This window comes from Chanodichthys erythropterus, chromosome 12 (assembly GCF_024489055.1).
Source record: "Chanodichthys erythropterus isolate Z2021 chromosome 12, ASM2448905v1, whole genome shotgun sequence".
Lineage (NCBI taxonomy): Eukaryota > Metazoa > Chordata > Actinopteri > Cypriniformes > Xenocyprididae > Chanodichthys > Chanodichthys erythropterus.
The window spans coordinates 29285291-29357379 of record NC_090232.1 but is presented as its reverse complement, the minus strand read 5'-3'; the positions used below and the strand labels follow the sequence as shown (position 1 = coordinate 29357379).

Genomic DNA, 72089 nt, shown 5'->3' with positions numbered 1-72089 from the left:
GATTCCGTTGTGTTGTGGCTTGATTTCGTTGTGTTGTGGCTTGATTTCATTGTGTTGTGGCTTTATTCCGTTGTGTTGTGGCTTTATTTCGCTGTGTTGTGGCTTTATTTCATTGTGTTGTGGCTTTATTTCGTTGTGTTGTGGCTCGATTTCGCTGTGTTGTGGCTTGATTCCGTTGTGTTGTGGCTCGATTTCGTTGTGTTGTGGCTTTATTCCGTTGTGTTGTGAACTTATGTTTGCTTTTTTTTAATTTCGTTGTGTTGTGCACTACTGGGCCACCGTAACTAGCAGTCATTATAGTATTAGCAGACTGTCTGCATAATATCTGCTAACACTTTATTTTTATGGTCTCCCAAAAGACATTCTACTGACTTTAAATTTTCAAGTGCATGTCAACTTATTCTACTTTCCCTAACAGTCTACTAATACTATAATGAGTGGTTGCTAAGTTAGTTACTTAGGTGTTTTCAGATGTAGTTTATTTACTTTCTCCCCTTAGTTCATTTTAAGGAAATATTTCGAAATTTCACAAATTCAATAATAAAACGTCACCATTCATATGAAAGTGAGACCAATTTGGTTGAATCTGATCTCTCATGCATTTAGTTTCCTCCATAAAAATCCTAATGAACAGTGGAGAATTTTTCAGTTCATCACAGGTGTGCAAGTTTTTCTGTCCTTCTCACAGTGGCATTATTAAAACAGCAGACATGTGGAGCTAGTGTAAATGTCAGTGGCTATTTTAAAGTCTTTTCCACCAGCCAGGGCCCATTTCTCAGACCGGCAATGGACTCTGCTCGATCTTTACTGAGTACGCTTTAACGTTGCCAGTCTCTCGCCCTTCACTTTCTCTTCTTTTCCTCTCTCCCTCTGAGAGGTAATAATTCATTTCCTGCGCGAGTGAGCCGCTCACTGATTTGAAAGGGCAAGCGGAGCCCAATGAAGAAAATGGAAGGGCGAAGACACCCGCCGTCCCGGCACAAACTCACACTGTGATATTTTTTTCTCCTCCTTGTGCTCCTTCCATATGCAAGCAGAGCTGCTCTAAAGTACATTCCAGTTTGTTTTATTGTAAATAAAATAGCAACAATGTTACATAAATCTACAATTCAGTTGTAGATTTATGTAATTTCTCTAGAGGCTAATGGATAATTTGAGTGTAACTGAAAGTAGCAGTTTCTACAGTGTAAAGATACTGTATTTCAGACACACTTTTAATGGTTCCACAGGTTATATATGGGAAATATTCTGTCTGCTAGAAGTGTTAATAATTTATATGATACAACACAAAACTGAAATGTATTTGACTAAAAGATGCTAGTCAATTAACACAATTCAATGATGTCAATAAAGTCAAAGATCCAAGCATTTCACTAAATAGAAACTCTTGTGAATGTGCAGATAACCAATAACAAGTAACTGAACTATATCTAGTCTTATATTCATCTAAATTATCTTAAAATGCAGACCTAGACTTGTGCATAGCAAATGCAAACCTAGATTTCTAGGGTTAAAAATAATTAGTTGGTATGTCTCAGTATTTTAAGCAAAACATTGGAGGGGAATATCAAACATCTGGGTATTGCCAAGCTAAGGCTTCTTAGTTAATATTGCTTAGAATTCCATGTGAAAAATGTATAGCGCATAAGTTTTCCAAGCCACTTATTAAGCAATTTCAGTGAATATTTGTGGGTGTTTCTTCAACTATGGGTACTTTTTAAAATTAAGCCTGGTTATCACACCTTCAAGTCTGAAAACTAATAACGTCCAACACTGAACAAAAATATATGAATACCAGAGTAGTCATGGAAAGTCATGAAAATTCCCACCACAGTGTAATTTCCACCACATCTCAAATTATATATCATGATTACCCTTAAACGCATACCTCGGGTATTCACTACATTCATTTTTTAAAGTTAGACATCAACCTTCTAGGTATTCCTCCATCAATTAATTATAAACAATGGCATTTAACAAGAAAAAAGTTATAAAATTACAAAAGAATGCCTGTTTTCCCATTATTTTATTTATTTATTTATTTTTGTAAAAAATTGTATAGGGTCGCTAACAATTCGAGATGTGTAACAGTGTAAGTATATTTTTTTCTGCACAACAATAATTGAATCTTTGATAGCTAAATAAGCGCAATTCACCTTTATTCCACAAAGTGGCAATGTCAGATACACAATAATGAAGTGACGTTTCTACCGCAGGCAGAAAACAAAAGAATAGTAAGTATCATCAGATGAAGATGTTTGAAAATGTTGAAAATGCTAAGTTTTGAGAATATGTTTGAGACAGCGAATATGAGTTAGATGCTGAATGTACTGGGAAATGAGCTCTGAAGAGGACAGTGATGATGGTATTAAACATCTGCTCAAACTGAACCCTTCCAAGCTCCAAAAAGTAACAAAATATGCTTTATTTTATTCTTCTGTAATCGTTACTCTAACATCAGGAGAGTTTTATATTATCATGACAGGTAGCAAGAGATCCATCCGTGTTAGATCTGTAATGTTATAATGATTGGCAAAGCATTCATGCATTTAACGGTTAATATCATTCTGTGATGGAAATTACATTTTTATGGGACATTTTTAATATTTTTTGGGGAAAAAAATGACAAATTACTATAAGGCACAATATATATATATATATATATATATATATATATATATATATATATATATAAACATACATATATATACATATATATACATACATATACACATACACACACACATATTCACATACACACACACATATTCACATACACACACACATATTCTGTTCAATTCTTTGATTTCTCTATTTTCTTTACATGTTTTATGAATATTATATTTTACTTTTTGAAAAAAAAAAAAAAAAAAAAAAAACTCTATTAAAGGGACATTGGTGTTGTGGAAACGATGCCATAATTGTTAATATTATAATGGTTATAACTCTTTGTTTAGAACATAGTTTTATTCATTTTATGATATATTTTTTCACATTTAAGAAATGTCTGGGACAATAAATAATAATAAAAAAAAATCTATAAATAAAGGCATTTGAAAAGTGACAAATATAAATGAAGGTAGAGAAACATTTTAAAGACAGCTTTAATGTGATCGTTAGATAACAAAAAGAAAAAAGCTGAAATCTTCATCAGAAGCTATGTGCAAAAGCGATGTCTCGCATGACATATAAGGAATATCTAAAACAATTGTGAATTCACCCAGAAATGATCATTCTTAAAAATGCCAGCAAAGAAAGAAAGAGGCCTTTCATTACTAAATGCCAAAGTTAGTCCTCCATGGCAAAGATACGGTATCAAATGATACAAAAACAGCACAATTCATATCTAACAAGTGAGCGTGGCAAGAAAAATATGATAGGCTCAACATATGATAGCATGTGATGGGCTCAACAGTATGGAGGAACAGGAAACATTCAGATGAACTGAACTTTTGGACCTCCATGCTGTTAGGCAAATCCCTAGTAAGTACATCACATGAAGAACACAATCCTTAGAGTGAATCACGGTGGTTGCAGCATCAAGTTTTGGATAGGCTTCTCTGCGGCAAGGATTAGAAAACTCATAAAGTTAGAAGTAAAAATGGATGGAGCCCCGTACAGTAGAATCCCCGAGGACAATCCACAGAAGCACTGAAATTTGGAAGACGATTCATCTTCCAACAGGGCAATGACCTAAAACATACCGCAACAGAGCTTGAGCAATATTGCTTCGAAAGAATGAGCAAAAATTCCATTATCAAGATGTGCAATACTGACTTGAAGGCTACAGAGGATGACAACTGTAATCCTGCCAGAGGTGATCCAACCAGGTTCAATCTTTGGGAAAGGGAATACTTGTATATTCAAATGCAGTTATAGTTAAATAAACCATCTAAGATGCAGTTTATTTATAGTTGTAATAACAGCAGCAAGCACTGATGACCTCTTAAGACAATGCTGTTAATGCATAACCCTGTGTACTCTGCTGACGTTTTTTAATATAAAAAATATAGCTACGATACTGCTGTTACAGCACTTACAGACTGTTCCTTAAACGTATACACCTTGTCTAAGTGCGCGAGTGCAATCTTATTTTCATATATCATATTAATGGTAAACATTCAAGGTGTGCTCTTCCATGATTCAGGAAAACTCTTAAGTTTCATTAGAAGCAATTTGTCATTGAGCTCAAAGGCTGACAACAGCAAAACCTCCTCAAGCAGTTCAGCTGAGACGTTTAAAAACACTTATGCAAAAGAGAAGAGACCTGAGCCCACATTCATTACTCAAAACCTTGTTCAAGTGTTGCGTTCTGAGATTTCAAAACAGCCTTCACTTGCGAGAGATTATTTTAAGTGGTGCTTCAGCTGGAGGGTCGCCAGCGATTAACAGTCTTGCCTAACCTGTGCTGTTTTTTGCCTTTGTCGTGGCATGAAAAAAAAGAAAAAAAAGAATCAAAGTTCAGATGCAAGTTCCATCAGATATACACAACCTTGCAAAAATACTTTACTCACGCTCAAGTTATCCTGCTCTGTATATGACTTTCTTCTTTCTGATGAACACAATCTGAGAAATATTAATGAATATCCTGATGCATTATAATGTCAGTGAGTGGGATCAATGAGTATGAGCTGAAGAAAGTGCATCCATCCACATCCATCCATCATATTCCACGTGGATCTGAAGCGAAGTGATGTGCTTGTGTAAAAAAAAAAAAAAAAAAAAATCCATATTTAACAAATTATGAAGTAAAATATCTAGCTTCCGCCAGACCGCCTTCTGTATTCAACTTACGAAGAAAGTGTAAAACTCTCGCAGTTCAAAACGCTTATGCTACGTCCTACGCCTTCCGTATTCAACTTACGGAAAAAGCTTAACTGACTTGACGCCGGTTCATTAATTTGAATACAGAAGGCGATCTGGTGGAAGCTACTTCATAACTTATGGATTTTTTTTTTTTTTTTTTTTTTTTTACACAAATGCATCACTTTGCTTCAGAAAGCCTTTATTAACCCCCCAGAGCCGTGTTTGTTATGGATGGATGTGGATGGAGACACTTTCTTCAGCTCATACTCGTTGATCCTCGCTCACTGACATTATAAAGCTCGGATGCGTCAGGTTATTTATTAATATTTCTCTGATTGTGTTCATCAGAAAGAAGAAAGTCATATACACCTAGGATGGCTTGAGGGTGAGTAAAGCTTGGGGTAATTTTCATTTGAAAGTCAACAAATCCTTTAAGGAATCCTGAAAGGAAATGTATCATGGCTTCCATATCAAGCAGCACAACTGTTTCCAACATTGTTAGGAAATCAGAATGGTTTCTGAAGGATCACGTGACACTGAAGACTGTAGAAAATTCAGCTTCCATCACAGAAATAAATCAATTTAAAATATAATAAAATAGAAAAGTTACTTGAAATCGTAATAATATTTCACATTATTACTGTTTTTAATGTGTTTTGAAATGTGGAAAATATTAAATAAATAATAATACAAATAAAATTAAACTATTCTCCAACAGTATTATTTATTTATTTATTGCTTCTTTATCAGATAGTTTAGTGAAGAAGGTTAGGATAGACAGTCATGATTCAAACCTGTGAGCTCTGATGTGTTAAAAGTACTACCGCTGTGCCATGGCATGATGGTACGTTTTTAATATATTCTTCGCAATTGAGAAACATACATAGGTCCCCAAGTTTTACCCTTCTGAGGGATCACTAACTGTCCCACTGAAGGACGGAGGTGGGCAAAGTAGAAATGATCAGACAGAGAGTCAATTAACTGTTGATCCAGGTCCAGAAGCTCCACTCCTTGATAAGACGCAAGGACTGCCTCCACAACTGATTGGTTCTCGGCTCGTGACATGGTGCAAGTGGAGTAGACAACCACTCCTCCAGGACGCACTGCTGCTAGTGCCGAACTGACAAAACAATAACAAGCACAACCAAACATTATTAACATTAAATAGATTAAAGAGATCATAAAGTACGGCACTTTCTAAAACTATGTTAGAAAAAGCAGTGGTGGTATTTGTTAATTACAACTAAATCTATTAAAAACATTTTCATTAATAGAAATAAATCTGAGATAAAACATAATATAACTACTAAATGAAAAATTTAAGCTGAACTAAAAATGTTTTAAGTCCCCCTATTATGCTTTTTCAGATATGTGACCTTGGACCAAAAAAGCAATCATAAGTCGCACAGATATATTTGTAGCAATAGCCAATAATACACTGTATGGATCAAAATGATTTATTTTTCTTTTATGCCAAGAATCATTACGATATTACGTAAAGATCATGTTCTATGAAGATATTTTGCAAATTTCCTACCATAAATATATCAAAAATGTATTTTTGTGAGTGGTTATGCATTGCTAAGGACTTCATTTGGACAAATTTAAAGGCGATATTCTCAATATTTTGATTTTTATGCACCCTCAGATTCCAGATTTTCAAATAGTTGTATCTATTTACCAAATATTACCCTATCCTAACAAACCATACATCAACTGAAAGCTTATTTATTCAGCTTTCAGATGATGAATAAATCTCAATTTCCAAATTTGTAATGACTGGTTTGGTGGTCCAGGTCCATATTACCATTCACGTAGTGAGTAATATAGCTGTTTGTTTCAAAGATCATCTCGAATTGATTCAGTAAATCCAACACCATTGTTTCTGTTTTAGTCACTGTGTATCAAGTGCTGAGGAAGCCTCAAGAGCTGAAATTCAAATATGGCGGTTTCATTTCCGACACACATTGCTAGTGGTAGACCAATCACAACAGACATTGGATGCTTGTAAACCTGTTGTAGATCTTCAAAACAAAATTACTAACCTTTAAAACAGCATAATAGGGACACTTTAGTTAAAGGGTTAGTTCACCCAAAAATGAAAATTATGTCATTAATTACCCTCATGTCGTTCCAAACCCGTAAGACCTCCGTTCATCTTCGGAACACAGTTTAAGATATTTTAGATTTAGTCCGAGAGCTTTCTGTCCCTCCATTGAAAATGTACGGTAGACTGTCCATTTCCAGAAAGGTAATAATAACATCATCAAAGTAGTCCATGTGACATCAGTGGGTTAGTTAGAAGTTTTTGAAGCATCGAAAATACATTTTGGTCCAAAAATAACAAAAACTACGACTTTATTCAGCATTGTCTTCTCTTCCGGGTCTGTTGTCAATCTGGGTTCACGACTCCGCAGTGATGCTGCTGATGTAAGACGCTGCTGACATGTTATCCGGTGCACCCAAGCTCCGTTTACAGTCTGAGGGAGACGCACGCTGTATTCAAGCTATTCTACATTGTTTGTATTTTGGTATTGCTATATTTTTTAAAATGGTGCATAGGTGTGCATCTCGCGGATGTCCTAATCGCAAAAAACAACCACGTAAAAGTGCATTACCAACGCCGACAGATGAAAGGATTTAATGGAATCAATTCAATGGAATCAATTCAATGGAAAGGATTCCGGAAGAGAAGACAATGCTGAATAAAGTCATAGTTTTTGTTATTTTTGGACCAAAATGTATTTTCGATGCTTCAAAAACTTCTAACTAACCCACTGATGTCACATGGACTACTTTGATGATGTTATTATTACCTTTCTGGAAATTGACAGTCTACCGTACATACATTTTCAATGGAGGGACAGAAAGCTCTCGGACTAAATCTAAAATATCTTAAACTGTGTTCTGAAGATGAACGGAGGTCTTATGGGTGTAGAACGACATGAGGGTGAGTCATTAATGACGTAATTTTCATTTTTGGGTGAACTAACCCTTTAAATACTAAAACAAAAAATGACAAAAGCACATAAAAAAATTAAAATGTACAAATAAACAAAATTGAAAATTAATAAATACCAAAATAACACTTGGAAAAAAAAAAAAAAAAAAAAAACTCACAACAAATTTACAACAAATAGACTATAGTGCTTAACCTTCAGTGTCAATGTCAATTAATAGTGGAATTATAATAGTATTAGTGGGTGGAATTATTATTTAAGCGGTTTTATTTTAGTCTGCAATATTTGAAATGCTGTTACGATTTTGTCATTTTCTAGTAATAAACATTAAATAAACATCAAATCTAAATATAAAAAATATAAAATTGTATTTATTATTTCTCATATTGATATTAACAATATTAATATCAAATAATTTATTATTTGCAAAAAATTGTGAAAATGCAATGATTCTATAACAATTTCTTCCTGCCATACTGTGGGAAGGTAGCAGATGTTAACACTTCTTTAATGTCACACTAAAAGCAGGAAACCATGCAACAACACTGTTGTGCATTCAATTTCGTACATATCTAAATATTGTTTTTGGTCATTAAATTTAGCTTACAATAATAAAAAAAACTGTTCATGTCAAAATTATGCCTTCATTGTTGTACAATTTCAATTTTTTCATAATATCGAGAAAGTCAAGATCGTAGAACTTTGCTCAAATGAAATAGAGAGACATATAATGAAGCAGCTTTGTTTAGAATTGTCTACTTGCCCACACGAGTGTGTGTGTGTGTGTGTGTGTGTGTGTGTGTGTGTGTGTGTGTGTGTGTGTGTGTGTGTGTGTGTGTGTGTGTGTGTGTGTGTGTGTGTGTGTGTGTGTGTGTGTGTGTGTGTGTGTGTGGGAGTTCCAGTCATAGATATTTACCAGAGCAGCTCCTTCTGTAAGAGTGGTAGTTGAGTTCTCTCCTTCAGCCACATTTCCCCATGGTGGGTATCAGGGGTATAAAGCCAACTCCGGTCATTAGAACACGGGGCATCTACAAGCACCTGACACACAGGGACAGAGCAACGCACACAGACAAACACACATCAGAGAACAGGTTTTAACTCTGCAGGGAGGAAAAAAACAGTGTACGAGACTGAAGGGGAATATTTCATGTTCACCTGGGGGATGGTGAACATAACACAAAGAGGAAAGCAGAAGGACAGCAGGGACCTGCCGGTACCGGCCTCATTAGCTCTTTAAAAGAACCAACACACTCACACCATCCTCTGTGAGACCGGCTGAGCAAATGAGAGAGTGGCTGAAGTAGAGAGAGAGAGACAGAGAGAGAGGTATAGTGGAAACACCTCACACACCTGGGGCTAATAATCTCAAAACACACCTGAGCTAGAATCATCTACAGTGGTTAAACAAACAACCAATGCAAGCAGCAAGAATCTCCCTGAAAGATTCAGATGAGCAGTAGACACAACTGAATGAAAAATCCCAGCCATCCTTTCTCTAAACCTCTCTCTGTCTCTCTCTCTCTCTCTGTCTCTCTCAGGAAATCCAGCGGCCCCATACCCACCAAACCCCTCGTTCCTTGCTCTAGCTAAGCTCATCTTTCTCTGTTTCCTCTGAGACTACTCTCTCCTCATTAGAACTGGCTGAAACTGCCTTGTCAAGCTGACAATTGAGCCCCACTGTTTTTCTCCCTGCCAGCTTTGTATTAGAGCCTCTTAATTCCCTCTCTTAGCTCTGCTGCCTGTCTGGCTAAAAGAATGCCGGGGGGCACTCTGGAGACCGACGTCACTAAAGGACATGATGGTGTAGAAAGACCCCCGTGGGCCTGACAATGTTATCTAGGAACGGCGGCATGTTCGAGAGGAAGAGCTGAACCTGTTACCCTCATCTAAGAGCCAGCACTGATGAAGTGATTCGATTACGGGCGTCAGAGACATATTCATTTGACATTTCGGGACAGGAGGGTTCATCATCACAGCTTGAATGCGTACCTGTGTCCCCTCCATAGAGGGTCCCGGGGACCTTAAGCATCTGTCCAATGTGAATGGAGGTCAATGAGAGTAAAACAACAACACTGCCACCTTCTGGTAAAATCGGTGCATCACAGTCATGTACTTACACATGCAGTTCACTGCAGTTTTCCAGTGGAAATGAAAACTAGTGGCAGTAAAACACCAACAACTTTTATTCCTTTTCACACAAATTATGATTACAGCAGCAGATTGTTAATTATTAAAGACTTCCTTGCGGTTCCTTGCACAATACAATAGAACGTTATGAGTCATGACCTCAAAACAATATGTTGCATGATTCATACACTAATCCATTTTGAAGTTTACATAACTTAAACAGCTCTACATGTATAGCTTTTCTAACAAGGTTAACTTGGTCGGTAGCTCACCTGATACAACACTGCACATGAGATGCGGAGCACTCTGGTAAGAGTCGAGAGTCATAATACAGTTTTTTTTTTTTTTTTTTTTTTTTCAACTGCTTTCACACATTTTCAAAACTTTTCCTCTTTTTTCAAAACTTTACATACAATTCCAAGAATTGCACATACAAAATGCAAAATGCCTCCCATCATCTTGCAAAATGAAGCGCTGCATTCAAAATATCACAAACACATCTCAATAGTAAACACCTTTGCCATAATATTCTGTTTTTGGATATATCATATACACACAGTTATTCAAAACCTAAAGCTCTTCTTTCATGAGCTCCTGTACATTTCTGTACAAGATTAAAAGTAACTGGCAGAGAGATGTTGAAAAATTCACTGTAAACTTGAAAGCGAGTTTGAAACCAAACTTTTTTTTTTTTTTTACTATAAGCATTTGTGGTTGTGAATACAGCATTACACAGTACGAAATAAAAGAAATTCCAGTAAATTTCCGGAAACTTTTCAAAAACTTCCAATGGGAAATTAAGATGGGTAATTTTGGGAATATTCCAAGTTAGACAATTAAAGAATTAGTTCACCCAAAAAATGAAAACTCTGTCATCATTTACTCCTCCTCAAGTTGTTCCAAACCAGTATAAATGTCTTTGTTCTGCTGTACACAAAGGAATATATTTTGAAGAATGTTTGTAACCAAGCAGATCTCACCCCCCATTGACAACCATTGTAGGAAAAAAAAAAAAAAATATGGCAGTCAATGGGGGGCAAGATCTGCTTGGTTACAAACATTCTTCAAAATATATTCCTTTGTGTACAGCAGAACAAAGAAATTTATACTGGTTTGAAACAATTTGAGGGGGAGTAAATGATGACAGTTTTCATTTTTGGGTGAACAATCACTTTAACGAGAATTTACAGTAATTAGAGGGGATTAATTGATAATTTGGGGTAATTTATACAAATGTTATCATATACAAACATAAACATTTTGTTTGGTCATAAGCAGACATGCATGAAATAAAAAAAAAAAAAAAAAAAATTTAACTGTACCCATTAAAATCATGTAGTAAATGCTGAAACTGAGGTCAATAGACTTCATACACTTTATGACCTTGGGACCAGTTGGCTAAATGACTAAAGAAGTGAAATTAGTTCTGAGATAAAGGCTAGCAGCAAGTTAGCAACAATCTCTGGCTTTTTTTTTTTTTTTTTTTTTTGGTCACAGAATAGTTATACAGTTAAAGTGAGGTTCAATCTTGTACTGTAGTGTGCAATTGGCTTATTCAAGTTTTTGAGCATAGCACAGTTCTCGAGGATGTCTATTTTTTGTAAGCCATTATACTTGTGAAGACCACAACGTACACTGAATTATTAGTGAAAATTTTCCAGGATTTTTTCTTTCAAACCAAGATTATGCTACAATATTTCAATTACATTCCCTGTTATAGGCTAACCTGCAATTTTGCAAATTTCCAGTTTGTTTCCTTTAATTCTTATTAATTCCCATAAATGCCCACGTATACCCATGGAAGGTTTCCATCTTTGAAAATCTGCAACCCTACGTACAACATCCAACATAATAAAACAATGCCAGGTTCATGTTTCGGATAAAGTTGAACATGCTTTCAGCGCTAGCCACTGGACATTTCACATTAAAAGTGACGTGAAACGTGCAAGAAACAACATAATACCATTTTGCAGAAATGTCGCCACAGGGATGTTTTTTCAGTGAGCCTCTGTTGAAAAAAATTAACTTCTCCAAGCATCGCACCCACCCTGAGACATTTTCATTTAAATCCATCACGACACCTCCTGTCGCATTGTGTATTCGTTTACCTTTCTGCTCAGTGGCCCGACTCTTCTCTCACCGCCAGAAGAGGATAATACTCAGTCAGCAGTATCTGGGAACCTTAAAAGTGCTATATTCACTGCTTGATTGGCATGTTTGGCCTGGAGGGCTGCTAGTGACCTGCCTAGTGTCTCGTCACCCCATGATGAGTGGGAAAAAAATGCGTACATATGCAGCTTTGCCTTCAAATGACTGAGTGTGCAGAAAACCTCTATTCCACCTTGCAGCTTTTTCGTTGCTTTGAGATGGAAAGTAAGGGCTTGCACTAAGTGTTACGCCAACTGTGATAAATGAGAGAGTTTGGAGCCAGCATCACTCTCATGTGAGTGTCACTCTGACATTCACAAACAAGCAGGTTTTTTTTTTTTTTTTTCGCCCAAACGTTTGGATGGATGACATTCAGGGGAGGTTAATTCAGTGCATTTGGCTTCTGCTGTTAACAGAATCTAACAAATGTTAGGTAATGTTCTCTCCTATGAAGAAGTCATTTGATGATTCATTCTGGGTAAATATCAGGGCTTAAAATAGCAAAATGATAGCTTAAAGGTTGTTGTTTTAATGGCTGTGGCAGACGAGCAGAGGTGAGTGTGGTACCTTGTCATAAGCCCCTGGCCTCATGCTGCCAATGCTCCGGCCGTCCAGGTGAGTCACTGAAAGTAGATGTCGTAATGTAGGAGGAACATATGATTCAAGAGTCTTCAGTAGCCAATCATATCTGTGCTTATCCAGCTCATTACTGTGCAAGAGACCTGAAAGTTAACAAAAAAAATAAAAATAAAAAAAATAAAAAAATCACAAAAATCTAATTGTAGGGTACAACAAACAATTACATTTAAAAGGGTCATTTCATTAAAATGGATTTTTCTTTGATATTTTAAATTAAATGTTCAATTTACTTCATACATGTACTACATATTACACGTACTTAAACAACCAAGTCAAAGAAATGGAAATGCTGCCTTTGTTTGATCATATGTGACCCTGGACCACAAAATAAGTCGCCTGGGTATATTTGTAGCAATAGCTTACAATACATTGTATGGGTCAAAATTGTCAATTTTTCTTTTATGTCAAAAATCATTAGAATATTAAGTAAAGATCATGTTCCATGAAGATGTTTTGTAAATTTATTACCGTAAATATATATAAAAAAAATATTTTTGTGAGTGGATATGCATTGCTAAGGACTTCATTTGGACAACTTTAGAGGCGATTTTTTTTTTTGCACCCTCAGATTCCAGATTTTCTAAATAGTTGTATCTCGGCCAAGTATTGGCCTATCCTAAGAATACATAAATGGAAAGCTACCATACATAATACCACACATAAATGGAAAGCTTATTTATTCAGCTTTCAGATGATGTATAAATCTCAATTTCAAATTTTTTTATGACTGGTTTTGTGATCCAGGGTCACATATATTTCAATAAACTTCAATTTAACATAACCTTTTCTAGTTTAAAGGTGCCCAAGAATGCTTTTTCACAAGATGTAATATAAGTCTAAGGTGTCCCCTGAATGTGTCTGTGAAGTTTCAGCTCAAAATACCCCATGGATTTTTTTTTTATTAATTTTTTTAATTGCCTATTTTGGGGCATCATTAACTATACACTGATTTTGGCAGTGCGCCACCCCTTTAATTCGCCTGCTCCCTGAGCTCTCGACTATATTACAGTGCATTTACAAAGTTCACACAGCTCATATAACCCTCAAAATGGATCTTTACAAGATGTTCATCATGCATGCTGTATGCATGCTTCGAATTATGTGAGTAAAGTATTTATTTTGATGTTTACAACTGATTCTAAATGAGTTTGATAGTGCTCTGTGGCTAACGGCTAATGCTACACTGTTGGAGAGATTTATAAAGAATGAAGTTGTGTTTATGCATTATACAGACTGCACATGTTTAAAAATGAAAATAGCGACGGCTCTTGTCTCCGTGAATACAGTAAGAAACGATGGTAACTTTAACCACATTTAACAGTACATTAGCAACATGCTAAAAAAACATTTAGAAAGACAATTTACAAATATCAGTAAAAATATCATGCTATCATGGATCATGTCAGTTATTATTGCTCCATCTGCCATTTTTCGCTATTGTTCTTGCTGGCTTACCTTGTCTGTGCACAGATCCAGACGTTAATACTGCCTTTCCTTGTCTAATGCCTTGAACATGGGCTGGCATATATGCAAATATTGGGGTCATACATATTAATGATCCCGACTGTTACGTAACAGTCGGTGTTATGTTGAGATCTGCGTGTTTTCCGGAAGTCTTTTTATCAGATTTACATATGAAGGAGGAAGCAATGGGGTTTGAAACTCAATGTATGTCTTTTCCATGTACTGAACTCTTGTTATTTAACTATGCCAAGGTAAATTCAAATTTTGATTCTAGGGTACCTTTAATATTTAATTTTTTTAAATTATTTTAAATTAATAATTTCAAAAATGTAATTTTATTCCTCTGATGGCAGTGTCAGTGTCAAATAATCCTTCAGAAACAGTTGTACTTTTTAATATGTGTAAACCAGGATTATTATTTATTTATTTTTTAATATATAAAAAGAGTATTTATTTGAAATTTAATTTTTGTGACAATGTAAAAGTCTTTACTGTCTTTTTTCCCCATAAATTTAATTTATCCATGTGAATAACAGCATTAATTTCTTTAAAATAATAATAATACTTTTAAATTACATCAACATCTTGGCCTGCTGTTATAAAAATGGCAGTACAAACCATGCTAGACTTGATAATAAACCTGAAACCCATAAGTAAGCATTGTTTTTATTTATTTATTTTTTTTTTCATTTTACAAGACCTTTGATAATCATAGTGCAATAAATTATTAGTGCTGAAGTTGCATTATCTTTCACTTTGACAGACTAGGTTGTAGTTATCCCATCATGCTCAATTTTTATGCATCAGTAAAAATGCATTTTTTAAAATGTCTTTGATATCACATAAAAAAGAATCATGTAGCGCCAAATGTGAGTCCAAAATCCCATGTTAAAAAAAGCTTTCTATATGCGTAAACCCAACTTGAAATCAAGTAGGAAAAAAAAAAAAGGAATCTGCACATGACGAATTGGGGCAAAAGCTCACCACAAATATTTTATTATAATTTCACAAAGGCCAAAGAAAAATAAAGTGCAGTAAAGGGTGCAAGGTGCAAAACATTTTTAACCCAAACCAACATTTTGCACTTTAGGTTTTATAATGGCATTTTTGTTGTTGGTTTTGGTTTTATAATGTCAAAAAAGTTTTGGTTTATAATGACATTTTTTGGTGAGCTTTTGCCCCAATTCTTCATGTGCGATCCATTTTTTTCTACTTTGATATTATAAGAATGTATGTGGAAATAACATTTTTTAATCTTATCAAGCAATGTGTTGTGGGCTCTTGGTCTTTTCATGCCCTCACAACACAAATAAAGATTAACAGACATTCTACAGACTATATGTAACTTTGCAACATGTCAACTTATTCTACTAACCCTAACCTCAACCTAACCATCTACTAATACTCTAATGACAGTTAGTTGTCTTGTTGTTCCAAATTAATTAGAGTTAGTTGACATGTAGTTGCAAAGTTAGCTTTTAGAATGTCTAAAGTGGACTATCGAAATAAAGTGTAAGCTAAATTTTTATAAATTATTCCACTGGACTACACTTGGAATCTCACGTTTCTCTGCTCAAATCCTCACTTATGTTTCTCTCGTCACCTTGGAATTATAAAGTTCTTATTTACAACTTATTTACATTATGTGATTTTTTTGTACATTTTGGGACTTTTTATTTAGAAAACAAAAAGCTTCTGTCTACAAAGTCAAATGGAATGCAAAAAAAGCGCAATATCTCAAAAACGTTCAGAATGCAGATAAAACCTTATAATTCCAGGGTGGTGCTCTCTATTTTCACAGAAGTGCTTTAAAAATTCACAATTATCTGTCATTGCTTTTAAAATTTCAAGAACATAATGATAATAATAATAATAATAATAATGCAATATAATTATGTATAATACGTGATCAACAGTTTAGGTTTAGGGTTTAATTTTTTTAAAAAGAAATGAATATACTTATTCAGCAAAGATGAATTAAATTATAATTATTAATTATTATTAATAAATTGATCAAACTGACAAAGACATATACAAATAAAGCTGTTCTTTTCATTTTTTTTTTTTTTTTTAAGTATCAATTTCAGCAAAAATATTAAGCAGCACAACTATTTTCAACAAAAAAGACACTGAAGACTGGAGTAATGATGCTGAAAACTCAGCTTTGCCATGACAGGAATAAATTGCATTTTAATATTTTAAAAAAATAGAAAACAGTTACTTTAAATTGTAATAATAATTAACATTATTACTGCTTTTTACTGTATTTTTGATAAACAAAATGCAGCATTGGTGAGCATAATATATGATGATATTACATAGTGTATCACTAGGTATGTTCCAGTCACAGATCATTTCAGATGAATTAGTCATGGCCCTGACTCTAGACTAGGTTTGTAACTTACCAGGAGTAGCTGCCTGTAATATGGCCAGACTTTTCCCCCCAGGAGCAGCACAGAGATCAAGCACATTTTCTCCTTCCTTCACATTCAAAGTCAGTACTGGGAGAAGAGAGGCTGCATTCAGGAGGTAATACTGTTTTAACCAGCCTGAGTGGTGGCCTTGGGTGGGAATACGCACTGGATCCCGATGAATAAAACACTGCAGGGGCATGTGTGTCGTATGGGACTGGGATTCAGGACATGCCTGTGGAAGGAGGTTTGTGTATCCAAGCGCTGTGAGACACTGCCTGAGGTTTGCAAGGTCACTGAAGCGATTAAGCAGGACACCATATTGCCATGAGAGTGGATTCAGTAGCACATCCCTGAAGACATCAAACATTTATGTGGGCTTAGTTCAGAGATTGTTTAATATAATTCACTTCTGTAAATCAGGTAAACTCTTACATTTACAGAAAGCTAATATTTACACTGTGGAAGTATCATGGTTTGGTACCACTACAGTAAGGTCTCATTTGTTAATATTAGGTGCCTATATATATATATATATATATATATATATATATATATATATATATTATACATATATTATATATATATATATATATATATATATATATATATATATATATATATATATATATATATATATATTAAAAATGTATTTATTACAGCATATATTAATCTTCACATTGCATTAACTAATGTTAACAAATACAACTTTTGATTTTAATAATGTATTAGTAAATGCTGGGATTAACATTAACTAATAAATATTTTAGAGATTTTTTTGGTAATTGTTAGTTCATGTTGTATGTTAATAAATGAAACCTTATTGTATTGTTTTAAATGTAAAACTATAATACCCTTTAGTTAGTGAAAGCATGCTAAAATGAAGAATTTTTAAAAATTAAAACATTTTTACAGTATTTTACAGAAAGATTATTTTGAAAAATCATATTGCCCACCTTGCACTCCACCACTGCTCTCCAAGCTCTTCACTGTACTGTACATCAAAATGCTTCAGTACAGTCTTACAAACTTGCCTCTGAGGTTTAGATTTACACTGTGCTGCAAGCTGATGAAGTGAAAAACAATTTAAACAATTAGAAATATTTGTAAAAATGTTAAAATAATAAAAAATAAGAATGATGATTATAACTAGATACTTGCTAATACATATACAATATATTTGTATTGTATATTTTGGGGCAGTGACATTCAGACATGTTCTACACACCCTCGTTTTTGGTCCGCTCACCGTGTTAGTGACTGTGCATTGACCTTGAGACGAGTCGATCAAAACACACATAAAAGACTTCAGAGCGAGAAGAGGACTGTTTGAAAATCCCTTAATACAGCATAATTTTGAAGAAAACATGGATATTGGTATACCGATATGTATTTATCGTCCGTCTTCTTAATATGTTCCCCCAGAAACGTGGATTATGATATTAGTTCCTTGTTTCTGTGTTTACTTACAGGTCGGCTTAATTCTGCATTGCAATGTTTTTTTGTTTTATTTATTTATTTATTTATTTATTTATTTATGTATTTTTTGCATTGAATCAAAACAATCTGAGGCTGTGTGTTGAGAAGTTTGATGAAGGGCTGTAGAATACCCAAACAGGCATGAAGCTTCTGCAATGGCCATCCCAGTCCCCTGACCTGAACCCTATAGAAAAAGAGTGGGGTGAACTGAAGAGAAGCAGCACCAAAATGGATCTGAGAATTTGAAGGATCTGGAGAGATTCTGTACGGAGGAATGTCTCATTATAGCAGAAGTTATCTTGCTGTTATCATGGCAAAAGGAGGTTGCAAAAAGTATTTAATAAAAGGGGGCAAATAGTTGATAATTATGCCCAATGTGTTTTGGAGAAAAACATTTATTTCTTAATGTGATTATATTATATATATATATATATATATATATATATATATATATATATATATATATATATATACTATATTGACAAAAGTATTGGGACACCCCTTCAAATCACTGAATTCAGGTGTTCCAATCACTTCCACAGGTGTATAAAATCAAGTACCTAGGCATGCAGACTGCTTCTACAAACATTTGTGAAAGAATGGGTCACTCTCAGGAGCTCAGTGAATTCAAGCGTGGTACTGTGATAGACTGCCAACTGTGCATTAAGTCCATTCATGAAATTTCCTTACTAAATATTCCATGGTCAACTGTTAGTGGTATCATAACAAAGTGGAAGCAATTGGGAACAACAGCAACTCAGCCACGAAGTGGTAGGCCACGTAAAATCACAGATCTCGGTCAGTGCATGAAGGTTCTGTTACAAGGTTGTATCGCAGAAGTCGCCAACTTTCTGCAGAGTCAATAGACCTCCAAACTTTGTCTGGCCTTCAGATTAGCTCAAGAACCGTGTGTAGAGAGCTGTCTGGCAATCCAATGGACAAGTCTGGGTTTGGCGGTTGCCAGGAGAACAGTACTTGCCTGACTGCATTGTGCCAAGTGTAAAGTTTGGTGGAGGGGGATTATGGTGTGGGTTTGTTTTTCAGGGGTTGGGCTTGGCCCCTTAGTTCCAGTGAAAGGAACTCTTAAATCTTCAGCATACCAAGACATTTTGGACAATTTCATGCTCCCAACTTTGTGGGAACAGTTTGGTGATGGCCCCTTCCTGTTCCAACATGACTGCACACCAGTGCACAAAGCAATGTCCATAAAAACATGGATGAGCGAGTTTGGTGTGGAGGAACTTTACTGGCCCGCAAAAGAATGAGTCCTGACCTCAACCTGATAGAACACCTTTGGGATGAATTAGAGCGGAGACTGGGAGCCAGGCCTTCTCGACCAACTTCACTGCCTGACCTCACAAATGCGCTTCTAGAAGAATGGTCAAAAATTCCCATAAAAAGACTCCTAAACCTTGTGGAAAGCCTTCCCAGAAGAGTTGAAGCTGTTATAGCTGCAAAGGGTGGGCCAACTCCATATTAAACCCAACGGATTAAGAATTGGATGTCATTAAAGTTCATGTGCATATATATATGAAAAAAGTACCGTTTATATATAAAAACATAAACGGTACTTTTCCAAAACCCTGTTTTAAAGGAAACTCAGCCAAGAGAATGGCTGCTTTATTCCCCCTCAAAAGGCACTGTGTTTTGTTTCTCATGTAAATTATTTTGGGGCAGTGACATTCAGTCTGCTCTGACAGCTGGCTAGAGTGATTGGAAAAATGCAGCTGTGCACCAAGCTGAACGTGAAGGATTAGAAAGCCACAGAAAGGCAATGCTCGCGTATGTTACACGCTGTGCTGATGATTGGGGGCGGATAGATTCAGAACTGAAAAAACACTTTGACAATGAATGTGAATATTGGGCCGAGGTTTTAAAGAGGGTGGTTGCGGTGGTGAAGTTTTTAGCAGAGCGGGGACTACCGCTTAGGGGACACAGTGAAGTTTTTGGCCAACTGGATAATGGAAACTTTATGGGTGTGCTGGAAGTTATCAACGAGTTTGATCCCTTTTTGAAATCGCATATAGAAAAATATGGCAATGCTGGAAAGGGAACGCCATCATACCTCTCATCAACAACATGCCTAGATTTGATTTAACTGCTGGGAGAACAGGTCCTCGCAGAGATAATCAGTCAAATTAAAGTGGCAAAGTACTTTTTGATTAGTGTTGATTCCACTCCTGACATTACACACACCGACCAGCTCACATTCATCATGCGATATGTGGCACCCGATGGCTGCATCACAGAGCGTTTTATCAAGTTTCTGCCAGTCTGTCCTTGGTGTTTTACAAGACATGGGTACTGATATCAGTAACTGCAGAGGCCAATGTTACAACAACGCAGCCAACATGTCTGGTGTTTACAGTGGCCTACAAACACTCATTAAACAGGGAAACCCATCAATTGAGTGGGTACCGTGAGCTGCACACACTCAATTTAGTGGGGGTTAATTGTGTTAACTGCTGCCTTAATTTAGTGCAGACAATTTTAAATTTTTCCTCCAAATCCACATCCCGTTGGCAGACAATTACAGCAGGTTTACAGCCAAATGACAACCAGAGGATTGAGACTTTGAAATGTCTTTCAGACACTAGATGGTCAGCTCATGCGCAAGAAACAAAAGTTTCATGCGCAAGAAACAAAAGGAGTTGTTGCAAAAGATCAGTAATGACACAAACCAATGTCTTACTGCACGGGATGAAGCCAGGACACTGTATGTGAAGATGGACAAGCTAGAGAATGCCATTCTTTGTATGTGTAATATGTGGAATAACTGCAGCGTTTCCACAAGACTAGTACTGCGATACAGGCGGCTGACCTAGATTTATGTACTGCTGGTAATTTGGTCAGCTCGTTGAGGGATTATGTAGACAGTCTATGAAAAGATTTTGACAAGTTTGAGATTGATGCAAAAAACATGTCTCCAACTTTGTCCCAACAAGTCTACAAAGTGGACATGCATATATATATATATATAGATATATATATATATATATATATATATATATCTATATATATATATACAGCTATGGAAAAAATTAAGAGACCACTTAACATTGATTTCTGAACTTGGAGTGGTCTCTTAATTTTTTCCATAGCTGTATATATATATATATATGTGTGTGTGTGTGTGTGTGTGTGTGTGTGTGTGTGTGTGTGTGTGTGTGTGTGTGTGTGTGTGTGTGTGTGTGTGTGTGTCACTTCTGCAGGCTGCATATTAGTCACTCTTTTCAAAGCTTTTGCTGGCTCTAAGACACTTGCTTAATATTTCTCCTGCTCTTTGTCTAGCAAAAAAATCCCTCATCACTAAATGAAAGCTTTAAATGAAGGCCTGATTGTTTCATGGGCCTTGTCACAGGTCCATTGATTCATTAATCAAACATTGCCTTGCGTTTTTCGCGTGCATATGATATGCACTTTATGGCGTATTATACGTACGAAACCCCCACTCCTCCCCACCCCCATCCTACCCAAGAGCGTATCATATACACGCTATGAAGTGCGCATCACATGCACGTGAAAAAACTGCGTACCATAAGCACGCCAAAATTCATTTTGGCGTATATATTATACGAGATTACAAACTCGTACTATTGATACACATTCTCATGTGATCGTGTTAGCCTGGGGCCAGTTGCATAAACTGTTAAGACTAGTCTTAAAAAAAAAAAATGTAAGACTGTTCATAACTTTTTTAAGTCAGTTACATAAAAAAATGTGGACTGGTCTAATTTGACACCGAACAGTAAGAATGATTACCCCTAACTAACTTCTAGTTGGTCATACTAGTTCTTAAGTTGTCAGAGTAACTGAGTTTGAACTAATTTAAGTTTGCTTTATGAATTCACTGACAATAAGTCTGACTAACTAAAATAAGCCTGGCTTGTATTCTAATCTTGTTTTATGAAACAGCCCTCCGGACTAAAATGCATGTTTGAGTTGTTTTAACTGAAAGCAACTTGAACTGAAATATCTTAACCTGTTAACTGTCACCCCCACTTTTTGTTTTAGACAAGAAAATGCACTATCCAAACTTAAATGGTTGTAATTCAAGAATTCTTTGGAGTATAGACATAAGGCTGATCTTGTTTTAAAGATGAAATTTGGCAGATTATTGTAAAAGTGAAATAACTTATGTAAGTGCAACAGAAAAAAAGTTATAGAAGTTTATGTTTATGAAAATATAAAATGTTAAAATATATTTTATATAAAATATATATTTTACAAAACAAGTTTTACTCTAAATCTGCAAGGAAATCAAAGCCAAAAATCTGAACAAGTTGTGTTCCAAATTTCAGGTTGATATCTCAAAAAATGAGCTTTCAGTAAGATTTTGTTTGGGCGCAGTACCACACTTTTTCACTAGATGACAACCAAGCTCCATTACTGACCATATAAAGGCGCCTCCATTTCCATATATGGTTTGAGTGATCTGAACCATATATTTACATTATTTTCATACAATTTATGAAGTAGACATCTTATATAGAAGTAGTATGGGAAGTTTGGCAGAATTTGATATGAATTTAGCCTCTAATAAACATAAAAATAACATGCATGTGGGTTATAGATCGCCACCACAATCATACATTTTTTTTCTATTAAAAACATTTTTAAACCTTTTTTTTTCTCAAAAAATTGAATGGATGTTATCTTTTGGCATGAAAACAAACATGTTTCAACCAATCTTTAACGATTTTTCATGTTCATTGCTATTTCAAAATAAAGGTCTGAACATGCCTTATGAGTATGAAAATATGCTTGTTGCAAATTGATAAATTACTGCTCCTCTGTAATTTATTTTGAAAATCAGTCACCAAATATGTAAACTAGAGATTCTAAGCTTTCAAATGATATATAGTTTGTCAAGATTAGTTTAGGTTTAGTATAGAATATTACTGTTTTAAATATGTAATGGCTGTGGGCCCACCAGTGGGCCAATGACAGGTTAAACAATTAAGTGCCATTGTTTTGTCTCAAGATGTAAACCAGTAATGTTTTTTTTTTTTTTTTCCTCTCTAAGGCACGTTTATAAAAGCTATTTAAATGTCCTAATTGAACTAAGGCCTAATCCTGGCTTAGTCTAAGCCCTGTCTGTGAAACTGCCCCTACATGTAAGATTTGTAATGGACACTGTAAAATAAACTACAATTTATTACAATAAATGTTAATACTTTATTACATTGTAGTTACTTGTTAAAGTTTACTGAGTCATGTAGGCTACTTACTTTTGGTGTAGGGTTAGTCGCTTGTAATTAAGCGTAACTGTATGTAATTATGCTTAAGTCTCTTTGGGCAAAAGTAGGCCTAGTTAAAGAAATAATAGTTTAAAGAAGCTCTGCAGGACTTGCTGGCCTAATTGGAAGACCAAATAATGGAAGACCTATGGAGGCAATAAATGTTAATATTTTAAAACCTAGTTAAAAATAAATAAATAAATAAGTATAAAACATGAACTAAAACAAGTTATTTCAAACCTTTTACATTTTGTTTAACTTTCTGATTGCACTGCCTTGTAAACTAATCTCAGATGCCAAAAGTTTCTCCAAATTGTAGACTTTCCCTTTGAATTTTAATATCATCCATGCAAATATTAAAAAACTGACACTACAAGTGTAGGCATCTTTCTTTCTTTCTTGCCATGAATCATACAGTAAAAGTAAACATCTCCACAGTTCAGTTCTCTTTAATAGTTTTAATGAACAAAACCATGATGATGTAGTTACGGCACATACCAGCAGAGGGCGCCGCTAACAGTTGTGCAAATGTTTGTGCATTGTCAAACAGTTGTGATGACACGGATATGTGTTGAATGAGAGTGAACATTAACGGAATAAAATTACTCTCTTTTTTAATTTGACATTCATATTAAATGTAAACTGGTTACAAAAGGCTTAGGTACTGAAAGCAGAGCAAACTGGATGATGGACACAACTTCTCATCAACTAAATATTAGTGTGTGGGGTAAAATACAAAACAAAACATCCAACAAAAACATCCAACAACAATGTAAATTATAAAAATCGCAATAGCATAAAATAATAAATATGAAAGCAGCGTTTACAGTATATGACATGGTACATTAACATATATATTTATATGGAGGCTGAGCATTGTTACACTAGAAGTGTAAAACTTCATCTTTCAGAAGATGACAAATGTGTTTTCCTCCCTGATAAAGTATGATGTACCATATGTAAGAAAAAAAAGCTTTTTCAAACTCAATAACGAGCTTGTACAAACAAAATGTTTCAAATCATGTAAAAGTTAACTTTCTCAAGATATCTTTATCTGTTGCTGGTGCTATTTGAGAGTTTGAATGTCGTTCTCAAAATTAAGACAGCGTAGTGTATAAACCTATAGATGCTGCTGAAAAAAAAAAGATATTTTCTAATATTTTAAAGGCAAACTGTGTCACAATTAACTGCACATTTTATATGCACATGAACCATAAGAACATGTTTGTACAATTTCAAGTACACAAATTTAAACTCTTTTATGTATTTACATATTTTTCAATTCTCTTAAAAAATAGGTCTGAAATGTATTTTCCACAAAAAAGATCTCAATTAAGTTGCAAATGTTAATACTGATTTTAAGTATTTTGATAAAGCTAAACAAACGCCTCTACATAAATCAAAATATTCAACCGTTCTAATGTAAGAACATTATAAGATAAGAATATGTCATACATTGAATGTCCATGTCCTTTCATCTCATTCAAACACTGGCCAAGGAAACAGCTTCTGATGACCATCAGTCATTGGTTGCACGAGTTCATGTGATCCATCTGGGTGTGCCGATTGGGTATCAGTTCCTCGCTTATGGGCAATTACATCTTCGTAGATTGCTACACTGCCCGTGCTTGAAGATAAGAACAAAACAATACTTTGATTGGTTGGGGCCCTTAAGAATTGTGAACCAGCGAGGGGGGGGAAGCAAAGGTAGTGTTAGGAAATTACATCATGAGTATCGCTGTTCGGCCTCTGCCTAATTGCTACAGGAGGGAGAGGTTTGCCATAGAAATCTGCCAATAAAAGAGAGTCATGGAAAAGAAAAAAAATTAGATCAGCAATATCCTTTTTTAAATCAAGGATCAACTCATTTCTACTGACTACAAGGTTAAAACTACAGAAATAAATTCCTAGATCAAAATGTCACAGCCTGCGTTAACATGACACAGAACATTATATGCTGCATTCAAAATGTTTCCTGCAAGCATCAGGAAAATAAATAACACATATTAGTCACAGCGCAGGAAGCAAGATGTTAAGGAGATTTTGCTATAGCATTTATTAGGTACAATATCAAGGTGGATGGCTGTGGTATTTCTGTTGGCTGATGATAGATGACTGTACAGGAAGGATGTGGCTGAGGCTTGCTGTGTGGATGGAGAGAAAACAGCTTTAAAGACAGAAATATGGGAGATGCTTACATGGTTAGGAAACAGAATGAATTAAAAAAAAAAAAAAGAATGTTAGTGATGCGCATGCTGGTCGACATGCTGGACATGGAAGAGATGCTATGAACCGACAATTACCAGAATGCCTTGTATCTCCAAGAGGCTCAAGTTTGGGGAGCCTAGAAACTTTGGGAGTAGCCCATCCAACTAAAACAAAGAAAAATGTCAAATGATTACCTGTTAGGGTCATTAATATGAAGCAACAAAAGAGAAAACTAGGACAAATTAGTGGTTATGTTGCACGTGGCATTTGACTATGAAAATTAATGTTTAGCAAATGATAGAAGAGAGTTGTTCTTCTGACTTTCCAGAAGTCTGTTGTAATGAAAACAGATTCACCACTGCGTTTGTTTGTTTTTAACTCACTTTTTAATCAAAATGTCATAACTCAATCTTCCAGTGACATGACAGACTTCTCTCTGACTTCTTACAATCAACTGCAAATTGGCATTCAGAACTGCTTCCATCCAATCCCAAACTGATGACTAGAACCCCACTCTACATTTTACCATTTTCAGTAATCCATTTCACCAATTCCATATGCCACAATACAGAAAAAGCTATGTTGTTACTTCTGTTAAAATGGCAACTTTAATGTTAATGAACAAGTAAAGGGACTGCTCTTCATTTTCTAGTATGCCATTAAATATGCTATTATATAAAATATGCTTAAATAAAAATATTAATTGTGGTATGTATTGGAGTTTGGATTTCAAGTAATTATGGGTAATATAAATGAAATAAATTACCTAAACCTAAATTTGACATTCTGTATTTTCCAGAACACAAGTCGCATTTTCTTCTTAAATAATGCAATTAACGTCAAGTTCACAAAACATGGATTTGTGCCAAATGAGATTGAGTTTATTTGTATAGTGCATTTCCCACACGCCGGTAGTTTCAGTTTAGCTTTAAATGGATGTGTTTAGGCTTGGCATTTATAATAAATGTTGTTTATAATGAATGCCACTATAAATTTATATAAAAGTGCTGCTACTACTACTTATATTAAAGGTGCCATTGAACCTTTTTTTAAAGATGTAATATAAGTCTAAGGTGTCCCCTGAATGTGTCTGTGAAGTTTCAGCTCAAAATACCCCATAGATTTTTTTTAATAAATTTTTTTAACTGCCTATTTTGGGGCATAATTAGAAATGCGCTGATTAAGGGTTGCGGCCCCTTTAAATCTCGTGCTCTCCGCCCACGGAACTCGCGCCTGCCTTGAACAGTGCATAAACAAAGTTCACACAGTTAATATAACCCTCAAATGGATCTTTACAAGATGTTCGCCATGCATACTGCATGTATGCGTCGGATTATGTGAGTATAGTATTTATTTGGATGTTTACGTTTGAGGCTGTGCTCCGTGACTAACGGCTAATGCTACACTACTGGAGAGATTTATAAAGAATGAAGTTGTGTTTATGAATTATACAGACTGCAAGTGTTTAATAATGAAAATAGCGTCGGCTCTTGTCTCCGTGAATACAGTAAGAAACGATGGTAACTTTAACCACATTTAACAGTACATTAGCAACATGCTAACTAAACATTTAGAAAGACAGTTTACAAATATCACAAAAAATATCATGATATCATGGATCATGTCAGTTATTATTGCTCCATCTGCCATTTTTCGCTATTGTTCTTGCTTGCTTACCTAGTCTGATGATTCAGCTGTGCACATCCAGACTTTAATACTGGCTGCCCTTGTCTAATGCCTTTAATAATGGTGGGAACATGGGCTGGCATATGCAAATATTGGGGGCGCACATATTAATGATCCCGACTGTTACGTAACAGATTCGCCTGTTCTTCAGAAGTCTTTTAAACAAATGAGATTTATATAAGAAGGAGGAAACAATTGAGTTTGAGACTCACTGTATGTCATTTCCATGTACTGAACTCTTGTTATTCAACTATGCCGAGGTAAATTAAATTTTTAATTCTAGGGCACCTAAAATAAAATAATTTGTTTTATCCTTATATTTTTCATATATGTTCTGTACTAAATACTTAACTTTAAAAGATTTGTTGTGGAGAGAACGTAACTAAATACATGATTATTACAATTACAATGTTTGTAAACATTTGGTTTTATTTATCAGTGTTTTGCATTATTTCTGAATGTAATAAAAAAAACCAATGCAAAGTCAACTTTGTTTAGTTTAATTTTCATGAACTGTTCGTTTGTTTCTCTTCAGTTACTTGTTGCTTTGTTCTAGTTTCCCAACACCCATTAGTTACAATAGACAATCAACACATTAACACACTTGTTCATCATTTAGTTAATTATCATTGTATTTAGTTGATTGTCAGGTATTGTTGTGTCTGTTTCGTTGCCTTCCTGCCAGTTGATTACCTAAGTTTTTTATTTTTATTTTTGTTATTTAATAAATCTTTTGTTTATTTGAACCATTTTGGGACTTTGTCTCATCAACATTTGGACAAAAATTAACAACTTCTCTGTGTTTTTTTTTTCTCAACAATGCAATTTTGACTTGGTACAACTTATAGCCAGAAGAGGTCCTTCCTCTGTTGCTTGCTTTCTGACATGTATGTGCACTGTCAAGTATTTTAAGTATTTTTTTTTTTAAGTTCAATAAACAGATACAAGTATTTAAAGACGTTTTACTGTGGCATGCTTGCTGCAAGGACGAGTTGTTTTGCAAATAGAAATACTTGCATTAAAAGAATATAATAGCAATATGTAAGGAATGTCTTGCTGAAAACCTCTCAACAGCATTGCACAGAACAAGCACTTTGTCAAAGCACTTGGTATGGCAAAATGGCCACATGAAACTATTTCCCACTGTACCATTGTAAACTGATTTTTTTTAATCGATTTTACCAATTACTTGTTCATTGTTCAAAATTGAGGAACTAGTTGTAAAAGAAGCATTTTTACCTGGTAGGGGAGGAGGGGTAGGGCTTTTGGCTGCTGCTTCTTCCACTCTAAGAGGGTCAACTCTATGCTTGCGTTTCAATCGTAATTTCCTAGTTTTCTTTTTGGTCTGGTCCACTGCTCCTGATTAAAGGTGACAGAGACATTACAATCACTTCATCCACTCCAAGAAACTGCAGAGGCAAACAGGTTCTTCATGTGTCCTAATAGCAAAAGCTTGTATTTGAAATGAACTGACAATACAAAAATAAACCTTTATTATTTTACTCTCAGTAAAATACTCTCAGCCCTTTTGAGGAATTAGAGGTCCTACCTGATTCTGTACTCTCCGGGGTCTGTCTCTCGCTCTCTTCATCCTCCTCTTCTTCCTCCTCCTCCTCATCTTGAAGGGCTGACTGTTCTTGCACACTGCTCTGTCTTTGCATCTCTTTCTCTTTGTTTAGTTTGTCTTCAAACTGGGATTTTTATACAAAGTAAGTATTTTTGCATCTAAACGATTTCATCCAACTTGTGCATTAAAATAAGCAATGTGACAACTAACCTCAGTAACAACACTGTTTATTGGCTGGAATGGGTTGGGCATGTTGACATCGTCTAGCTCATCCTCTTTCAGTGTCCTTCCTTCTCGCTCTGCCTCCTCTCGCTCCTGCTTGTCTCTGTCAGTGCAAAACATCTTCATCAAACTGTTGTTTGCAATTTAAAGTTAGATTACACTTTAAAGTCATGATAAAACACAAGCAGAGACAAAAATATTTTCTTCGGTATTATGACGTACATCTGAGTGTATCAGATAAAAAAAGGCCATTTAAAGGGTTAGTTCACCCAAAAATGAAAATAATGTAATAATGTAAGACCTTCGTTAATCTTCAGAACACAAATTAAGATATTTTTGTTGAAATCCGATGGCTCAGTGAGGTCTTCATAGCCAGCAATGACATTTCCTCTCTCAAGATCCATGAATGTACTAAAAACATATTTAAATCAGTTCATGTGAGTACAGTGGTTCAATATTAATGTTATAAAGTGACAAGGATATTTTTGGTGCGCCAAAAAAACAAAATAACGACTTATTTAGTGATGGCCGATTTCAAAACAATGCTTCAGGAAGCTTCGGAGCGTTATGAATCAGCGTGTCGAATCATGATTCGGATCGCGTGTCAAACTGCCAAACTGCTGAAATCAGGTGACTCTGGCGCTCCGAACCTCTGATTCAACACACTGATTCATAACGCTCCGCGGCTTCCTGAAGCATTGTTTTGAAATCAGCTATCACTATCTAAGTCATTATTTAGTATTTTTTGTCACACCAAAAATATCCTTGTCACTTTATAATATTAGTATTGAACCACTGTACTCACATGAACCGATTTAAATATGTTTTTAGTACATTCATGGATCTTGAGAGAGGAAATGTCATTGTTGGCTATGAAGGCCTCACTGAGCCATCGGATTTCAACAAAAATATCTGCGTTCTGAAGATTAATGAAGGTCTTACGAGTGTGGAACGGCATGAGGGTGAGTAATAAATGACAGAATTTTTATTTTTGGGTGAACTAACCCTTTAAAAATGGGGGTTCCCCAGGGTTCTGTCCTGAGCACTCTTCTATTCTCCCTTTTACACACACAGCTCTGTGGCCTTACGCAGTTTGAACTCAATTGTGATTTCTGCTGTAGACACAGTTCTGATGGACCTGACCAGGATCAATTTTGACTGACTTTAAAGTAGTTACTCTGCAGTAAAACAAAGAAAAATACAGTAGCTACGAATACATGTTGATTATAAAAGCAAATAAAACCAGCTTAGTTGATATTAACTCATTTCAGAACTAAACTACATAATTTCAAACTATTCTTAATGACTATGTCGCGCCTGACATATCTGGAAAAGAGGGGGATCAGCACGGCAATCCATGTAAAAAGTCTTGTTAGCTCACTGACCTCTCCTCTCTGATCCGCCGAACTCTCTCTGCTCTTTCCTTCTTGTCTTGTTCTTCCTGAGCCTTCTGCTCTGCTGTATCTCTTTGCACACGCTCTGAAATTGCTTCGTAGTCCTTGGCAATGTTATTCAGGAGCCAGTTAAGGCCATTCTTGATGGATTTGTCAACCTTCTTACCATAACCCAACACAGCAGAACAGGGCTCCTGAGATTAAAGGGAACAACATTTAGCTCACTTTCATATGATTGTTTTGCAACATTTCTGTCATGTATTTAGATGAATTAAAATTATAAATATATAAATAAAACAAATTTCACCACTCATTATTTCCACATTAATTACAAACTCAAACTGGTGTCTGATTAATATAAACTGTTTAAATATTAACTCACAATCTGACAGAGGCATTTATTCTCGTTGACAAGCTTCTCTAATGACAAGGTCTCGATGATATCTGCTTCAGCCAATGCCCCATCTTGGTCCTGTTTATTAGCCAGTCTGAAAGCCAACAAAAGAATATAAGCTGGTCACTAGGTGTCCAGGTTACTAGGTAAGCTGTCAAAAACAAATGTCCTGAGGTCTGCACTTGAGGTGGACTGAATGATTAGCCTTGTATTATAGGAGACTCTTGACTTATTAGCACACTTAACAAGCTATATTTAGTAAAAAACTTCATCTGCTGTTCACTCCCTCAGTTAATTGGACCCACTGCAGCTTGTCCAATGCTCCAACAGATATACAGATGATGCATTGCACATTTACTGCACACTGCCCTGTTCTACTTGGACTAGAGGCAGGAATTATGTGAGTGTGCTCTTCACTGATTACAGCTCGACATTCATCAAACCCTCCAAGCCCATCAGCAAACTCAAGGTCTTGGCTCTAAACACCTTCCTCTTTTCTGTCAGGCAGGCATGGTTGGTGAGGGAAGGCTGCTAACATTTAAAAATGGGTGTTCACCAGAAGCAAATCAAAGGATTCACATGAACCACACATGCCGACAGCTTGTTTAGGATCACAGTGTAAATGAGTACACCCCCTTTGAAAAGTAACATTTTAAATAATATCTCAATGAACACAAAAACAATTTCCAAAACAAGACTAAGTTATATATATCAACTTATAATATGAAAGTAAGGTTAATAATATAACTTAGATTACACCTTTTTCAATTTTACCCAAATTAGGGTGATGCAAAAATGAGTACACCCCACAACAAAAACTACTACATCTAGTACTTTGTCTGGCCTCCATGATTTTTAATGACAGCATCAAGTCTTCTAGGTTTGGAATGAACAAGTTGGCGACATTTTGCAACATCTATCTTTTCCATTCTTCAAGAATGACCTCTTTTAGAGACTGGATGCTGGATGGAGAGTGATGCTCAACTTGTCTCTTCATAATTCCTCATAGGTGTTTGATTGGGTTCAGTGCCCGGTTGCATAAAGCACCTTAAGTGTAATTTTCCCTTAAGATCGCCCTTATGTTTCCCTTAAACTTAAGGGTGTTGCAGAAAATAACCGTTAAGTGTTACTTAAGGGTTTCTTTAGGCGAAACGTCATAAACCCTTAAGAATTTCCCTTAAGTATATATTTTTCACTTAAGTAATGCGTAAGTGTTGCATAAAGCCCCTTAACCTTCATTTCCCTAAGTATATCGTAAGGTTCGTAAAACTTCACCTTAAGTGTTACACAGAGTGAGCAGGTTCAATCCAAGTCATATAACGTGCCACGATCGGCCGCTTTATATGATAGACAAATTGTACTTTAGCGGTTTATTCACATAAACATTGATGAAATATAACATATCTTATAACATATCTTATATGGTCAACGGAAGCGCAAACGTGCGTGCATCACACGCAAAAACAAACCTCATTTGTTCTTGCGCGCACATTTGAGCTTCCGACACATCCGTAATCATATGGATGTCTTTCAATAAATGGACATAAATGATGAGAGAATATTAAAAATATCTTTATTTGTTGTCCAAAGATGAATGAAAGTCTTATGGGTTTGGAACGACATGAGGGTTGTCAGGGTGAGTGAATGACGGCAGAAATCTCAATTTTGAGTAAACAATCAATTTGAGTTTCTCGTCTCTTTCATATTTGGTTTTCTTTTTTGTTTTCCTTATCCATATTATGTTGTTTTCTGTGAAAACTTACCACGATACGTATTAACAAATAACGTGTCCATGGCAACAGTAGAATTTTTTAACGGCAAAACCTGGGATGCTGTCGTTAAACACTTAACGGTTTCCCTTACCTAAGAGAACAGTTTAAGAGATTATATGCAACACCCTTAAGTCATTCCCTTAGTTAAGGGGAAATCACGCCTTAAGTGTCATACTTAAGGGAAAAACTTAAGGTGCTTTATGCAACCGGGCACAGATCAGGAGCCACTGAATCACTTTCACCCTGTTCTTCTTCAGAAATCCAACAGTGGCCTTAGATGCGTGTTTAGGATCAGTGTCATGTTGGAAAAGTGCACGACGACTAAGGGCACAAAGTGATGGTAGCATCTTCTCTTTCAGTCAGTATAGAGCAGTAAATCTGTGAATTCATGATGCCATCAATGAAATGCAGCTCCCCGACACCAGCAGCACTCATGCAGCCCCACATAAGGACACTGCCACCACCATGATCCACTGTAGGCACCATGCATTTTTCTTTGTATTCCTCACCTTTGCGACGCCATACAGTTTTGAAGCCATCCGTTCCAAAAACATTTATCTTGGTCTCATCACTCCAGATTATAGATTCTCAGTAGTCTTCATCTTTGTTAGCATGGTCCCTGGCAAACACTAGATGAGCTTTTTTGTGCCTGGGCTTTAGGAGAGACTTCTTTTGTGGACGACACCCATGCATGCCATTCCTCTGCAGTGTACAGCGTATTGTGTCACGGGAAATAGTCACCCCAGTTTGGCTTTCTACTTCTTTAGATAACTGCAGTGAACTTGCATGCTTATTTTCTTCAAACCTGTCGAGGTGTTAACTTCCATGGACGACCTGGACGTTTCTGTGAGATGGTTGCAGTTTCATCTTTTTAAAATTTTTTGTACCACAGTACTCTTTTGCATCATCCTAATTTGAGTAAAACTGAACATTTTGTTCTCCAAGTTATATTATTAACCTTACTTTCATGTTACAAGTTAAACAGATGTTATATAAAAATGTCTTGCCAACATTTTAGAAATTGTTTTTGTGTTCATTGAGATATTGTTTAAAATGTTACTTTTCAAAGGGGGTGTACTCATTTACGCTGAGCACTGTATATTATCTCAGATGCTAAGGGAAATTGAGGATGGGCCCCTGGGTGCAGAGATCTTTTTACAGGTGTACCACTGTAATCAGTCTGTCAGGTTGTATTACTGGACCATGCAAAATTGTAGAGGCGTGCACAGGGTGGAATAGTAAGCTGAATGTGTCAATGGAGATGTGCTTCACAAAATGCAATGTTCATAAGCCAGAATAGTACTAAAGCCAAAGAAGAAAAAAAAAAAAAAAAGACCCCAGCCACCTGAACAAAAGCCTTTTTCATTTCCCCAGTACACATAAGGCAGTATAAGGTATTTCACTTTTCACCTTTCTAAACACAAATCTGCATATCTCATCAGTATGCACATACGCCATAGGCAAAGTGGGATTTTGCACAATATCAGCATAAATCCTCATTATTTACTGGTGTAAATGCATTAAAGTAACTTGCATGTATCACTGAAGACCAGCAATAATTACTTTCTTTTTAAATACATTATGGCGATAAATAAATGTCACATTCAGACACACCCATTTGGCAGCTGTGATGCCTGATTAATGGATTAAACTGGCCCAGGTTTTTTTTTTTTTTTTTAAGATCATTTGGTCAGCACACCTTTATAGCTTTACTGAGTGATTGTCAATTAAGGTTATTACACAACAAACCAATTAGAACACATTTTATAGAGGGTTTATACATAGATCTTTGAAGTGCACTGAATATACATTTGTTGTATATTAATTTTGTCTACTGTCTACTGTTCTGATTCTATCGACCGACATCTCATCTTCTATGTTTGATGATCTGTACTTATTCTGGCCATTAAATCACATTCAATGGCAAGAACATGTCAAGTTCTGAAAACTCACACTAATACAGGTTTGCCTGCTATGCGAGGGTGCCGGAGAACCTCAGCCATCGTGTCTCTGGTTTCCTGGATCCTCTGGACATCACTGGAGTCCACAACAAACACCACTCCATAAGACTCAGAGTAGTAGTTTTTCCAAATGCCACGGATGCGTTTACCGCCACCCAGGTCGAAGATTGTGACTTCAAACTTCCCCTGCTTCAGGTCCACCTTTGAGAAGCCCACTGTAGGTGCTACATCTAAAGGACTTTCTACGACAGAAATATACACATTATGAGAATGATCCTGGATCATGAAAACACAAAACATAAAAAAATACTCAAGAAAATGTTATGGTGATGATTTACCTCCCTGGATTCCTCTAACTGTAGCGGTTTTTCCAGCATTGTCCAGTCCAACCATTACTAATGTCACCTTCCTGCAAGAACACAAATACAGCATCACTTCATTATGCATCACCTACAGACCTAATGAGAAATGATTTTCTGTGAAACGCTTTGAGGTGCAAAGGAAAAATCTAGTTTAAAACACCTGTGCCAATGAAGTACTTAAAAAAAAAAAAAAGTTTTGAAAAACGGTAATACTATTTTAAAGAAATATTTAAAATTTATAAAGGTTAAATGTACTAACTAAAAATGCAATGAGGTTTAACCGTAAAGTAAAAGATAATAATAATATGACTTAAAGGGTTGGTTCACCCAAAAATGAAAATTCTGTCATTTATTACTCACCCTCATGTCATTTCACACCCATAAGACCTTTTTTTCATCTTCAGAACACAAATTAAGATATTTTTGATGAAATCCGAGGGTTTCTGAACCACACAGCAGCGTCATTGCACATTTTTGAGGTCCAGAAATCCATTGAAGACATTGTTAAAATAGTCCACATGACTACAGTGATTCAATGTTAATGTTATGAAGCAACGTGAATAAATTTTGTGTGCAAAAATAAAACAAAAATAACGACTTTATTCAACATTTTTTTTTCTCTTGCCTATCAGTCTCCTAAGCTGTAGACATAGTGAATGCAGTGCAGCATTTCCGTGTTTACATCTATTTTAACGATGTCTTTAATACCATTCTGTACCTCAAAAGTTGTAATGAGTTGTCGCTTCCTATGTATGGTTCAGAAACCCTTGGATTTAATCAAAAATATCTTAATTTGTGTTCGAAGATGAACAAAGGTCTTACAGGTTTGGAACGACTTGAGGGTGAGTAATTAATGACTTAATAAATTCTCAACACCATGTGCAATTTTATGTGAACTAACATTGCCTAAAAGGTCTGCAGGTCTTTTCTATGTTATATTTTCCTGTTTATTTGTCTATTTCTTACACGTTTTGGTCTGCATGGTCACACCACATTAGTTTGATTTGGTAGAAAAAAAAATAAAGTTTTTCAGATATCAATAAGAAATTAAATTTTTTATTAATTTAAGATTAAGCCAAATCACTTAACGTTTTCTTTTCAAGAATTTCATTATTTTAATGAAGCTTTTTCATTTTGATATCAGGACAAACATATCACCCCATTACTTTATGTACCAAACAATATCAAGAAGAATTTTAATACAGAGAAATATATATTATATTATATTATATATATATATATATATATATATATATATATATATATATATATATATATATATATATATATATATATATATATATATATATATAAACATGCTAAACACAGAAGAGGTGCATTGAAGTCATCAAAATAGTTCATGAAGACAACTTTAAACTTTTTGACATTTAAAAAAAAAACTTGACATTAAGTGATGAATTCACCCACAGCTGTGAGCCAAGACAAGCCAAGCCAGTACAGTAATGCATCATCTCATGACTGGCAAAAGCACACAGAGATAAAGAGGATGATTCAGCATACTACGCGCAAAAATACAATGTAAATAATGTGGCCTTTCCGACAAAAATGACGTCAAAAATATAAATTCAATGATAAGCTGTCAGTGGAGGCTTAAGAGGAATAATAAGACATCTGTGGAGTAACACAAATATATCCTGAAGTGACATGTGTTTTCTGCTCACCATCATCAACCTATGCTTAATTCTGAAGAAATGCCAGACAAACACAGGCCAGGTGGCGTAAACAAACTTCGCAGCCCCCACTTATGCACACAGGAAAGCTAAAGTCCTTGGCTACCAAACACACACACAAACACAAACAGATACTTAACTGCGGCACTTGCGCCGCAGGGACATCAAGCGCACTATCCAGGTGACAGTTCTCTGCAACCAGGAGGCCTTCATCGAAACTGGGAATAGATCAAGATGACAGCTAGCTTTCCCTTGACTTCGGTTGTTTTTGTCGATACACACTCTCTCTCTTGTCTCTCCTGGCATTTGGTCAGCTCTGTATCTTAGGGATTAGCTGGGGATTTCTACTTAGCCCAACAAGATCAGTGACCGGGTGCTAGAGGACACGCTACGTTCAGCCAATGAAATTAATACAATAACTTAGACAGTTAGTTGTCAGTGGAGAGCAAGAGTCTCCATAACATCACTGGCACTTTTGGGGCCAGACATTTCCACTTTAAACTGACCGATTCTTAGGTGCAATCAACCATTTTACGCAGATTTAGATTTTAGTTTTGTCAAGCATCTTGTTTTAGGCACAGCAGGTGATGTGAGTAATCAGATATTTATCACTTGGGTCTAAGCCTATGCCGGTTTGTGAGTCACGTTCAAACACGTATAGTGAGAGGTGCATGTAGGGCCTCTAATCAGCATACAGCATCTCTTTAAAAGTGGACTTAAACACTGAAATTGAAAATGACAATAGGATTAATGCAACTTCATGACAAAAGATTAATCTACTGTGTAAAATAACTTGGTCACCAGAAAAACAGTTTTGTTAATGTAAACAAACTGTTAAAACATTTTCATTAATTAAAATAAAGCTTAAATAAAATATAAACATTACATTTAAATAAAAAAATTATTTCTTATTAATATTTGAACAACTTTTTTTTCCCCTACCAAATCAAACTAATGTGGTGTGACCATGCAAAATACCAAATACATAAGTGGCATATGTAAATAAATTATGATTTACCTTTTCTTAGAAATAATGTTGCTTTTATTGTTCCTTTTTAACCAACTGGTCTCAATGTATTTCTAGTGTATGTATTAAGTCCACTAAAGATATATCACTCAAATATGAAAATTCAGTCATCATTTTCTGAAGCCCCATTTTGTTCCATCCAAACCATTCCATCCACCAAAGTATTATAGTCTACCTACAGGTCCCATAAGGATAAGTACATGACATTTTTTTTGTTTTGCTTTACAATAAATGCCACTTGATTAGATCATTTGTATTATGTATAAATTATTAAATCACAAAAACTTTTTATTTCAAAAGTAGATCATTCCCAAACGTTTTTCCTCAAATGATGCATTTTACACATTACACAAGTTTCACATTAAACTTCCCACTGCAAAACAAAATAGTAAAAAATGCAAAAGCACTTAGTGCATCATCACAACCACAGCAGTGTCATTTTTTGTTGCCATGAATAAAAACAATGACAAAAAGTATAAAAAAGACGCATAGTCGCATAGTTAAGAGTCAAAAACCACCCATGACAATTTTTAGTGTGGCTTACGTGTCCAAATACAAACTGGAAACACTGTATAAACAATGTTAGATAACATATACACAGTTGCACATGACAAGAATTGACAGGTCTGCTCAGAAGTTAGTAAATGTATCTTACTGTCTTGAGTTGTAGACACTCACCTTGCAGGTTCTCTCCATCGTTTCAACCAGTTGCAGCAGTTCGCCATCAGATTGAACATTTCACCCCAAGTGCTTGAACTAGGACTTATTTAATGACAGCCGTTTTGGCTGATTACTAAAGTTCCTGGCTAATTTGGGTTTTAAAAATCAAACCGTTATCTGCTAGCACCCTTTTATCTGCCTATCTGGGCGACTCGTGATTTACTTAAAGTCATTTTGTTATGTCATTCTACCAGAGAATAAGGGCAAAATAATCTAAACATTATCAACTAAGATATACTAATTGTCAAACCGTCACTTACGAAACTGACCATAGAGTTTAGTTTCATCTTGCTCACTACACGAATCAATGCACCCTCACTGAAGGCTAACCAGTTAGCTACTGCATACGATCCATGAAAACTGTTTAATTACATTAATGTGTCTTTAGAAGGAAAATCTAATTAGACCATAACTATACATACTGTTTTAACGTCCCCGGAAATGCTTTACTCTCAAATTCAGACCGTTTTTTGCACAAATTGTAATGGGATAACTGTTAGCTTGCTAGCAGTCCGCTTTGTTTACCAAGCTGAATCTGGCTGCAGCCACGATTTCGTCGAGGGTCTGGGTTGCCAAGTGTTTAAAAATTATGTGACAATGTATGAAAAACTAAATAAATGTAAACGGTCTTTGTAAGCTTTCAACATGTGTTTGTGTAAAGATTATAAGCTGTCTGAGTACAGATACCCTTATGATACTGTGTCGATCAAAGTGGCAGAAAAACATTTGTCTAGAACAAGTTGACTTGGCAACACTACTTGCCTATAAGTAACGCAATCTAAAAAGTGAACAGTGCCTCCAGTGGACGGAGACGTAGCAAACTGTAGGTAATTATCACCACATAACAAACGGGTAAATAATTTAAAACAGTGGTGCCACGATGCTGTCTGCGAGACAGTAATATCTGGATTTTTCTTCTTCTCTGGGCATGTGTTAGAATGCCAACGAATGAATCCTGGCTGTTTACAATAAACCAACAAACTAAAATCCCCTTAAAATGTGTTTATTAATTAGGACAAAAAAGCTCTCAATATATAAACCCAGTCACCCAATCCAATCATAGACTATTTAAACTCTTCAAACATTTACAGAAGATACAAAAAAAAAAAAAAAAAAAAAAAGAATAAATAAGACGGTTACTGCTCATAAATCGAACAGCTTTAAACATGCCTCTGTTTGAGACACAAATTAGTTCTCCCCTCACTTTTTTTTTTTTGAGTTTAAAGAGAAGTCATGTAGAATATGCCATGATAAATGTTCAGTGAGGCTTTGTGGCACATGTACACTCCTCCAATAACAGGAGCATCGTCTTAAAGACTAGGCCTTCCCAGCAGCATCAGCCTGCTGTTATAAGCCAAGAGTTCTTCTGATCTCAACCGAAGTCAGTCCTTCATTTAAAGACTTGGGGTCTTTAATTCTTCCCACGTATCCACTGACTTAAACAGAAGCAACTTAAATGACATTTGCAAAATAAGCAATCAGTAACATTTTACAAAGGTTCACATATCAAGGTTTTTCAAAAAATAATAACAGAACATGTTTATAGTGTGCTTGCAATACCTTGAGTGGCCTATGAGTTTCCATCCAGTACTTCTGCTCATAAAGCACCATGTAACACTGGTAGACACCTGACCTACTGTCACAAAACGGTAAAGTTAAACCTTCCATTAAACGCCAGACTAAGCACAACATTTTATGCTTTCTAGAGCAGGTATATACCCTGGCCAGAAAGACTGACCAAATCTTCTTGTAGTGTTATGGTCCGTGGTGGCCTCTCATTATCAGGAATTGAAAAGACAAGCAAAAATGAGAGAACAGACTAAGCTCTGTGACAGAAAGTGATGACAAGTGTCAAAATTCATCTGCTGTGCATTTTACAGAAAGACAAACATACTTTTTTTCTGAGAAAGCAAATGACGATTAAGTGAAAAAAAATAAAATAAAATAAAAATACTCCCAAGCCTCAAAAGGCTTTAAAAAAAAAAAAAAAAAAAATCAATGTCAGATTTTCAACATCAGACCTTTTAACAAGAGATAACAGACCTTTGCTCTGAAATAAAGCAGCAGATCGGTCATACAAGACTACAAAGAGGCAAAAGTCACTTCCCACATAGATCTCAATATAGTTCAGTTTTGAGATGCTGACAAAGATGTTAAGCACACGTAAGAACGCTGATTGCCTACAGCAGCATTTAACAGTTTCAGTTCCTGCATTTCCAAATTCAGGATGCACCTATGAAGACAAAAACAAAATATTTAACAAACTGCAAAAATTAAAATAACCTTAAAAAGGTGCAGCATGTAATAATTTTGTCCGCTAGAGGTCGCTAGAGGCCTATTCAAAACAAAGGCGTAGCTTGATGACACCAAGTTTGAGAACAGAATCTTGGGACATGTGGTCTCCACCTCAACGGACGGTGCAAAAGAATAGGCATGGGACTCAGGAAGAAATCATGTTCATGGATGCAATTATTAACGTTACTGTAGTATGAAGCAGAGCAGGTGTAGTGCGCAACATATGCTGTGAGCAGCGGAACTTTTATTATGCCACAGTCGCCGATGCCGCTTCTGCTTTCCGGTCATGAGTTTGAGGTAACGCAGCTCTGTTTATCATATTAGATACATCTGAGTGTGTTGAAAATGTTATAACATTACTTTATGCGTTCGCTCGGCGGCTGCTGTGAGACACTTGTTTTTGAGAGACTGGATTGCTTAGGTTGATAAATGGCATGCAATTCATTTTAAAATGTATAATGGAGAAAATGCTGTATTACGGTTACTAAAAATAAAGCTTCATCTGATTATGCTATGTTAGCTACTTGACAAAATCGTGTTTTTCTCTAAGGCATGGTAAAGCATGGTACTTGCCAAAAAAAAAGAAAAAAAATTGATTTAAACAATAAGACTAAACATGTTGAGCTAAATAATTTGTTTTCTGTCTATAAATATATCAAAACAGATGTCCCCTTGTCTATTAAAATGTGTAATATATTACAGCATCTTTGGTGTTTCCATGGTTTCTACAAAATAAAACCGAGGGTAACGTGGGTATGACGGAATTGACAGGCAACTCCCCACAAGTCCTGGAGCCTTGGTTAAAATTGCAATTTCTCACGATTTACAAATAGTTGCAAACATTTGGGATATTGTAAGTACTCAAGTGAACAAAATATATAAACACTGGCCTAGTAGTTTTTTGGATATTTTACTGCAAAAAATATTACATATTGCACCTTTAAGAATATAAAAATTAAAAAAAAAGTTACTTACTCTCATCATCCGAATCAAAACCAAAGAGGGACGTGCATTTGTCCTTGTGTGTTTGCAGCTCTTCCTCACTGTTGAAAGACTCAAAACATCGAGAGCAACGCTGCCTGGTAGGCGGTTTTACTGGCTTTGACACAGAGCCCAATATTTTTGAGCCCACCTGGGGTTCCTTCCAGCGTTTTGGCATGCTAATGTAAGACTCATCCAGATAAGCTGAGGGAAGAGGTCGAATGAATTGTTTAGCTGCGGGTTTTCCTGAAACGAGTGGTTCCTGCTCTTTAATGACTGGATCTGAAGGTTTGGGAGGAACTTCTTTGTCACTTTCGTTATGCCCATTAACAAGGCTATGGTTCTTGCTACCGTAGTTTACAGAACCTTTATTGAGTACCAAAGGTTTTCGATCATCATCATCTGGATTTGCAGATGTAGGGCCCTTCCACTTGGCTGCACCAAGATTTAGTTGACCGAATGAAGAATTTGCGCCTGCCTCCATATTCTCTTCCAGAGTTTGAGGGCCTCCATGCCCTGTTGGTTCAGAATTTTTGGGCATTGATTTTATTTCCACATTTGTATCAAGTCGATAATGTGTTCTTTCATGCTTATACAGGAGCAAAACAGTCTCAGCTTGCATAGAGCAACCAGGAAAGCAACACATCGCTCTCAATGGATGATGGCCTAGCATGTGCTCACTCAGCTCCATACGTGTTTGGTACCTTTCCTTGCAGCCGTAATGGTAGCACGGGAACTTCAGCTCACCTCTGTGGCATATCACATGGTCAAAAAAATGCTGGGGGTTATATATCTTTCTGCAACAGAAAAGACATTTTTCCTTTCCAAAATTGAAAAAGAACAGAAGCGCCTTCTTGTCAGCATGGTGGTGTGACAGCACATGTGAAAGGACAAGGATCGACTTTGCAGTAAATGTACAAATCTCCACAGGGCATCTAACATGCGTAGATGCACCAGTTCTTTTCCCCTGGAATGGTGTGGAAGGCTGTTTGGGCTTTATCTGAGTCCCATTTTTATACCCCACTGCATTTATTTCCTTAAATTCTGTATTATTACCTATGGGTTCCTGATTCTCAGAACTGTCTTTTGGACTATTTGTTATCTTCCTTCTTTTAATAGCTTCTCCATCTTCTTTTTGTTCTCCAGGAGTAATCTTCTTCTTTTTCAGCCCAGAGTTTTCATCTTTTTTCATTTTCACAATTTCATCTTTTCTTTTCGTTTTCGATTTGACCTTGTCTTTTGTTAGTCCTACATTCTCAGATTCAGTCTTGACGTTGTCTTTCTGACTTTCTGCACATTCTACATTCTCAAGTTTCTCTTTGTTGTCTTGTGGTAATGTCTGATTTTTTTCATTTGAGGTATTAGTCTCAGGCACGCTCTTAACTTTCTTTTTCTTTCTGATCACTCCATTTACCCTATGAGCTGAGTTGCCATTGGCATCTGTGTGGTTGTCCTCTGGAGTTAGTGCTTGCATAGTCTTTGCTCTCTTCCTTGCTAATTTCATTTTGAAAAACTTTTTGTTCTCATCTGTGGACTGAGATCTCTTCGCTAAAACCCTCCTTAGACATTTCTTCTTCATCTTGCAAACCTTCTCCTTTTGTTCATCCGATGTACTTGGGGGATTTGAATTCTTGACTAACCTTGTCCGCAATCTAACCTTAGGCTCTGAACTTTGCCCTTCCTTGTGCAAATCTGTAATGTTCAAACTGCAGTTTAACCTCATTTTGATGTTTCTAAACTTGCGCTGCATGGTAGGATTAACACGTTTAAACAGTCTCTTCTGGGCACTTTGTGTGGCGGCCTTTGAGGCATTCTCACAAACAGTTTCACTAAAAAGGCCATTAGACTTTCTTAGTTCCTGAATGTGCACTTTAAAATGGACTGATGGGCTGCGCCCACGAGTGTAGCGTTTGTGACAGAACATGCACTTCCTGTCAATCCTGTGATGCCACATTGCATGCCGTAGAATGTGTGGGTATTTGGTTTCTTTATTGCAAAGGCTGCAGTTAACTGAAAGCTGGTAACTTGTATCAGTTGGGTCAGAGACTGCACCATCAACAGCAGCATGCATTTCCGGTGATGTTTCCTCAGGACTTGGTGGCACCTCTGTACTCTCAGGCACAATTTTAGTGTCAGGAGTGTCAATCTCAGTTTCATTCAAAGCAGTCACTGTTTCATCAGGGAGCATTGTCACTTCAGTAAGAACTGGAGGAGCATCCTCATGAAGAACTGTCATGTTTTCTGGCATACTCTGAGGTACAGGAATGGTGTCAGCTCTGGTGAGAGTTGTCTCTTCTGGTGGAAGATCATCATTAATATTTTCTGGAGGACTAATAGGACTGTAAGGCCCATAAAGACCGTAGTCTGGATATTTGGTGTCTGCATCTTGGGGAACTGATAACTCGTTATTAACTTTTGGATCTTCAATTAATTCTTTAACTGGCTCAAGAATGGCATCAACAGGAGTATATGTTTCCACATGTATAGCTGGGATTTGTGTAGCCGTGATTTCCACAACATTTTTATCCTGTGCAGCAGCAGCTCCAGGGATCTCTGCAGGTTCACACTGTTGCACAGCAGACTGTGGCTCTTGTTTGGATTCATTATGGGCCAGCTTAACTTCTTTTTCTCTGTGTAAACTGTCAACTGATATTCCTTCTACTTCAGGTTGTCTTGAATATGTGTGGAATTTTCGAACTATAGAAAGGCCTTGTTCCCGGAAGACAAGCTCCTCCCGCACCCTGAAGTCTTTTTTGCTACATGGAGTAGATTCTGCTGATAGTAACTTGATAAGAGATGTATTACTATCAGGCCATTTCAAATTGTCTTGAGTTTTGTTAGTACTGCTTTCAGTGATATGAGGGGTCTCTGTGGAAAACAGTGAGGCCTGAACATCAGAAGAGAGATCAACTTCATTATCAGGATATGAAATTTTCATTGTGACTTCACTGACTGCAGTCTCAACTGAAATCTCTGTCAAAATATTTGACTGTTTTGGTTTCCTTCCTGGTTTCTTGGCCTGTCGAGGTTCATCGTTTTCTGCTTCGGCAGCCAACTGGTCCAAAAGCCATTGTGGTTTTCTTCCCTTACGTTTCAGAGTGTTCATCTCTGTCTGTCGGGAAAGGAGTCTCTGACGCCTGCTATTAAGTTGCCTGGCATGATTCTTTGCCAAGTCCAATTGCCTAAATGAACGTCGAACTGGACAGGCCTCTGAATCTTTAACAAGATGTGTCCCTGGCTTCCTCCCCCGCCTTTTGCCTGGAGGTTTGGAGGATGCTTCCCCTGAGGCAGAATTAACCCATGTTTTCAATGTCTCCACTTCCTTGCCATTTCGGTTTGTATCTTTCTCAGCTTTGTTAATAGTCCTGTCTGTGTTGCCTGTGTGACACTGACAATATCCTTTCATACAGTAGCTTGGCATCCACTTGTCCTTTTGCATGATCTCACATAAGGCTGCTTTACCGACCTTATCACTCATTAGCTTCAGGCAGTTTGTCTCGATGTTGAGAAGGCTCCAGAACTCAGGGTCAAAGTACAGGTCTTTTTTCAGGATCTGGAGAACCTCAAAGCGTACACTGTTACCCACAAGACTGGTGTCTGCATGGTACTCTTGATCAGGGTGAGCATACAGGAGAAAAACGTTCTTGTATGACTCAACAGTTCTCTCTAGGAAGAAAACTAGCAGCGCACAAGCCCTACCGACCTCAAGGTCATTAGGGAGTAGGTATGCAATGGTTTTGTAGATGAGGGACTTGGTGACTGAATCATTCTGGTCCATCTGCAAAGCTTGTGCACAAAGTTCCACACAAAATCCCAGGCCATCTTTTCCAAGCTGAAAAATAAATATTGTATGGCCAATATAAGAAGACAGTTCCATAAACTATGTCATACCATAAATATTGATGCGTTTAAATAAAAAAAAAAAAAAAATGTTTAAATGTCTACAATTACATGTGTAATACAGTAAACTGATGGTAAAATATCTTACCTCTGCCAAAATCACCTTCATAAATGGGAAAATCACTTTTATGTTGGTGGCTGACAAAATCATTACTTTGCATTCCTCTAGGAAGCCCTGTTTAGAGAGGTTCAACCGCAAGTAGAGTCTGCTCCATATGAAGACCAAATCCCTTAAGGAAAAAAATAAAAATAAAAAAATACAGCAAAAAATGAGAATGTGATTCTCTGCACCCTCAACACTATCTTCTGTTTGGGTTGTTGCAATAAATGTGTAAAAATACAGAATGCTAAAAAGAAGGGCAATACATTACAAAAAAAAAATTCCCCTTGCAAATTTTTATAGAGCTTGTGAGACCTACCAAAGGTAGTACATGTCTCCAATCTGGAGCTTCTGAGATAGGAAGCCTTTACTCAGCATCAAAACGGTCTCGTCTTTCCCTTCATTCTCCATCATGCAGACTATTTCTACAGCATCCTTCCCATCGATATCTGCCATCTTTAAAACAGAAAACAGTGTAATTTTTGACATTGCTCATCATGAAATATGGTGATCTTCCATTATGTTAAAACTAAAAACATCACACATATTTGGACATCTTTAATGCCACTATATTTCTATCTTCAGCTTTGTTTAAATTAGTGGTGGGCCGTTATCGGTGTTAACGTGAGACTCTTATCGGGTGATTAAAAAAATAAATAAATAAAAATAAAAATTAATCTATTCTCAAAGTTGGGTTGGGAGCTGGGTCTATACTATGCAAACTATGAGACTTTCACCTTGATATTTTGGCGCGGATGTATACCTAGCCGAACTGACCCTTCGCAAAGACCCACCCCCCTTAGTTACTGTTGCTTTGTCCGACAAGCCGTGACGCTGTCACGCCACACACAGTGATAGATGCATCACGGAGCAAAGAGGACACTGACAACATGTCGACAGACAAGACAGAGCAGGTAACTTGAGATATTTAACAAAGTCCCAGCTTTAAAACTGTAGTTTAAGAAATTCAAACAATAAAACCCATTTTCTTTAATGTGTCGTGACCATGGTCGTGACAGATTGCTGTAATGCCTCAACTCAAGAGGCTCGTAATCTCGTAAAGCTCGATCATCTCTTACTACGAGTCCATTTATAGCATCAAATAAACATGAATGAACATGAGAATCAATGTTTAAAATGCGGAAAGATGTCAATATACAAAATTTTTCAAGTTTAACTCCACCGAGGTTAATTTTCTAACTCCTATCTGCTTTGTCGGACAAAATGGCGGATTACTTTTAGTCATTTGCTGCGTCCCAATTCGCCTACTTATAGTACGCCCTAAAAGTATGTACTCTTTCTGTGAACAAAAACTACTTACTTTTGAGTGTGTAGCAAAAAAGTAGACAAGCTTTGGGACATACTATCACGTCATACAATTGCGTCTTTGCTCTCTGTCGCATCCAGTCACCGTAAACTGCCCTGTCAATCATCTTACATCCTCCACATTTCATTTACCTAATATCCTACCGTGTCGGAGAGAAATGAAGCACGTTGATCTGCAGTTGCGAGTCTTTCATGTGGAGAACTCTCCTCATATTAATGCATTTAAAAGTTAATGGCCAATCAGATCTTTATAAAAGTCCACATTGGTATTTGCAGATAAAAAATAACACATATAACATTAAATAAATATTTTCTATCAGTTTGAACTGATTATTAGTCACTCAAACAACCTCTCAGCATTGATCGTGCATATTCGCCATGTTTTGTAGTTTTTAACACTTTTTATTCGTGTCTGTAGTTCTGAACTGAATCCTTGTACAATGCGCAATGGGTTGTGGGCAATATTAGCCTTTATAGTGTCAACGGATCCACACTTCGAAAATCTACCGGAAATAGTAGACCATCCGGAGACTTTTGGCATACTCTTTTCAACATACTATGCTTTGGGACACACTTATTTTAATCTCACATACTATTTAGGATGGATGGTACGGACATTGGGACGCAGGGACAATTTGGGTATATCACATATTCTGAATGTCTTCGGCAGAATTCAAATGAGCCATTTTAATCTAGATTAATCTACATTAATTCCAAAATTAATCTAGATTAAAAAAAATAATCTATGCCCACCACTAGTTTAAATACAAACAACACAACCTTCCTACACCTGAACAGGCCCCTAAAATTTAGAGTAAATTATTTCCTGTGATATTGCATTGATTTACAGTAAAACACGTCTCATTTCGGAGGCTGTGTCCTCTGGAGGTCGCATTTAAAGGCTGCATACATCATTAAGGATGACTTATTTAAGAATAGTAACCATTAGGGGTGTAACGGTACACGTATTTGTACCGAACCGTTTCAGTACAGGGCTTTCGGTACGGTGCACGTGTGTACCGAAGCATTACATTGCAACCAATATTCACCACCAATAACCGCAATAAGCTCTGCGTTTTGTTACTTTCGATAAGAAACAAAGTATCATCCTTCAAATTCTGTCCACGAAATCATGAAGTTTAAACAGAAAATGCCATTTTGACGTGCTTTGATGTGGGGTGACAGATCACTGTACAGGCGCCTCAGTTCAACCGGCAGCGCGAGCGCGGAGCGCAAGTGAATGTGTTCATCTATTCCTCCTTAATACTAGTTACAGAATAAACATGAAAGAACATCTGAAGGTATGTTGCAAGATTCAGTACAACTTACTGAAACGGTCATATCTCATGTAGTCGCTCATTCAGTGTTTCAACGGTGGAAAGACATCAATGAAAGCGTCCGTATTCAACAATATGTCATGATGCATTTACCTCAGAAAAGCCATTCAGTGTTCACAGCTTGTTAGTTCGCTAGAAAAATGAACTCTTTCGCTTAATATATGCACTGTATTAGCCAATATATTAATTATTTTACTTAATCTTTTAGTGATATCCTGATTAGGCTATTTAATGTATGTTTAAATAAATCTGATGTTAAAATAACAGCCACTGTGTAGAAATGATTATATTTCCACAACGAATAGGAGTAAAAACATTTAGAAGTTAATGCAAAAACTGCCTTAGGTGCAGCTTACAGGTTTGCATACAATTTGTTATTTGAGTGTTGATTATTTTATCTAAAAATAAAAAGCAATTGAATTTAGGCTAATAGTTTGGGCTTCTTTCAAGTTAGGGCTCCCTACATAGTTTATAGCATTAGCAGAGATCATATTTTTTATCCTTAAGAAACTTTTAGTTTTAATTTAATTTAATATATTTAAAGACAAAAACACAATTTGTTCAGTAAACCTCTGTTTAATAATTAAAAAAAGCAATTTTATGTTTAGTTTTCTCTCCACCTGCTGTACCGAAAACTGTACCGAACCGTGACTTCAAAACCGAGGTACGTACCGAACCGTGAGTTGTGTGTACCGTTACACCCCTAGTAACCATAATACAATTGATTGGTTATTCCTCGTGAGGTGTAAAACACTGTATTTTTCTTTCTTACTTTGAGGCAGTCTCATTTAAGAAAAATAACTGTTGGATTGCAATGACATATGCAGCCTTCAAATGTGACCTCCGGAGGATGCAGCCTTCAAAATGTGACGTAGCTATTGAGTCACTTGAAGCTGCCGTTTAATCAAAGAATAGAGGGAATAATGTTAGAGGGATTTTTGTTAGAAATTAAGTGTAGGTTTAAAAATATACATGTAATGCAAGTAATCATATTTATGAGAGCAGTAACAGTAAAGGCACTATTTTTGGAATAGATGAGTGAATGTCTATGTTCCTCATACCTCATACAAGTTAACTTTTTGTGCTTTTCATTCATTTATCATCATTTTTCATTTCTGCTTTAAGACTCTACATTCTAAACTAAATCATTTGATTTGCTTAATGACAATGTGCAGTATAGCCTACATAGATACACTATGTGTATTCATAGGCTTTATATTTATACCTTCAAACTCCAAAGTGGTGAAAATGTTTACAAAGCAAATAATTATTAGGGGGGTGTGGGGGTAAGTTTTCATGATTTTAACATATAAACTAAGCACTCTGTTGCACTCACACAAGAAAATAAATGGAAAAAACAACATTTGCTTCAAGTAAAAAAATAAAAATAAATTAAAAAATAAACATTTGACACATTGACAAATTTCACAATTGGATTCAATTTTGATTCAGAAGCTTGCGATTTGATTTAGATTTGATTACCTTCAATTCAATGATTAATTTGGGGCCTATCAGGTACAGTACATGGCAAATTTCCTCAAAGAAAAAAATCTCAACTAATTCTGTAAACTATACAGGGAACCACAGCTGGTTTAAAGGTTAAAATTAATTGATTTGTAAGCTACTTGTATATAATTACACAAAGAAGTTTATAATAACGTTTTAATAAATTGTTAATGACAATTATGTTTCTTTCTACTCATTTTTAATACTGTTTCTACTTGTTTTTAATAACCGGCCTAAACATTTAAATGGTGGCCGTCATAAAACGTGTTATACATTCAGTATTGAAGCACGGTAAAGGAATATGCAATGGCCTATAGTCACAGTGGATATATCAAAATGCTCCTCTCCAAGTTCATTTTTTTAGCTGACTAACAAGTTTTTTTGACATTGAATGGCTTTTCTGATGTAAACTGCTAACAGTGATTGTAAATTAAATTATTACTTTGTTAGCTAACTGCATGATTATATGTACATTTCCATAAGTAATCCATATGAAATGTGCATTTCTCTCTAAAGGAACGTTCACTATACTGCAGAGATGGCTAGACAGCATCATCAACTTCTTTGCAGCCGACACAGACTCAGAAAACACTAGCAAGGTGACCTTTTAATTATTTATTAATAAACTATTTTTTTCCCCGACACATTTACAATCAATACTTTAGCCTGTGCTTTGTGGCAACCTTTATGTGCATTTGAAGTGAATCAGGGTACGCGGCCCCTTTAAATCTTGTGCTCCACGCTCCAAGAGCTCACGCTTTGAAGTTTTTTATTTTGTACTAAATGAAAAAAAAAAAAAAAAAAAAAAGTCACATTTGTGGTACAAAAAAATGCTTATAAATCTCTCATTTTGCTATATTATCACCAAATACTGGGGTCAACCTTTTTGTCAACTTTTTTTTCTGTCAATTAGGCCAGGTTTTCTATTTATTTTTGAAACTGACTGATCATAGGTCTCATTGATCTAAGGATAACGTTCCACTCTGTAAAAAAAAAAAAAAAAAGCCTGTAATACTCAAAAGAGTGAGTGAGTGAGTGAGTGAGTGAGTGAGTGAGTGAGTGAGTGAGTGAGTGAGTGAGTGAGTGAGTGAGTGAGTGAGTGAGTGAGTATACACACATGCACAGGTCAGAGGCCTTTAACTTTGCAAGCATACATGTACATATGTAAACATGAACATGATGAACATGCTACCAAACACTAAATGCTTCTTATTTTCTATCTCCCCCATTCGTTTTCAAATGATGGATGGTCATTTTTGACCAATATAAGCTTGGATCAATGAGTCAGTTTCAAAAATAGGCTAAATCCTGTCATTCATTTTATCTATCCCTGTCTCACACAGCATCATAGGATGCTGTACAAGATAAAAGCATTTCAAAACAAATTTCTTGAATAAACAATAATGCACAGTAGTGTGATAAACAGTGCAATTTTATATATATATTTTTTTGTATATTGACAAAATTACCCACAAATAATACCACTACTGTATCTGACATACTTCTAACTGTACATTTTTCTTTATTGCTGAATAAGGGTTCATTGTTGATGTTACCCTACGCAGTGCTTCCCATACATAGACTTTACTTAGGTGGGCCGCCCAGGTATAATATTTGTTATAAGTTTCACCAAGTATAGTTGGAGACACATTTTTGCTTTTATTATTTTTACCCTCTTATACTTTTATATCCGCCCAAGATAATAAAACCATCTGCGATCGATAAACTAGTCGTTTCGTACCTGCTCGTTCTGTGTGCATCAGAACTGTTTACTCCTGCTGACATTCCCACGTGCACTGCATTTTGCAAAGTCACAAGGGGGCACTGTTGCGCGTTCTACAAGCTTGCGCAACAGCGCTTCAAATTGATTCTCAATCAATGAAAAGCGCAGATTTATGCCAAGCAATTGTAATAATTCATCAACATGAGTTCATTATCAATGTCTACTTCATGGCCTTTATATAAAATGTTTTATGGTTGTAAGAATCTGAAGGATCAGCCTGCAATAATACAGACATTTCAAAATAAGAGCCCCAGTGTATTTCGGGTTTAATTATAATTAAAAGTCACACGCTAAGTTTTTTTTTCTTTTGGGCATTATTGGTATTTTGGTTACACAAATTGTATTTAATCTGATTTGTATTTAATTCATAGTAAATTATTGTAGTTTCCCCCACAGGAAGAAAAGACTAAGAACATTATTTGACACATTATTATATAAATTTTACTAGAAAAAAAAAAAAAGGTCTGTGTTCCATTCCATGAGAGAACCACTATATGACAGGAAAAGGAGAACCTTTTAAATGCTGTAATTATGCATAATTTACAATGCACAATAATGCATAATATTAGTATGTAATTAAATGTAATTGTATGCTATGCAATTAAAATTAATTTCAATAAATGAAAAAAAAAAATACTGTAGTAAAAAAAAAAAAAAAAAAAAAACACATTTGTTTGTCACATGTAGTAGACAATTTTTGTGCCATGGGTAATTGAGGTTTTTTTTTTTTTTTTCTGTACTAAATGCTGTACTAAATGGCTTTATACAATTTGTGCCAGCACAAAAATCACTTCAAGGCAGGACTTATATGCACAACTAGGAAACACAATAATTTAACCAAGACAATTCTTATAAAGCACAATAGGTAATCCAGACTGTGTATAAGGCCAGTTTCGCACCAAGAGTTGCGCACCTATCACTTAAATAATTTCTCACTCACCTCCTTGTACAAGCGCTCATGAAGAGAAGCTTTCCAAAGGCAGATAAGGTAGGCTTGCTTGAAATAGAGATGCCTCCCTACAACAGAGTGCCGGATGCATCTCCTTGTCAGTGCCAAGGCCTCCGGAAGCCTCTCACATGCCACCAGGTAACGCAAACGCAGCTCAAAGAAAATGGATACTTCTGAGTTCAGATATTTGTCCACTGCAAACAAAAACAGCAATTAAGAGATTTAGTTATCAATGCCGTTAACAGTTTAGAAAATGTAAGGTAAAGATTAATTGATCAAGGTACACTGTTTTTAAACAAAAGATTGATTGACTGACCATCTTCTTGTGGCAGCTCTGAATCCTTGAGAATGGCCTGAAGTACAGGGTTTGCCCAAGGTCCTCCATCTTTAATAATATGCCTAACCTGTAGAAGGTAAACATTCTGGTGCCTTACCAAGCTCGCATAGCAGTCCTAGGATAGACAAGAAAACCATATACATGTAAACATATGAGTGACACAAGATAACCACTGAAAGGTTAGGGAGCAGAATTCTACATGATGCTCCACCAAGAGTAATAGGACTGATGTAATGCAGTTACCTGGAATGAGTCTAGAATATCTTTTAAAGGATGCTCGACGAACTCATCTTTTCCAAAGAACAACAGCAGTTCAAAGATACTCCTGCAAATGAAAAAAATAATTCTTAATTATCTTTATTATTCTGTAATTATTGACTTTTACAAGCTGTTGTGCCAATAACCAATACATTAAGCATTTTGACCACTTTTCTAATTTTCAAAAGATTTCAGTCCTTTTTAGTCAGGATTAGTTTTATATGAGGAGGTGGGGAAATAATTACCAGAGCCTCTTTGTGTGCCTCTATTTGCCTGCTTGTAAAGTTTATTGTACCTAGATTTGTCAAAAGTACCGACTTTAGTACCAAGCCGGTACTTCTGAAAATGTGACGCTTTGAGAGCTGTTGAGCGGATTCAAACTTTGTAAATAGTCAATGACTCTATTCACAGAGTGCTTACAACAATACTCATGGGAGCAATGTATCGGTGTCCGCTGATAGATGCCTGCTATGGCTTTCAAAACGCTTTCAAATTCAAACACTTTCATGTGCTTTCAAACGCTCACGTGTATTGATCATTGTAGCCAATCACAGACATATCTGATGAGCGTGTGAACAACGGCCAATCAGAGGTGTTTATGAATCTGCTCAACAGCAGTTTCAGAATTCGGTTCTTTTGACAACTCTAATCGTCCTACATGTATTTGAATATAATCATGTTCAATATTCCCAATAATTACTTAAAGGGATAGTTTACCCCAAAAATGAAAATTCTGAGGACCGTGAACATCACGTGTGTGAGTATGTGTATCAGACGAAATTATGCCTTTCTTGCACATACAGAAAACACTTATCAGCCAATGGAAACCAAAATGATTGGGTACTAACATTATTCAAAATATCTTTTGTGTTCCACAGAAGAGAGAAAGTCATACAGGTTTAGAACAACATGAAGTTAAGCAAATGATGATAGAGTGATCAGTTTTAACAGACGTATGTTCTGCTTTCCAAAGTTTCCAAGTTTCCAGCATGAAATGGAAGCTGCAATAGTCTTTTCTTCCTTATTGTGACATGTATCCGGGTGAAACTGCTTCTCAAACAATAAAAAAAAAAAAAAAAAAAAAAAGTAAGGTGGGACTTTTGTCAATCGTTGTCGTTTGCTATAAATAGGTTTAGCATTTTGCGTTCCATCGTCTTTGAAGTCAACAGGTTCTTTTAATAGGTTTTTGGTTAAATGCTTGAAATAAGGTCTTTGGAGAAAAACTCAAGATTTTTCACATTTTATTCTATGATATAAAATGCATCAGTATTACCCTATTGTTTTCCTTTAAGCATTTACTTATCTTGTAAAAGGCAGTTACTAACAAGTGGCTAAATGGGAATACAAAGGATGTTGGGGACATTAAATGTGATCAGCTGAACAGATAAACATCCTTCACTAGTCTGCTTTCACAGCCTCACTGTGTTTATAATCACTTTTGCAAACTATTACAAATTGAACTTTGAGGGAAAAAGTTTTTAAAAAGACAGTTGTTGGAAGCTTAGTGATGGTGACGCTGAAGTCATGCGAACATGGTGTATTTCGTTCATAGCTTTTCACTTCTGCCAACTGTATTTTTGCTTCAAAATTCATAAAAGTTGTTCATTTAATTTGTGAATATTATCATGATGAACAAAACATAAGAATCATAAGCTTTTGTTAGACACAGACTTTACTTTCTGCAATAATCCAAAAGCCAGTAGAAAGCCTATTGGGTTTTTTTGTTAGGGATGTACCGATATGATTTTTTGGGGCCGATACCAATACCAATTTTATAGGACGATACTGATATTTGTCTCTCCCTCACTTATTTGAAATTTTGTCATCAAAATAGATAGTATTTTGGTCATGTTTCAAATAAGCAAAGTTCAAAAACACCTGCATTAAAATATACTAGCAGGTTTATTGCTGCATCAAATAATTTTTAATGAACATGAATTGGATCCATTTAACATTCAGCAGGCCTGCATAAAGGCAACAGAAAGATACATATGAAAAACAGTGCTTTTTAATAGTTTTTAGGGACAGAAATAAAGTATACAAATGTAAAAGAGCACTGCATATTCTTCACTGTATAAATAATATACACGTTAATCCTTTATTGTAACAGATTTTATTGCGATTAATCTTCTAATTTGTTTTTGTATACATTTAAATATTTTTTATCTCCTTTACTAAGGCGGGACTCTTCTTTTGACTGGTTTTCTTGCCTATGGAGTTATACAGGTAATGCAAAGCACGCAGTTCTTCTGAGATATTTTTCAGATTTAAAGCTTGTCAGTTTATTAAGCACCCCCCGAAAACACATAAGATCTGTATGTATTTGTTGACTGTTAGTTGTAATAAGTGTTTTGAGTAATTTGCTGTATGTTGATGATAATGAAATGGAGAGAGAGAGAGTTTAATGCGCACTTCTTGTGATCTGTATTGTTTAGCTAGATTTTTTTTGAGTGAAAACGGACGCAACAAACTTAATAAAACATTAGTACATTAGAATGGTCATCCGGATGGGGTACGCTACACTTATGAAAGTTACAAAAGTTATTTAGTTAAGAATAGTGTGCGATTTTTTGTTATTTGATTAGCAATAAAGCGCAGACAGCAGCGCTAGGATTATACAACAGTCATTATACATCTCAGAGCCTTAACGCAGTTAATTAAAAGGTGCTACAGAGGATCTTTTCGTCGACTGAGAAACCAAAGACTGTTAGTGAGTTTTTGAAATGAGCGCATGCATAAGAACAACTGCCCTCCTTCACAGCTCATTTTGAGGGAACGCCTCCCAAAGCTCATGCACGAGTATTGAAACACGAGTGTTTGTTTACCACCGGCATTCGCAGTGTCATGTTAGTGGATACATTATGTCAGACTCACCGCAGGTAACTCATAATCTGGAGTTTTTACTCCTGTCTCCTGACAAAAACATTGCATGTGGCACCTGTGGAGTGTGGAAAGTTACTGGAGCGCGCAGCCACGCGCGTCTCTCACAAGGAACGTCACGGCAGTGATTGACAAGCCAGAGGGCCAATCTTTTACGTGATGATCGTGTAAACGATTGGCTGATGTTTTTAAGGCCCTACCTCGTGCACAGATGATGTATATTAATATTATTCCTTTCAGTGCACCTAATAAATAGTCTTTTATCGGTTAGTAAAGACAGTTTCAAGTAATATTGCAAAAATGTATAAAACAGAACATCCTCTTTAGCACCTTTAATAAACCTTTGGTTTGTTATATCGGCCTTTTTTCTGCTATAGCCGATAAATTGAGCAAAAATCTGCAGATAAATATCAGCGGCCGATACATCGGTGCATCCCTAGTTTTTGTTGAAGAAACCAGGGCAATTCAAACTTCCAGTTTGGCCTACAAAAATACATCATCCCTGCACCACTCTATTGATGCGATCTCATGTGAGTGACAGGGTGTCCCGCCTTCACGCCCGTAAACACATCATCAGAGTTGATGCAAGAGAGAGAAGTTATTTTGATAAAAGATTACAAGGGCACAGATAATTTAATATAAATACTGCAATATTCCATAAAAAAAAAAAAAAAAAAAAAAAAAAAAAGAAGAATTGTCTATTTTGAACTCATAGTGGCTTCTTTTTGATTCCATGGAAAAAGCAGAAGTGCATACTCACAAGGCCAGACTACTCAGTGTGTAGCGCACATGCTCGCACTCAGGAGGGAACGATGCCACACCCTGGACAAAAGAGCACAGGGCACTTCGCAACACCTGGAGCTGAGGAAGAGGCACTTGCCATCGTCCGGTTTGCTCCACCACCAACTAAAAGAAAACAAAAAGATAAATTTAACAGAGAAAGAGTAGAATGGCCAAATATATTACTAAAACGATGTGCTCCACAAAACACAAAGCATTACCGTGAAGCGACTTCTACTAGTCTAGAGTTTGTTTATAATCATGGGAGTCACTAGCGTTCAATGACAGTACATGGACTTAGTGATACAAATTAGGAAACATCAATCAAACTTTCGTAAAACGACATAAAAAGTTTATTTTTAGAGAAAGAGGGCTGGATTCATTAATTTAGCAGCCATTGCGTTCGAAAATTAAAGCAGTTTAGTAACTCTTGGGAAGAAACCAGCGGTTTAAAGCCAACCTTTTCAGAGACTGGTTAACAGGACATCAAACACTGCTAACACTGACAGCATCGAGTTATTATATCATTAAACACCTTTCAGTCGTGCATAATGATTTCTCAGGTTAGGTTTGCCCGTTGTACGTTTCATAAAATCGCTGGTAAATAAAATATCATGAAGAATACAGACGCTTAATTCTTTCGCAGCCTGCTTGTTTTGGAATGCAACTTAGGAATGCTAACCGTTAGCCACTTGCCAGGCTAATGGAGCTAACTGAAAGAAAGTGACAGTACGTCCTCTGTTAATCGTGCTCGGAAATGAACTTTCGCGGTCTTGAGATCTACTCCCGCAGTATTTTGAAAACACCCGTAGTTAGAGAGGTAAAATATTGTGTGATTGTTGGCTCACGGTGGCTGTAAACTGGGGGAGGGGAATCTGCTGACATGCTGCTAACACTGGTTAGCACATCTCTGTTTGCTTTTTTTAAAAAACCTTGCAAACGCTTTCGTCCATTTCAGTGTCATCTTACCTCGCAAAACCTTTCACAGTACGTCTTGCTCTGAAGTCCGCGTTCGTCGTTTGCACTAGTATTTAACAAAGTCTCCAGTTCTTTCTTAAACCTGTCTAACTCCAATTCACTCTCTTCTTCCGCCATACTGCTTGTCTAAACCAGCGCGTACAACAGAGACCACGAATGTTACAGTGAGTGTAAGGACAGCCCATCGGAAGCATTTGATTGGTGGAATGCCCTGTCAGTTAGCTACTAAGCAAGAAATGTCTTCTTTGTGATTGGACGATGACCCCTTCGATCAAACGATAGTGTAAATGTACCCTCGCTCTGAAAATGTGATTGGTTAGGCGGGGACGTTAATGTTTTTTTTGTCTTGTAATAAACAGCCCCAAAACAAATAAGTTGTCAAAATAACTTTAATCGCCCCTTTAATTAACTAAGTTTTCCTAACACGCTTACTACCAACTTTTAGCTCGAGTACCTCCAACATGTTTAGCCATCGTTTATCTTAGTTTTATGAAATATAAGAGCTGTAAAATAGCCGGACGAACTGTAACTGAGTAATTAAATCTTTTTTTGTGGATAACGTGATAATGAAAAATAATTACCAGTACAGCGTGCTAAACTACAAACCAGCCATTGAACTGATTGATAATCAGCTAATCACTGATGGATGCTCATTAACGGCAGAAAACAGCGTCTTCAAGCGATCAGAGCACTATCGTTTAAAGGGATACACAGAAGTTATTATTGACATAACTCAAGGCTTTTAAAACGATTGCTTTCTTGAATATAAACATATTTTGTGTTTGATTCAGGAGTTTTTAAACCAAATCATTGTGATTTGGTTGGTGTGGGTGCAAATCTACAGCACTGGAAGTTCACCGGTAAGGTTTATTGTGGAGATTTTGAATGTTACAAACTGGTAAAAACACTTCTCTAACAGTTTAAAATTTTTGCGTAATCTTACAATAAATCAGTAGTTGTATTTCCAACAGTTGGGCAGTAGGGAGCAGTAAAGGTATGGTCACATTAGTAAAGTTTCAGTGAAACCTTCAAGGCAAAAAAGTTTATTGTCAAAATATATATATAATTATACCCCTGGTTTCACAGACTAGTCTTTGGGGCACCATTGACTTCCATAGTCCCTTTTTTTTTTTTTTTTTTTTTTTTTTTTCCTACGGAAGTCAATGGTGCCCCAAAGTGGCCTGGTTACAAACATTCTTCAAAACATCTTCCTTTGTGTTCAACAGAACAAAGAAACTTATTCAGATTTGGAACAACTTGAGGGTGAGTAAATGGTGATAGAATTTAAATTTTAGGGGTTAACAATCCCTTTAAGTTAGTCCTAGACTAAAATGCATGTTTGAGCAGTTTTAAGTGAAAGAAACTTGTACTGACAGATTTTAAAGCGTTTTTATCAGTTTAAAATCATTGTTTTGTCTCACTGTGCCCCAGTTTTTTTTTTTTTTTTTTTTCCTAGTTAGTTTTTAAAAGCTACTTAAGTACCCTAATTGAAATGAGGCTTAATCCTGGCTTCGGCTAAGCACTGTCTGTGAAACCGTCCCATAGTGTAGTACTCTTAAGCCCGGTTTCACAGACAGGGCTTAGCCTAAGCCAGGATTAAGCCTTATTTCAATTAGGATATTTAAGTAACTTTTATAAATTACTGGTGTGCATCTTGAGAGCAAACAATGGCACTGGCCTATTAAGAGATGGCAGCACAAGTTCCTTTCAGTTAAAACCGCACAGACTAGCCTAAGCCTTGTCTATGAAACTGGGGTTCGTGTCATACTGTGCTCTCATTAATCACTTTCAAATTTATATATTTTAATTGTTCACCCTGTTTGGGTAGAAAGACTCAAATCCTTGGCAGGTCTTTGCTGGTTTAAGCTGAATGTAGCTGCTTTAAGCTGGCGTTTAACTGTTTTAGCTGGTTGGTTAACATGGTCGCCAGCCAGACCAGGAAAAAAAGTGGTTGTAACTCTTAAAACCAATCTGCTAAACCAGCTATGATCAGGCTGGATGATCAGCAAAAGCCAGTCAACCAGCTTAGGCCCCCCCAGCAGGGTAAAAATGCGACCAGCCAAAATAATAAAGGCTTTTTAACCTTTTGTGCTGGAGGTATGCTGGACTGTTTCTCCTAACAAAGAAAACCATTTTAGTGATTATTTCACAAGGTCCTTCCGTTCCAAGAGGTTTCCCTCTTATTTTCAAACCACTCTGCTTTCTGTTAATGTGGTGAAACAGCATGACTGACTTGAATTTGTTGTGAAATCTGCATGAGGAAGTTTTGTGCATCACATGAAATTCTCAGTCGCTTTAAATAAAAGGATTTCGCCCTTGACCATTCACTGAATGGAATGTAAAGTTTGTGTGACCACTCAAGTTGTGTCTTAGTCTAAGTGTACCTTTAAACTGTTTTACAATATTATACTGTAGCATATTTCCAGTGCTCTGTACTTTTGGTTTATTGGCTTCTTGCTTTCTTTTTTTGCAGACATGTCTACCGGATTACAGCTCCTTGGAACCACACTAGGCATTCTTGGCTGGTTGGGCATCATCATATCGTGTGCGCTTCCTCTTTGGCGTGTGACTGCTTTTATTGGAAACAACATTGTGACGGCACAAATAATGTGGGAGGGACTGTGGATGAGCTGTGTGGTGCAGAGCACTGGTCAAATGCAGTGTAAAGTGTACGACTCTATGCTGGCTCTTTCCCAGGACCTACAAGCTTCTCGAGCTATCCTTATCATTGCTGCCCTTTTTGGTCTAATTGGCATATTTGCCAGTTTTGCAGGTGGTAAATGTACTAACTGCTTGGCAGATGGTTTTGCAAAGGCTCGGGTTGCTGCAGTAGGAGGGGCCTTGTTCGTCACTGCAGGAGTCTTGGGTTTGGTGCCATCTAGTTGGACTGCCCATAGGGTCATTGGGGACTTCTACAATCCTCTAGTGGCTCAAGCTCAAAAGAGGGAGTTGGGAGCAGCCATCTTTATCTGCTGGGGGGCAGCGGTTCTCATGCTGATTGGTGGTGGCCTTCTCTGCAGTTCTTGCCCAAAAGGAAAAGTGTCCAGAGGGGGTCGGTATACGCCGGCTTCTCAAAATGGAAGCGAGCGCTTGGAGTATGTGTGACTGCAATATGTTTGCGTATTCTGAGGGTGTGTGTGTGGATGTTTTACCTCTTTTAAATGTCTGTTTGTGACCTAATGTAAGCTATGAATTTTAACCTGTTGCTCAACTACAGTCTCTTGAGCTAATGCAATAAAGTTTTTATCCAACAGAGGGCAGTATTGTTCTTGTGATTTGAGTCTTTTTTTTTTTTTTTTTCCTCCACCTTCCTTTACTAAATCATGGCATTGGTAAATTTGGCACTGGTTTGTTCTCTACCAATGACTGAGTTCCACTTTAAAAAAAAAAAAAAAAAAAACCTAAAGCAGACCGCAAATCTAGTGCACTGCACAACAAAACAAATGTGTTGAATATTCGCAGTCAATTATGTGACAAGCTGTTTTCAAGCATAAGCTGTTTATTTAGCATACTGATTTCCATGTTCCATTCAAATGGAAAAGCCTCTTGTCTTCTGGGATCTTCTGTATTCTGCATTTTGAGCTAACCTTGAACTGCCCCTGGGAGAAGGGCTGTGTCTGCCATCTTTGCACATGGTTGCTCTGTTCCCCACCTTTTTTTTTTTTTTTTTCGCCAATCACTTAAGATGTTGATTCCTTGTTAATAATGCTCCCTTCAAGAGCACCTGGGAAACGCATACCTCGGAGTCTGGCATTTGTTAGTACAACATTCCACATTCAAGTTGAAAACAACTCTTAAGTAGACTAAATTATATTGTGAATGATAAACCCGTTTTTATGAAAATGATTTATATTCTATTTCTATTAAAAACACTTATTTATACATAGTATTAAAACTAGATGTTTGCATTACACAAACCATTAAGTTATTACACTTCTTGTCAGCTGTTCTACACTGCGTTCCAAATTATGCAAGTGACATATCAGTAAGATTTCAGTAGAATGAACATTTAGATTTTAGTTTTTCTAAGAAAATGTTTATCCATGTCTTTATAGATAACTGGTATCAATCTCAGATAAAATAATTTGCCAGATCTATGGAAACCCTACTTAGAGGTTGTTCCACATTAAGCAAGTCACAGTTCTCATGCAATATGGGGAGGAAGAAAGACCTTTCTGAAGATGAAAAGAATGAAATGGTGCAATGTTGTGCAAAAGGCATGAAAACAATATTTTTTTGAATTTTCTGAATGGAGATTATCAAAAGATTTGTGAGTGATTTAGAGCACAGCAGAACTCAGTCAGATAAAGGCTTATTAATAAAAGTTCGTCAAAAAAATTAATTGTATTAAAAGGGCAGCTATAAAAAAAAAGCCAGTGTTGAGCAGCAAACAGGTATTTGAAGCTGCTGGTGCCTCTGAAGTCTCAAGAAGCTCTCCATGCAGGCTGGAAGTTGTGCATAAAGATGCATTTTAGACACCACTAACCAAACCTCACAAAGAGAAACATCAACACTGGCTTTTTTTTTTATAGCTGCCCTTTTAATACAATTAATTTGACAAGAACTTTCATTAATAAGCCTTTATCTGACTGAGTTCTGCTGTGCTCTAAATCACTCACAAATCTTATGATAATTTGATAATCTCCACTCAGTTTCACACAATATTAGTTGTTTTCATGCCTTTTGCACAATATTGCACCATTTCATGCTTTTCATCTTCAGAAAGATCTTTCTTCCTCCCCATATTGCATGAGAACTGTGACTTGTTTAATAATGTGGAACAACCTCTAAGTAGGGTTTCCATAGATCTGGCAAATTATTTTGTCTGAGATTGATACCAGTTATGTAAAAAGACATGGATAAACAAACAAACAAACATTTTCTTAGAAAAATTAAATCTTTTTATTCTACTGAAATCTTACTGATATGTAAATTGCATAATAATATAGCATCTATAGTAGCAAGCTAGCATCTATAGTATAGATCAGTGTTTCTGTGATGTTTCAAATAGGCACGGCTCTTCTAATGCCACAACTCATGTATCATCTAGAATTCAGAGTTTTTAGACTTTGGTCATTCATGTGCTTTGAACTCATAATTCTGATATTTCCAACACTTGAAGGGCACAAATAATCATGTGTCTGATCCCACCACATCAACTTGTAATCCCAAGCCCTCATCACACTTTTGAGAGCCCTCCAAAAAATAAATCAGTCACTGGCAAAATAATTATAATATACTAAAAATATTGAACATTTATATTTTCAAAAAACAATTTCACCAGTATACACAACAACATTTGAATGAAGAAAAATTATTTTGGGTTCCAGATGGCGTAGTTCAGCAGGGGCTAACTGGGCCATGCTAACCAGCCAAACTTTTACCCCTTGGTGTAAACTTGACCAGAGTCGATTTACATAACATTGTGCACCAGACGCTTTTAAATTTTATATAAAAATTCTCTATTTCAAAATACTGAAATCTTTAAATGGAGCAAATGGGTTGATTTTTTTTACATGCATTCATGTACCAAAGTATTTACAGGCACTATATAAACAATATGAAATGTGTCTGAGAGATGTGTAATCCTTGCAGAAGTCAATTCATCTACAGTATGACAGGATTGTCATTATACCTTGCTGCTTTCAACTCAAAAGTTTGTCAGATGAAACCTCGTGTTTTTTCTTTTCGTCCCTGTCAATTTCAAAGGACATTGCTGCAACAGAGGGGCAGAAGTTTTTTAAATGCTTTCTTAAAGTCCTCGTTAAAGATGGTGTATATTAGCGGATTGATGAGGGAATTGAGATACCCAAGCCAGGTGAGGAAATCTGCAAGCACAGCAGAGGTGCTGCAGGTCGGGCAAATATTCACTATCACCTCCTTCAGGAAGAACGGTAGCCAACACACCACAAAGGCTCCCAGGATTAGTCCTAATGTCAAAGCAGCCCGTCTCTCCCTAGCCCCTGGGTTCCTGCGGACCTTGATGAGATTACCTGACGAGGAAGTGATGCGTACCCTTTCCCCATCTGTTGATGGATCAGAAAATGATTTCTCGATTGGGCAGAATGCGTCGGGACTGAGGGCGATGTCTTTATCAGAACTCATTCCAGGAAGCATGACGCTGCTCACTGTCTGTTTGACTAATCGGCTGCTCCCTCGACGGTTACGCAGTGTCTCCGCCGCCTTGTAGATCTTGTAGTAAAGAACCAAAATGAGGGCCAGTGGAATATAGAATGCTCCAAAAGTGGAGTAGACAGTGAAGGCCACGTGGTCGTGCTCAATCCAGCAGTCCATGACTTCCCTCTTCCCATCCTTGTGTTCCACACTAGAGGATTTCCTCCACACTAAAGGCGGTAGAGACACCAACACAGACAGTGTCCACAGGGCTAAAATGGTTATGATTGCTCTTTTATACGTGCGTTTCTGGGAATACGCCACAGCATCTGTGATGGCGCGGTATCGATCAAGCGCAATGGCGGCCAGGTGTAAAATTGAACAGGTGCAGCATGTGACATCGACGCCCAACCACAGGTGGCATACTATCGGACCGAGAACCCATCTCTCTTCTGCGATGTACACAATGCTGACGGGCATCACTAGAACAGCTACCAGGAGGTCTGTCACGGCTAGAGAGCAAATGAGGTAATTGGCGGGTTGGCGGAGTTTGCGGGTGATCAGGATAGCAGTGATGACCAGGGAGTTGATGGCGGTGGTCGCCACAGCCAGGAAGGAGAGAGTCAGGGAGAGGAGGATCTTACTGGGACTCATCCGGCTGGCCAGAACATCAGAAAGATCCACAGTTGAGCAATTGATGGGGTCCATGGTGAAATTATTTGACATACGGTTGTGACCTGTAAGAGTTGGATAAAAGAAAAAGTATAAGCAAGAGCAAAACCCATTCCCATTTGAAAAATAAAATACATTGACTTTTCAGTTTACACTGATATCAGGAAGTGTGAAATTAAAAGAAGTCTTAAATCAGACAAACCGTGACTCCAAAAAGTGAGTTCACCCAAAAATGAAAATTCTGTCATTTATTACTTACACTCATGCCGTTCCACACCCGTAAGACCTTCAAATTAAGATATTTTTGTTGAAATCCGATGGTGCCGTGAGGCCTCCATAGCCAGCAATGACATTTCCTCTCTCAAGATCAACAAAGGTACTAAAAACATATTTAAATCAGTTCATGTGAGTACAGTGGTTCAATATTAATATTATAAAGCGACGAGAATATTTTTGGTGTGCCAAAAAAACAAAATAACGACTTATTTAGTGATGGCCGATTTCAAAACACTGCTTCATGAAGCATCGGAGCACAAATGAATCAGTGTGTTGAATCATGATTCAGATCGCATGTTAAACTGCCAACGGCTCAAATCACGTGACTTTGGTGCTCCGAACAGCAGATTCGATGCACTGATTAATTTGTGCTCCGATGCTTCCTGAAGCAGTGTTTTGAAATCGGCCTTCGCTATATAAGTCGTTATTTTGGGTTTTTTTTGGCGCACCAAAAATATTCTCGTCGCTTTATAATTTTAATATTGAACCACTGTACTCACATGAACCAATTTAAATATGTTTTTAGTACCTTTATGGATCTTGAGAGAGGAAGTGTCATTGCTGGCTATGGAGGCCTCACAGCGCCATCGGATTTCATCTAAAATATCTTAATTTGTGTTCTGAAGATTAACGAAGGTCTTATGGGTGTGGAACGGCATGAAGGTAAGTAATAAATGACAAAATTTTCATTTTTGGGTGAACCTGTCGTACCTTCGTTCATCTTCAGAACACAAATTAAGATATTTTTGATGAAATCCAAGAGGTTTTTTTTTATTTTATTTTTTTTTATCTCCCATAGAAAGTAATGAAATTGCAACATTCAAGGTCCAGAGAAATAGTAACATTGTTAAAATAGGCAACTTGACTGCAGTGGTTCAACCTAATGTTATTAAGCGACAAAAATACTTGTGCACAAAAATAAAACAAAAATAATGACTTTATTCAACTATTTTTTTTTTCATGCGTTTGATGTTGACACAGGAGCTGGTCAATACAGAGTAGGCGTTCTGACATAGAACATGGAAGCACTGCATTGCATCAACTGCATAGGAGACTGACGGTGAAGAGGAAAAATTGTTGAATAAAGTCGTTATTTTTTTTTTGGTTTTTGAGCACAAAAAGTATTCTCATCGCTTCATAACATTAGATTGAATCACTGTAGTGACCTTCACTGTTTTAATTAAGTCTTTACTACTTCACTGGACCTTGAATGTGGCAATTTCGTTGCCATATGGGAGATTACAAAAAAAAAAGAGTCTTGGATTTCATCAAAAATATCTTAATTTGTGTTCTGAAGATGAACGAAGGTCATATGGGTGTGGAACAACATGAGGGTGAGTAATTAATGACAGAAATTTCATTTTCGGGTGAACTAACCCTTTAACTTCATTATTTCAGTGGGTGTTTCTTCAACTTTTTTACCAGGTGTTTATTTTTATTAAAACCCTCATAGACATACCTTTATACATTTATTTATTTTTATTATTATTATATAAGAAAAGCACATGCAAGATTCAATGCATTATTTCTGTGATTAAACAAGTGCATTAATGGTTACAAAATTGTCACAAGATTTGCACGTCATCAATCCTGTGAATAAACGCCACTTTGGAATTATAAGGTTTTTATCTGCATTCGGAGCAGTTTTGAGATATTGAGCTTCAAAGTTTTTGCATTCCATACTCCTATGTAGATAGAACCTTTTTGTTTTCTAAAAAAGTCCCAAAAACAACAACTTTAAAAAAATCACATAATGTAAATAAGTTGTCAGAGAATAAGAATATGAGAATAACTAAATTTTAACAAAAATGTCAGATAGAACCTTATTCCAAGGTGACTTAAAATTCTTTAATTTTCCAAATGTTTTGTATTTCCCCCCTTTCTTAATAGTAACTATTTGCTAACATGGGGAGCTAGCCTTTATCTTTTATTTTTAAATGCCTTAAATGCATATATTTTATGGTTATATCTCCCAATCTTAAAATCCATTATAAAAAGTATGAATTAATACATTTAAAATGATGATCTAAACCAAGAATGTTAGTTAACAAAGAATTTCAACATTCACTGAGTGAAAAGTATTTTTTCCTACATTACAACTGTCCTTCATTTGTAGTGTTTTTCTGGCTAGTCATTAAATTAGCTTTAGCGAGACAAAGGAGTTCACCATTTTATTACAAAATGTTGTTTCCATCACAGAATGCTATAAAACACAATACATCATTTCATTGAGTTCAGAAAAAAAGACAGAATTCCCCTGTGATATTCACTGTTGAACAAATTATATAATATACTGAGAGTATGAAATGCTCACTTACTAAAATTTCACATCTACACTCAAGCATTCAACTGAAACTCAACTCAAGCACTATTTGGATCAGTCTGCTATGCAATTTTCAAGGTGGTGAATTTGTTTGCTCACCCCCTTGTCCAAATTTACCACCTCATATGAGCACAACATTGTTTTCATGGCACGTTTAAAAATATGCTGGGTACATTACTTGAAAGGTACTTATCACTTTTTAGTTTTCTGTTTTGGGGCATAGGATTTATGCTTATACATGCCAAGCTAGGTGAAAGCATCTTTAAATGTTTACTATTTGTGTCACCACTGGTGAAGCTTTAATCTGGCCTGCAGTAAGATACTGATAACACTGAGAGACGTTGGCGCCGCCCTTTCAATCTAATATGCTCCACACAAGTTTATTGATTAATTTTTCACAGTGCAGTGGAAACACACCAGTGAGCATGTCAACTGCTTAAAAAGCAGGGGAATAGATGGCCAACCCTGTCTTTATTAATGCCAAGCCATGCTAGTCAGCTTGATCATATTAAGACTATCCCAGCTATTTTCTCCTGCCAACCACACTTCTCACTTCCAGATTTTGGTTAGAGCAGGATCAGACTGTTCTAATCAGGCTGTTTAAAAATACTAATAGCACTCTGCTCTCTAATGATATTTTTAAGAAGTAAACCTTTATTGGCACTATTTGCATAGCATTGGCTATAAACACTGGCTTTGTACCAAAACCTATAGGTAGTGAGCTGAGGTTTTTTTTGTTTGTTTGTTTGTTTGTTTTTTTGACAAATTTAAAATGCTCTTCATAGGCACCAGCTTCATGTATCATAAAGCTAATCCTCCTCTGAAATGTACATACAAGCCTTGATTCAAAACTGATTTCCAATAGACTCTAAGCATGTTGCTAATCTAGTGCTTTATGCTAAGGTTGCTTTCACACTTGGTTTAATCAAATCATCCAGACGAACTGAACTCTGATGTCAAACGAACCTGGGCCGGGTGCACACCAAAAGTGCTGGTGACCAGTGTTGGGGAAAGTTATTTTTTAAAGTAATGCATTACAATATTGCATTACTCCCTAAAAAAAAGTAACTAATTACATTACTTAGTTACTTTTTATGAAAAGTAATGTGTTACATTACTTTTGCGTTACTTCAGGTGCGTTCACGCCATATCGAAATTACTGTAACTTTGAGATTCTGGCTTGTAAAAAGCATTCACGTCCTCGTAAGGCTCGTAATTACAGTTTGTAAGATGGGAGTTTTCTGAAAGCTCCCACGTGTAGCATGTAGCTCCCGCTGTACCACCTGACTGCTGTAGATTAATTTAGGCGTTGATAGTGGTGCCATAGAAACACATAATTTCCAGTCCGAGGACGTGAACAGTTCCGAATATAACGTTACGTGTTGTCATCTCAAGATTACTGTAATTACGTGGTGGCGTGAATGCAGTGTTATTCTCACCTGGGCTGGGCTTGCTTGTTTAATTTAATATATTTAGATATTACAGGTTTGCATACATTTCAGAGTTTTTATTCATTTTGAGGAACACTGAATGTTTCTGTGCAAGTGAGATGAGTAAATGCATGTTCACATTTAGTCTAGAACTACAATAACCATCATGTTCACACAGCGCACACAACACCTCTAGGACAGGAGAGCTGTCAGTCAATAAATGTGAAAACTACTTGTGTTATTTATTTGAAAAAGTAAAGTAGATATTTTTTTTGTAAATTGAAAAAGTAATGCGTTACTTTACTAGTTACTTGAAAAAAGTAATCTGATTACATAACTCAAGTTACTTGTAATGTGTTACCCCCAACACTGCTGGTGATAGCAAGTACAAGTATAAAAGTAATAAAAATACATAGCACATACAAGTACTGAGTAAAATTTTTTTTTTTAAACTTTTAATTAGGGCCTGAGCACTGATGGTGTGAGGACCCTATTGTAATTGCTCAATCAATTCTTCTTCTTCTCCGAAATGAATCGCATTTTTGAGGGCCTAAACATGCTTGAAAACTCATGAAACTTTGCACACACCAGAAGTGGTGAAAATTTACGTCTGATATGGGTTTCCGAATTAGGTGTGGCAAAATGGCTCGATAGCGCCACCTACAAAATTTCAATTAAGTGCCCTTCACTCTACATTTCACGTACAGGTATGAAATTCAGTAGACACATGTAGCCCAATACCTACTAAAAAGGTCCCTGGGTGCAAAATCTGTAAACCCAACAGGAAGTGAGATATTTTGAATTTTCAAAAATTTTGCAGTTTTTGACATTTTTTTAAGACATTGTACTAATCAGATCAACATCATATTTGGTCAGTCTAATCTAAAGGCCTTTGAGACATTAAATTGTGAAGATCTTGAGTTTTCACTAAGGGGGGTGTCCATGGCGGCCTGACAAAGTTTGATGTTGAAAGAGGAAGCTACTGTAACTCAGGCATACCGATCTGCCTCAAACTTCACATGTGTGATAAGAGTCCTGGCCTATATCTGTATGCCAATATTCAGTTAGTCATAGCGCCACCTACTGGCAAGAGGAAATGGCATGCTTTACACTGTAATTCACTCCCAGAAACTTATTTATATATGCCATGAAGTGCCAAACATGCTAGAAACATGTTAAATCATGCCACACTTGGCTAAGTGCTAAATTATGTGATTAACGCCACGAAACAGGAAGTTGTTGTAACTCAGGCATACAACGTCTGATGTCAGGAACTGTGGTGCATCAAAATGACTTTGCCATATTTCTCCTCTATTTATCTGCTTAAATGACTATCACACACTGTTCACTGTTTTCCTAAGGCTACCGGATGGCAGTGACCCCGGTGCGAGGGTCGTTTCATCACTGCTTGCAGCTTTAATTTATTTTGTAACCACTATTTTTTTTGTATTGAATAAATTGTATTCATAACTGGAATTCATCAATTGTTTTTTTCTTTTTTTTTTTTTTTTGCTTGCTGCAGTGTATTCTGGGATTGTCTTCTCTGCAAAAGGCACATGCAATGCTGCCTTGAAATTTTGCCAAATTACAAAATCTACCTTTTGGCATTATGAGCACACCATTTGACTCTGTTCAGAAATGGGATTCTGCATAATGATCCTAACTGAAATGGAACATCATTATGGAAGCATATGTGTAGCAATATTCAATTTGAAATGTAATATGTAAAATGGCAATGCAATATGTAAAATGTCAATGCATTTCTGTGTTTAAATTTACATTTTCCATTCCATATCAATGTTTGGAGCAAAATGATAATTCAAATTCAATAATAGAATTTACATTTGCCATTTCCTACACTACGTTTAACAAATAATTTAAACATAATATTTTAATGCTTTATAAGTTGCAAAATTAAAATGAAAATGTATTAAAGAAATGATTATATATGTTTAACACGGTCAAGCCAAAATTGTAGCAAAATGATCATTTAAATGTTATTTTTGTTAATTGCATTTACACTCACAGTGCGATTGCATTTTAATTAAATGCCCCGCAATGAAGTAGCAAAATTCAATGTGGATTTGAAAATGCATTTCCAGCCGATCAAGTCCCCGCCCCGCCCTGTCAATCACTTCATTAAGGCGGGGCCAGGTGTTGGAAACATGGCGGCGGCAGCAGAGTTATGAAGAGCGAGGCATAAACTGGCAGATGATGCTGATCAAGAACAGAGAAATGTCAATGTTCCTGCAAATTATGCACTTCTGTCAGTCATAGAACCAGTACGTTATTAGAAGCATAGATATGTATAGGCGTCTCGCAGTGAACGCGCCTGATGCTCGTGAGGTGAGCGCGCTCGCGCAGCTCGAAGTGCTGAAACAGACGCGTCGAGTGAGCGGTGCTTTACAACAGGTTCCTTTACTCATAGAAATAATCTTAAACAAGATGTCCCAGATTATTGCTTGCTCTATCAGTATGATGTCTGTTTTTCTCTTTTTTATCGTTCTGATTGTTTATGCATCATTTATAATAATAATACTATAGTCCATCTGGATGCTAATGTGTTGTTTATAATAATACTACTACTAATAATAATTTCTATTCGAAAAAATAATGTTTAAACCTCTCTTTCACACACTAGAAAGCAGCCCATCTCTAATGCTCCTAAAATTCACTCAGGTGATCTCGTCTCTCTGAAATCAATCGGTTTAAAAATAAACGTTGTCAAGGTGATGTATGAAGTACTCACAAAGTCTCATGAAAAACAATAACTTCTCTTGAGCATGAATTACACAGAAAGTGCTCTCCCTTTATACTCACAGCAGCTGTCAGTCAGTGCAGCTCAAAATCAATGAATTCAGCACACTTGTGAAAACTCTTATTTTGTTCAATGAATCTGTGCATAATAAATCCTTAATTTACAGTGTGTTGATGCTTTAGTATGTAAGTGACTATATTCTGATTATAAACTAAGTATTACACTATTAAAGCTGTTAAAGCTACCACAGGACATTAAAGATAGCGATGCACCAACAAGTGACATTTCAACAGAAGTTTTCCAGCTAGTTTGTATTATTGCGGACATTCTAAAGAACGCTTCATGCATATTAACATTTTTCAAATCCGTTAAAGGATTGTTACGCTGCAATAATTAGGTCGGCTGGAACCGAGAACATTTCCTATAACACTAGATATACCTGTACATCAGAATAAGAATGGCATCTCCGCTAATATCTGTCTCTCTGCTTATCCTGAGGTTTGCCGGGTGCTGGATCCAGGCCGTATCCAGATCAGATGGAGAACCTGTGTCTGGACCTGACTACAACGTAGCCCAGGAGACAATGGGCCTACACACCCAGTTCTGGCTGCATCTATAATTCAGATTTTTAATCTCTGTATCCGCTTACATATATTTATATATTATCCTTTTTTTTTTAATTTAATAAAAATGTATAATTCAGATTTTGATCTACAGATCCATTTACATATATTATATATATCTTCCAAGGGTTTTTTTCCCTCCTAGGACTTTTTTTCCCAGTGCTAGCACGCTGGGTTTTTCTCCTAGGGGTTTTTTTCCACCCCT

The 72089-nt window shown here is 36.3% G+C and overlaps 5 protein-coding genes across 11 annotated transcripts; 1 reads left to right on the top strand and 4 right to left on the bottom strand.

Moving 5' to 3' along the window:
- Positions 1–5154: 5154 nt before the first annotated feature.
- nsun3 (NOP2/Sun RNA methyltransferase 3) lies at positions 5155–17958 on the bottom strand. 2 transcript variants are annotated; one of them, XM_067403925.1, is made up of 6 exons: positions 17784–17958; positions 17512–17621; positions 16550–16908; positions 12609–12763; positions 8683–8804; positions 5155–5926 (listed from the first exon to the last, which is right to left on the bottom strand). In XM_067403925.1, exons 1-6 carry the CDS (start codon positions 17922–17924, stop codon positions 5659–5661), a joined length of 1155 nt encoding a protein of 384 aa, XP_067260026.1. In that variant the 5' UTR covers positions 17925–17958; the 3' UTR covers positions 5155–5658. The 2 variants fall into 2 exon arrangements, with proteins under 2 accessions (XP_067260026.1, XP_067260027.1); XM_067403926.1 differs by having other exon boundaries at positions 17805–17958.
- Positions 17959–23328: 5370 nt separating this feature from the next.
- On the bottom strand, positions 23329–38994 carry arl13b (ADP-ribosylation factor-like 13b). Of its 5 annotated transcripts, none has more exons than XR_010896606.1 (11): positions 38237–38994; positions 34817–34887; positions 34471–34720; positions 30734–30839; positions 30343–30545; positions 28946–29060; positions 28718–28859; positions 28408–28527; positions 25578–25646; positions 25000–25418; positions 23329–24901 (listed from the first exon to the last, which is right to left on the bottom strand). XR_010896606.1 is itself a non-coding variant. In XM_067402978.1 (11 exons), the coding sequence occupies exons 1-11, from the start codon at positions 38293–38295 to the stop codon at positions 24860–24862; spliced, it is 1242 nt and encodes a 413-aa protein (XP_067259079.1). In that variant the 5' UTR covers positions 38296–38994; the 3' UTR covers positions 23329–24859. The 5 variants fall into 5 exon arrangements, 4 of the variants coding, with proteins under 4 accessions (XP_067259079.1, XP_067259081.1, XP_067259080.1 ...); XM_067402978.1 differs by having other exon boundaries at positions 25000–25064; XM_067402980.1 differs by having other exon boundaries at positions 23329–25418.
- A 277-nt stretch (positions 38995–39271) lies between these two features.
- Positions 39272–57834, bottom strand: znf654 (zinc finger protein 654). The gene is made up of 9 exons (XM_067404520.1): positions 57680–57834; positions 56691–56836; positions 53036–53117; positions 52772–52907; positions 52447–52649; positions 45874–46010; positions 45543–45684; positions 41549–45386; positions 39272–40511 (listed from the first exon to the last, which is right to left on the bottom strand). Exons 1-9 carry the CDS (start codon positions 57803–57805, stop codon positions 40501–40503), a joined length of 4821 nt encoding a protein of 1606 aa, XP_067260621.1. The 5' UTR covers positions 57806–57834; the 3' UTR covers positions 39272–40500.
- A 294-nt stretch (positions 57835–58128) lies between these two features.
- cldng (claudin g) lies at positions 58129–60938 on the top strand. Of its 2 annotated transcripts, none has more exons than XM_067403803.1 (2): positions 58129–58548; positions 60162–60938. In XM_067403803.1, the coding sequence occupies exon 2, from the start codon at positions 60164–60166 to the stop codon at positions 60791–60793; it is 630 nt and encodes a 209-aa protein (XP_067259904.1). In that variant the 5' UTR covers positions 58129–58548; positions 60162–60163; the 3' UTR covers positions 60794–60938. The 2 variants fall into 2 exon arrangements, with proteins under 2 accessions (XP_067259904.1, XP_067259903.1); XM_067403802.1 differs by lacking the exon at positions 58129–58548 and adding an exon at positions 58850–58951.
- A 2453-nt stretch (positions 60939–63391) lies between these two features.
- On the bottom strand, positions 63392–64510 carry htr1fb (5-hydroxytryptamine (serotonin) receptor 1Fb). The gene has a single exon (XM_067404579.1). It carries the CDS (start codon positions 64508–64510, stop codon positions 63392–63394), a length of 1119 nt encoding a protein of 372 aa, XP_067260680.1.
- Positions 64511–72089: the final 7579 nt, after the last annotated feature.

Coding starts and splice junctions, on each gene's coding strand:
- htr1fb (XM_067404579.1), bottom strand. CDS start 64,510: ATGGACCCCATCAATTGCTCAACTGTGGATCTTTCTGATGTTCTGGCC.
- znf654 (XM_067404520.1), bottom strand. CDS start 57,805: ATGGCGGAAGAAGAGAGTGAATTGGAGTTAGACAGGTTTAAGAAAGAA. Junction 53,118..56,690: donor ACACTGAGTAGTCTGGCCTT/GTGAGTATGCAC, acceptor TTTCATTTGCAG/GAGTATCTTTGAACTGCTGT. Junction 52,650..52,771: donor AGAGCTGCCACAAGAAGATG/GTCAGTCAATCA, acceptor TTTTGTTTGCAG/TGGACAAATATCTGAACTCA.
- cldng (XM_067403802.1), top strand. CDS start 58,852: ATGGTGCCCCAAAGTGGCCTGGTTACAAACATTCTTCAAAACATCTTC. Junction 58,952..60,161: donor AGATTTGGAACAACTTGAGG/GTGAGTAAATGG, acceptor CTTTTTTTGCAG/ACATGTCTACCGGATTACAG.
- nsun3 (XM_067403925.1), bottom strand. CDS start 17,924: ATGTTTTCTTCAAAATTATGCTGTATTAAGGGATTTTCAAACAGTCCT. Junction 16,909..17,511: donor GAGCAGTGGTGGAGTGCAAG/GTGGGCAATATG, acceptor TGATGTCTTCAG/GGATGTGCTACTGAATCCAC. Junction 12,764..16,549: donor ATTACAGGCAGCTACTCCTG/GTAAGTTACAAA, acceptor GTTAACTTTCAG/GTCTCTTGCACAGTAATGAG.
- arl13b (XM_067402978.1), bottom strand. CDS start 38,295: ATGTTCAATCTGATGGCGAACTGCTGCAACTGGTTGAAACGATGGAGA. Junction 29,061..30,342: donor CGGCGGATCAGAGAGGAGAG/GTCAGTGAGCTA, acceptor TTGCACTGACAG/AGACAAGCAGGAGCGAGAGG. Junction 28,528..28,717: donor CCCGGAGAGTACAGAATCAG/GTAGGACCTCTA, acceptor ACCTTTAATCAG/GAGCAGTGGACCAGACCAAA.